Raw genomic sequence first — 72089 nt, forward strand, 5'->3', positions numbered from 1 at the left:
GCATTTAAATGTAGTTTGTAAAAACAAAATTATAAATTGTTATTGTTTCATGCTTTATAATACAACTTTTAAGGATAGGAAAAATAATCTATGCAAAAATAATAGGGAAAATATTTTGATGTCAGAACTGACAGAATTTCCTGATGAATGTTTATAAATTCTAAGAAAAAGTCAGAATCAAAGATGTTTCCAAAAATTTTGACAGGCACCCCTTGGATGTATGGAGATGCCATCTACATGGAGAAGCTTTTTTTGATATTAAGACATTGACTTCCTGCTATTCCTGTCTAGACATGGGTAGGACAGGCTGTACTCTAAAGCTTCAGGGTGTGAAGAGTTCCTTGAACTCAAGGTAATCCTGTGAAGGGCAGCATGAAACTTCCAAACAAAATTGTCAAAACTCTTTTATGAAAAAATGGAAGAGGAATCTCAAAAGTAGAACAGAGGCACATCATTGGTTGCCAGCAGGATTCCTACTCTGACTGCACAGAGAAGAGAAACTTCTAGAGTGAACCTGAGGTCAAGAAAAGATGTAGAATGATTTCTAATTCTCTGTTCTTTCACACTAACTATGGATTGGAATTCAAAGTTGCTTTCCACTATATGTTTAAAATGTTACTAGAAATAACTCTGCTAAATTTTTCATGAACAGCAAGAGAGAAAACAGGTGCTTTGAGTTCTACTCTGAGTGTGTTTGGTCCTATAAGATTGCTAATCCAGCATCTTCCTCTGGCATTGTGGGTGACGGAGATGACTGAAAATCAATCAATTGAGTTTTGTTATGAACAGAGAATGAAGGCAAATAACAGATTTTTTGCCAAAATAGTCTCTTATCTCACCCGACAAAGCACCTTTTCGATTTTCCCCCTTGCCTTACCATTGTATGACCAAGAATTTCATATGAATTAAATCATACTGTTTCATTGGTTGCATATAATGTCTATGATTTCTTTTTTTTGTTGGGTAAACATGATATAAATATATCATGTTAAGCTAACACACACAGATACACACATAATTGAAAAAAAACTCTGCTTATTGTGATTTATTCTTTGTCTGAACAACCAGTAAACCAGTTGTTTTAATTTAAATGTCCTATGGATTGTATCTTTAGAGTTCCTATGTTTACTTAGAAAAAACTGTAAAGTAGAAAGAAAAGCTAAGATGAACACCTTGAATAATCTTGGCATAAATATACATATTTTCAATTTTCTTGAGTAAATCCTAAGTGTGGAAATGCTGTGGACAAAGTAAGTGTGTGCTTAACTTTCTAACATGCTACCAAAACTTTTTTTTCCAAAATGTCATTTTGAGATTAACAGCAACAAACAAAGTATGCAGCATTCTTACTGGTAGTTACAATTTTTTTTACATTAAAACCAAAACAATTTTTCATTTCCAAAATGCTGTATGTCCACAGAGGAGAAGAAATTTTTGTTTTGCATATTGAGAGTATATGTTCTTTTCTATAAAGATTCACTGGTATATTCCTGATGAAAAGTGTTCAATAGCTTTTGTGCATATCAGAAATCTAGTTTTCATAACAGAAAACAATATTTCATTAAATAACACAAAATTTCAAGTAATTCATCATCTTCTGATGTGTCCACCTCAATTGTATTGCTTGAATAACATATATTTGCTCTGAGTTAAAAAAAAAAAAACAACAGAAGTCCCATGTCCGTTTAGAGTGTTCTTGCTCTTCTGTGGTCACTGGGGGTGGAATGCTGGTCTATGAATCACCCGCATGCTCATTCTTTCCCTTGCCAATCCTTCATGTTTGTCTGCTTATGGAGTATGAGCAGTCTAGGAGGTAGGGGTCAGGAAAATCATGTGATTCCCTTACAGGTATAGAATTTATGTCCTTGTTTTTTTTTTTTTTTCTCTATCAGATACCCTTTGCCGCCTCCTTCAGTCTGCCATATTGCTGCAAACCTCCACATTACCATGGCATTATTATATACAGAAAGTACATCTTTGTCTCCTTTCCCTTATGCCCACGCATAACAAGAGGCCCTTTCACAGTGTTCTGTGTTCAGTAGGATTGCTAATATTCTATGCTCAACAGGATATTACTAATATTCTATGTCCTGCCAACAGATTACGACACTTGACTATATGAATATCTTTTTCTTAAAATAAATATTTGCTCCACCCATGCTATACATAGATTTCTTTTACATATTCATTTTCTTGCTTCAGTTATATTTGAATCACAGTTCTAAAACCAATTATTTCAAACAAGCTTTGAATAGTTTGAGTAGAAAATGCAGTGAACATGAACTACACTGCAATGAGATAAAACATATTCCTCAATGATGACCCCAAGTTGTTATTTAATACCAAGTGGTCAGCCCTGAAAATCACATGCAAGTATTAAAATATGGACTAATCAGGTGGCATTACTATATTTATACGTGTCCCCATTTTTCAACAAAATTATCAAAAACATGGCTTGGGAGAGGGCTCAGTGTTGTTCTAGCAGAGGACTAGGGGTTGGATTGCTAGCATTCATATACTGGCTCACAACCATCTATTTCTATTTCTAGGGAATCTTATACCTTCTTCTGGCTTCTGTGGGCACCAGGCATGCTTGTGGTGCACAGATGTATATTCAGACAAAATACCAATACAAATAATGGAACAAGAAAAATGTATTTATTACACTGAGACCTTAATCAAAATACTTAATGCATATAAATATTTTAGAAATATGCTGGTGTGTGCTGGGGGATAACTAGGTGTAGTAAAATGGTTGACACTTAAATATGAAGACATGAATTCAATCTCCAGCACCCACTTCAAAAAGGCAGATGTGATGGCATGTACTTTTAAGTTCAGTACTGGAGAGGTGGAGACCAGATAATTTTTGAGAATTGATGGCTAACCAGCCTAGCCTACTCAGTGACTAACAAGCCAAGGAAAGAAAGGCTTTCACTTCAAAAACTAAGATAGACAGGTTGATGTCCGACCACCGCATGCACTGCCTACACAAATACTACAGTAAACACACTCCCACATCCATATCCACCCCAAGCGCACCCCCCCACACGAAATGAGCTTATGACTTATAAGTGCTTAGTAAGGACTCTTTCTTTGTTCTTGCTTTTGCAAGAGGTCACCTGCATTTATTTCCAGTGGCTTAGAATCACTTCATCTGTGTTTCAAGTCTTTGATCTTTCTGATGTTGGCAAGAAACGCAGAACTGTGGTGAGTAATGCATCTGAATAATGGAAGCAGGAAAGAGCTGGTGTTAACAGCAGCGCTGCTGTTGCAGAACAAGTGCGGCTCTGTCTAGAAAACTTTCCAAAGGCATCTCCTTGGGTACATGTGATGTTCCACTCTAGGGTTGCCGAAGTATATTCAAAGTTCAGATTGAAAATGTGCAATACTAAATGAAATAAAACATCTTTACTCTTTGGAGGAAATACTCTAAGGGTATTCATAACTTTTTAAAGACGTGATTATGTGGAAATCTTGCCACGCAGTCCTTGCTTCTATTCTGTCTTCAGTGTTCATACTTGGAAACTATTTTAGTCTAGCAATAAAAAACGCCTCGCATTCATTCATCAGGCTCTTGTTTTGACAAATGGAAGCCATGAGGATTTTGTTAGGGGTTTCTGAGCATGTCGTGGGAGGCCCTTTCATTCTCTTTCTGTGGGTGTTTTGTTCAGCTTCTGGCACTTGTTAGTGAGGTCGGTACCTGGATTGAATCAGGTGAACCTTGGAAGGGGTTAGATCTGTTCACTGGGAATCATACCTTGATGTAATTCAATTGCATGAGTCTCTCTTCAATTTCAGGAATTTGGTTCTGGGATTTGCTGGCTCTGTTTTGCAGTACACAGGTTCTGATTTGAATTTAGGTTTGGGAAAACGTTCATACATCTGCTGAAAGGCAGGCATGGAGCCAGGGGAACTGCTGGAAAGCAATTGACTTTTTGACAAAGACTGCTTGTCTCTGCTTCCACATAGACAACTGTATGGACAGAAACAGAGAGGGGAGTATGAGTGGTATGTGGTTTCTTGTTTATCAGAAAGGGACTGGGTAATTTACCGACATTTCCAAAAATCTAACTGTGTGACTCTACGTCTGCAAGCATGGAAGTGCTTAGAAAGCTGAGAAAATGGGTTACAATTAGGGAAAAAAAATCCAACCATCTCTCGTCATTGGCTGAATTACAGTAAGGAGCCTCTCTATGAAGCAGAACAAAAATGGATTCATGAGAGGAATAAAGCCAGAACCATATAATTTTACAAGACAAAAGCTGAACACAGAACCTACCATGTCACTGTCATACTTTTAAAGCAACACATATCAGAGAATCATTACTGACAGTGTTCCTAAGCAAACTTTTCCCTTTTGTGCTCGTTTTAACAAGTCAGACTTTCCTGCTATGTATTTTCATTGTGTTAAATAAGATACTATGTAAGTTTCTTGTTAGATCACTAACTGATAGCAAAGAATCAATTTACATTAATTTAAAAGTATGATGTTAATTTTTGGAATGTAGTGTTAAATGTGTTAAAAGGGAGGGGGATTATGTATTTTTTTAATGTGAATTGGGATAGAATTCAAGCAATACTCTACTTAGAGACTCCTGAAGACAAGGCATTTCACTGGTCATAGAGTTAAAGGAGCATATGGATTGTTTCCTGTCCTAATGATTACCACAAACTAATGCAAAAAATACTAAACAAGGAATAATGATTAAACAGGATTATACATACTCTGTCCAGAGACATCACAGATAAATGTTCAAGTTATCACACCTAGAATGCCACGCTAGTTTCAAGGGTTCAGCTCACAGTGTTTTGATCGTTTTTCTCTCTAAGCTTCCATTTCCTGCCCATCCAATGGAGATAAAATTGTTACAAACCTTGCGATGGTGCTAAGAACAAACTAGTCAGTTTTTTCAGTGATGTTCAACACTACTCAATAGATGGTAAGCATTTAAAATGTTTTATAGTTATTATCTTTAAAACTATAAACGAATAACAGGGCTATAAACGATAACAGATCCATGGAACATAGTACAATCATTTTAAATCCCATATCTTATGCACCCATGAATTTATGACATAGTTATCTAAGAGATGGGATGTTGAAAACATGCGTACTTCCATTTGTCCCTTCCAGGCCTCTGAAAAGTATCAATATGCATTTCAATCTCCAAGTTCTACATTTAACTCAAATCTAAAAATGAGCAGAATTAATTCTTAACTCCTACACTTAACTAAACAGTCAACCTTTCTACTGGAAAACTTTTCATTTAGAGTTAGTTTGACCATTTGGCATCAGTTCCACAAATGGAACCAATAACAACAACAAAATCTCCTTGAACAAGGGAAGTCTGGAGGTAAGACACCCAGAGCTAATGCAGAGACTGAGGCCACAGTTAATGCTATTGTTAAATGCATTCCTGCCTACCCCTGCTCCACCATCACACACATCTCAACAGTTCTGTTCAAACATCTACTTTCATTCTTGTCAAATTGAAAGAGAGAGAAATGACAAAGGAGATGTCCTCTAAATCTTGTAAGAAATTTCTCCTTCAGCCTCCCAAGTACAAATCTTCTTATTTGTGTTTGATGCCAGTCCCACATGGGTGTGCATCCAAGCTTCAGGTTAAAAATGTGAGTCTAAGAAGGCAGAAAGAAACAGACCTTGGGTTCCTTATATATTTTAGAGATCAGACCTTTGTCTGTTGCAGGGTTGGTGAAGATCTTTTCCCAGTCAGTAGGCTGCCTTTGTGTCTTAGTGACAATGTCCTTTGCTTTACAGAAGCTGCCCAGCTTCAGGAGGTCCCATTTATTCAATGTTGCCCTTAATGTCTGTGCAGCTGAGGTTACGCATAGGAAACGGTCTCCTGTGCCCATTTGTTGTAGAGTACTTCCCACTTTCTCCTCTATCAAGCTCAGTGTGGTCAGATTAATATTGAGGTCTTTAATCCATTTGGACTTGAGTTTTGTGCATGGTGATAGATATGAATCTACTTTCATTCTTCTACAGGTTGACATCCAGTTATGCCAGCACCATTTGTTGAAGATGCCCTCCTTCTTCCATTGTGTACTTTTGGCTCCTTTATCAAAAATCAGGTGTTCGTAGGTTTGTGGTTTTAGATCCGGGTCTTCTATACGATTCCATTGGTCAACTTCTCTGTTTTTATGCCAATACCAAGAGACTAGACTTTAAAATGCTAATTAACCCAATTAAAAAATGGGGCGCTGAACTGAACAGAGAATTCTCAACAGAAGAAGTTCAAATGGCCAAAGGACACTTAAGGTCATGCTCAACCTCCCTAGCTATCAGGGAAATGCAAATCAAAACAACTTTGAGATATCATCTTACTTCTGTCAGATTGGCTAAAATCCAAAATACCAATAATAACCTTTGCTGGAGAGGTTGTGGGGTAAGGGGTACACTCATCCATTGCTGGTGGGAATGCACACTTGTGCAACCACGTTGGAAAGCAGTGTGGAGGTTTCTCAGGAAATTCGGGATCAACCTATCCCAGGACCCAGCAATTCCACTATTGGGAATCTACCCAAGAGATGCCCAATCATACTACAAAAGCATTTGCTCAACTATGTTCATAGCAGCATTATTTGTAATAGCCAGATCCTGGAAACAACCTAGATGCCCCTCAGTGGAATAATGGATGAAGAAACTGTGGAATATATACATGCTAGAGTACTACTCAGCGGTAAAAAACAATGACATCTTGAATTCTGCATGCAAATGGATGGAAATAGAAAACACTATTCTGAGTGAGGTAACCCAGACCCAAAAAGATGAACATGGGATGTACTCACTCATAATCGGTTTCTAGCCATAATTAAAGGACATCGAGCCTATAATTTGGGATCCTTGAGAAGATAATAAGAAGGTGAACCCCCCAAAAAGATATAGTAATCCTCCTGGATATTGGAAGTAGACACGATCGCCAGGCAAAAATTGGGAACTTGAGGGTTGGGCAAGACGCGGCCAAGGGAAGATGGGGAGAGAAAAGCGTGAAGGGGAGAATGGGGGGAGGTCGGAGGAATGGGATGCTTGGGATACAGGAAGGGTGGATATGGGAGCAGGGAAGCATATATCTTAATTTAGGGAGACATCTGAGGGTTGTCAAGAGACTTGACCCTAGAGGGGTTCCCAGGTTTCCAGGGAGACGCCCCCCCCCCCAGTTAGTTCCTTGGGCAGCTGAGGAGAGGGAGCCTGAAAAGGCCAGTTCCTATAGCCATACTGATGAATTTCTTGCATATCACCATAGAACCTCCACCTGGCGATAGATGAAGAAAATGACTGAGCCCCACATTGAAGCACCGGACTGAGCTCCCAAGGTCCTGATGAGGAGCAGAAGGAGAGAGAACATGAGAAAGAAAGTCAGGACCATGAGGGGTGCGTTCACCCATGGAGACGGTGGGACAGAACTAACGGGAGATTACCAACTCCAGTTGGATTGGGACTGATGGAACATGAGACCAAACCAGACTCTCTGAATGTGGCCGACGGTGGAGGCTGACAGAGAAGCCAAGGACAAAGGCGCTGATCTTTGACTCTTCTGCATGGACAGGCTCTGTGGGAGCCATCTCAGCTTGGTTGATCACCTTCCTGGACCTGGGGGGGAGTTGGGAGGACCTTGGTCTTAACATAGAGTAGGGAACCCCGATGGCTCCTTGGCCTGAAAAGGGAGGGAGGGAGGGTCTGGGGGGAGGGGAGGGGAGGGAAGGGGGAGGAAGAGGGGAGGAGATGGAAATTTTTTAAATTAAAAAAAAAGAAATCAAAGCTAAAAAAATAAAGGTCAGGGTAAATTAAAAAAAAAAAAAAAGAAAGAAAGAAAGAAAGAAACAGACCTTGGAAGAGCACAGATTCTTCCCTCAGTGTTTGAATACTGTGGAAGCAGAAAGAATCCAAAGTTGACTGCCACCTACTGGATACATGGTTGGAACTCTTTTTGTTTTTAATTTCCATTTTTTAAATGTGTTTTTATTTTTTCCCATGGTTTATTTTTTTATATTTAAAAATTTCCATTTCCTCCCCTCCTTCTACCCTTTCCCTCCCCTCCCCTCCACCCATACCCCCCTCACTCTCCAGGCCAAGGAGCTGAGAAGGCTCCCACAGAGCCCGTCCATGCAGTAGAATCAAAGCCCAGCGCCATTGTCCTTGGCTTCTCAGTCAGCCCCCACCGTCGGCCACATTCAGAGTCCGGTTTGGTCGCATGTTCCATCAGTCCCATTCCAACTGGAGTTGGTGATCTCCCGTTAGTTCTGTCCCACCTTCTCCATGGGTGAACGCACCCCTCACAGTCCTGACTTTCTTTCTCAAGAGACTTGACTCTAGAGGGGTTCCCGGGTTTCCAGGGAGATGCCCCTAGCTAGTTCCTTGGGCAGCTGAAGAGAGGGAGCCCGAAAAGGCCAGTTCCTATAGCCATACAGATGAATTTCTTGCATATCACCATAGAACCTCCACCTGGCGATAGATGAAGAAAATGACTGAGCCCCACATTGGAGCACCGGACTGAGCTCCCAAGGTCCTGATGAGGAGCAGAAGGAGGGAGACAATGTGCTTTTATTCAATGCCTTTACTATTGCTTCAAAAACCAGAGAGTTAGTTTTGGTGAACATAGCATACAGTTATTTGAATGCTTTGAAAGCCGCAGGAGAGGACAGAGACTGAAATTGTTGTCATTTGACTGGAGTCTTAACATGATGATTCTCACTGATATTGTAAAGACACAAGGAAGGAACAAAGAGAGAAAAATGGTGGAAAAGGGTAAGAAGTTTGTAAGTGGGAAAAGGATGATGCCAGAAGAGGCGTGAAGAGAGATGTATTTGGGCTTATATTCACTGGTGAATAAATAAAACAATAAGGTCCGAAAAATGTAAAAGTCTTAAGAAGCTTATTCTGAATACATCTTAATTTATTTTATTGCTATGCTACAAATACCGTTAAGTTCCCATCATTCATGCCATGTATGTTGCACACATACAAAGACGTAGTAAGAATTAAAATATTGTAGAGCTTCTGCTTCAGTTCTACATAAATTCAAAATCCATCAAAACATATATTTATGTTAATTTTAGGCAAAATATTTTGATGTGGGAAGAGTAAGACTTCATAAAATGCAAATTAAGATTCAATTATGTATTCCTTTATTCTCTTAGTCTTCCTAAAAGTATTTCTGTGTGTTATGTACATGTGCATAAGTGCATGCATGTGTGTGTGTGTGTGTGTGTGTGTTAGTGTGTGTGTGTGTTTGTATGTGAAGGTCAGGGGTCAACATTAGGTGTCATTATCTATGGTGTTTGAGTTTAATTTTCAGAGAGAGGGTCTCTGAGTCTAGAACCATCCAAATTAGCTAGACTAGCTTAACAGAGAGCTACTGGGTTCTTCCGGTCTCTACCACCCACACTCTGAGATTAAAGATACAAGAAGCTGCTGGATTTCCATGAGAATGATGGAGATCTAAATTCAGGTCCTTGTGCTTATGCAGCAGGCACTGTACAGATTGAGCCTTAGCCTCACTTTCTGTCTAAAAAATTTCTAAGTCAAGTATCTGAATTGTATTTTCTTTGATACCTGGGATTTTTGCTGTTATTATTATGTTATTTAATTGAATTGTTGTTAATATAGATATTTAAATTTAGAGTTGACATTGTTTTATTCAATATTTTATGACGTGTGCATTTCTACATGTAGGGACATCTGATTTTATTTGATATTGAAGCTTTTGAAGGTGGACCTGTTGCTTTTTTAGGCATATAGATTTTTCTTTTGACTTTTGTTGTTTCATATTTATTTCATCATACCTTTTCTCTGCCATTTATTGAAGTCGAGAGTCTTCATATTTTATATTTTTTTATTCTTTTTGCCTATTTGGATCTTTTGCATGATTCTGGGGTATGTTTATCTGTGTCCCTTTTAACACCTTTTGCTACCTTTGGGGCAATGTGTACCTTGGATCTGACTCACTAATTTGTTCAGCAGCAGATTTCCATGTTACTACAAAAGCAAGGGCTGGGCATGTATCATCTCATTTATGTGATTTAATTTGTGCTGATCACCTTATCTTGTATTATAAAAGGAATTCTTTATTCTTGTCTAGCGAACTTAACTCAGAACCATGTACATGTTAAACAAAGTCTACCACTGAGCTACAGAATTTACGTGTGTGTTGGAGTGGTAGGTTCAGCCTAAACTTGAACTAAGAGATCCTTGCATTGTTTTTCATGGGCTTGAATTGTAGAGATGTACCACTATTCCGGTATCACTGTCTTAAAATGTTTGTGATGTCTCTAGAATTCTGCTTTGAGCAATAGGTTGCTAAGAATTTACTTGATGTTTAAGTCAAGTACCTCATATGCATAATTCTACATGTGATGTCATGCTCCTCTACAGAAAACCATTGCTTATACTGTCTGGATTGTGTGAAGGAAAGCACTCATACAAGGCTATATTGGCCTCAAGGAGTTTAGAGAGAAGTGAGCCATTGTGAGTGCCAGGCTTGTGGCTTTCACATCCAGAGAATACCAAGGAAGGCCTCATGTCAAATTACCAATATAAACCATTGGAAAGGCATAGCTTTAGATAGCTTTGTCTGGGAGTGTGACCAGGGAGCCATGGAGGAAATGATTATGCTGTGTTTGGTTCTTAATATTTTTCTATGCTCTTCATGAACTTTATAGATATGTAGACCATTGCAGCTGCTTATTGCCCTGGTGAAATGATCCTGCATGATTTGCTGTGGCCTGTTTTGTAGAAAGGCAAGAATAAGGAGCAATCATGTTTTGTAGCTCTACGTTGCACTGCTTACTTTCCTTATCTGTGTAGACTTTACTGACTTTCTTTCTTTGTGCATTCAATGCAAGGATGACGTTCAAATACACATCTGTTTCTTTAATTTTCCCAAGTTGGTTCATAAAAGAAAGGAAGCAGTGCATCCCGTAATTATTTTGTACCATCTTCTATTCTTTCCTAATGAAGGCTATGCAAGTTTTTAAAAATCTTCAAGAAACACATGCAAAATTGAAGACAGCTTTAAAAATGTAATTCTCTATTTGCATATATTTAGGCTACGAGTTTTATTTTTAAAACTGGGCTTAATTTCTGTGTTCTACAAAACTTTGTCTCTTACAGATTTTCTTGTCAGTGTTCAGTGAGGAGGATACAATAGTTGCTTATAAAATTGTCTGTGCTTCACACACCAGCCATCTAGCTTCCTGAACCGTGAGCTCTGTTTCTGCTGTTACACTTGTGAGATGATGAAGCAGGGTGCCTTCCATGTGATGCATTGTAGTTACATTTTATTTGGCTTTTATTGCTGTGGCCTTGCAAAAACAAATACTTCGCCAGCAAATAAAGTAGACCAAATAGGCTGGGTTATAGAAAATACAGCAATAAAGTTAGAAAAAGGGACAGCTCACTGCTCTTCCAAATATTATGGAAACAATGGCTCCGAAGTTGTGGCTGATGTTTGGCTTTCTATCTATCCATTTAGCTTTCCTGTTTAAACTTGTTCAAATGGGGTTTGTTTGATTATGAAACTGGATTGTATTTTACTGAACAGAATACAACACAGAACACCCAGTACTTAAAGATTCATTTCATCAGTTTATCATTTTTGCTTCAGGAGTTCAAAGTCAATTAAAAATCATGATGTCTTTATTAATGTGCTTATGTGGATGAGGCTAATAGATATAATTCATTGGAACATAAAGAAATAAATTAAACAATCTTAGGAATGTCTTAATGGTTAAAAAATACAGATTGTATTAGAGAGAGACTGGAGGAAGAAAAACAAATTTGAGTTAACAATCTGCATGAGCTCTTTACTGCACAATTTGGAAGTTACCCTGGCCTATTCTGCAGTTGTTCGAGCACATTTATTGAATGTTTTACAATTACATGGCTTTTTCACTGCTTGCTTTGGTAGGTGACCTTTGGTTCAGCTTCTGTGAATGTACACAATTAATTGAAGCTTTTCGAGAGTTCCAAGGAAATAGATCTTCTCCCCAGATGTTGTTCCTAAAACGAAACCTAGCCAAGAGGGATGAGGTCCTGGGTGTAAACAGCTGCCTACACATTGTTGGGCTACATCATTTGTTCCTTCTATTCCATTTACTTTTCTCTATTTTCAAAGAGTAAATTTTGCTCTTGTTGTTAAATATTTACTATAATTTAACTAGAAACCATTAACTAGGACTGAAAGAATTAATTAGACATGTTTACATGGCTTATATAGAGAGTAGTTTCAAGTCTATATATGTGGATGTAATAGATTAATTTTGAACATTATAAATATTATAAACATTAAATAAGGACTAATCAAATGAAATTGGTTTTTACAAAGTTATACATGGTTGATGAGATGGTTCAGCAGTTAAGTACCTTTTAAGATGGATGATCTGAGTTCAATCTCCAGAAGTCACAGAAGGTAGAAGAAGAAAATCAACACCTCAAAAGGTGCCCCTCTGAGCTCTCTCACACACTTGGCAATTCTTATAAGCACAATTTCCATATATCATATTAATGCAATAAACAAACAAACAAACAAAAAATAAATAAATACATACTTTTATGAAAAAAGTTATGCTGCAAATCATGTGCTTGGGAGTTTATTTCCAATTTTTGTTAAATTATTCTCACCCTTCATTATGGAAACTTCTCTCAGCAATAGGGAGAGTATATTAGAAAAAATGACAGCTAATAAAAATACAGAGTTGTATAGGCCACGCTTTGGGATTCATCTACCAAACAACTGTAGCAGCTAAGGTTCAGGAAACATTGTGGAAGAGAGGATAGAATGAGTCTATGATTAGGATTTTTTTCTATGAGACTGTCTCTCCTGGTAGTGTTTAAGGCTATATACATCGAATCTCAGCAACATGACTGATAATATGAGAAATGAAGAAGCACTGCAACAGTAGATATGACAAAGTGGATGAGAGAGATCCCATGAAGCCTCAGCCCAGCCCAAATCACTAAAAACAAATAAGGTGTGAGAGAGTGGGAGAAATTGTCCTCTTCAGGAGAGAGCATACCAACTGGTAATCCACAACCAAATACTCTGTCCTGAAAAAAGTATATATGTATATATATATATATATATATATATATATATATATATATATGTATACATAGATATATATACATATATACATATATATGTCTATATCTATGTATATATACGTATATCTATGTATATATATATACATATATATCTACATATGCATTTAACATCAATTAGTGAAAAAGGCCATGGATTTGACAGAAAACAAGGAAGGGTTATGGGAGGGCTTGGGTGGAGGAAAGGAAAGGGATCAATAATATAATTATATTAAAATCTTAAAAATATAGTAATATAATGGGGGTTTTATATGTCTTGCTATGGAATAGATTCTGCAGGATAGGGAAAAAGTATATGAGTATGTCTATGGCACATATGATTACTAGAATAGAGACAGAGGCCCTTGAAAGTGACAATGGCAGAGTCATTTCAAATGGGAGACCCTGTGACAGTGATGGCCATGATTCCCAACTGTAGTGTTTGCATAGATGACAAAGCTGACTGTTGATAGAGAATATTTGGTCCATAGCCTCCTATCTTGCAAGAGAAACTGGTTCCAGGACACTAACATTATTTGGCATCAAAGTAAGAGATACGATTAAATGTTTAGCCATCTGGGTAGAATCGATTTGGGGTAGATAGTTATGTGAAGTGGAGAAAATTAAGTTACAATGTATTGTAAGAAGAATAGTTATTGTTATGCAATGGGTGTGTCTCTTTAATGATAAGTAGTTTTCATGAATGTTTATTGTTCACCTCATGGTTTGCTTTAAATTTATATTTAGTGTGGTACTGACAAAATATTCTGAGAAATGTAATATTAATAATGGCTGTATATAATTGAAGGAACTTTATTATGAGTGAAAAAAGTAACATCCTCATGATTTGAATAGTTGTGTGTTGGTCAAAGCAGACTTCCAAATAAAAGTCTGGATTATACCCCAATGCTGTGAAGAGTTCAGATGGGAAACAAGCTGTTGTTTGTCAATTAAAAATACATTTCCCATACTGTGGGTAAAAAAAGAAAACAAACTTTCACTAAATGTTACTTGGGGCTTTTCCTCATCTCTATATAAGGGATTTTGATTGCCCTAGAGCTGTGGACTTTACTGAACCTAAAGAATAGGTGCTACATCTTCTGGATTGGAAAAGAGAGGTTTGGGCACTAAGCCTAGACAGCATCTCTATCTTTCATCATTAGCCAATAGCACTTCAGGTTCAATTCTTGAAATGAATACCACAAGGAGACTGCAAATGTATAGTAAATAACTGGTAAGTTAACTAGCTCATGGTAATACCGGTTTTCTAAAGGCTTTGATTATATTTTTTTGAAAGTCTTAAACGTTGACTTTGATAAGAGTAGATAAGATGATATTTAACAAATGTTGTTTGCGGAATTTAAATAGCTATAAAACTGTGAGGTATTGCTCTTTCAACTACTTCACAGGAGAAATTTTTATAGAAATATAAAATTGAATTTTGAGTCATATGTCACCATGCACTTGCCAAAATCACTTTGCAAACATCTGGTATCTGAAAGAGACAGCATAAAGAACAGGCTAACTGTGTCATTCTCCCTAGAGAGTGAGTTTTCCAAGTACTTCCTTTGTATTTTGTTAGAGCACAATGAATTAAAACACCTGTATATTAATCTGCTCAAGTTGCCATAACAAAGTACTATAAATTTTGAGGATTAATCAAGAAATGAATTTCTTATAATTTTTGAGGCTAGGAGTTTAAGAGTCAGGTGTTCGAAAAGCTTCCATTGATTCCAAAGACTCCTTTTTTTTTTTTTTTTTAAAAAAAAAAGATCTTCCTATTTGCTCACATCTCTTCTTTGTATGATTGTGAAGTAAAATCCCTCTCTGTTTTTAAGGGTTCTAATTCAATCGTATTGGTCCCACGCTCATGTTGGGACTAATGAGTCCTGGCCTTCAGCTGCTCTTTCCTCCTAGAACCTTCTAATTGAAGTTACTAGAAGCTGTGCCTAGCTTAGAGGATCAGAGGATGGGATTTTCACCTGTCCGCCATAGACTGCAGTGTATTTAAGTCTCCATGGTGCTACTAAAGTGGGGGCTTTTGGTTCCAGTGATTGAAGGTCTGCGTGTTGGTCTGTCTCTGCGTGTGTATTCTCAACCTCCGCGAACTGGGGTCTAGCGCATTGAGCGCAGACCGAGGCCGCGCTGTGCGGCACCCTCACAACATTATCTAATCTTAATTAATCTGTTGCTGTGACAAAATGTCATTATAGTAGCAACTTGAGGAAGGGTTGATTTAGTTAATTTCCAAGTTATAAATGATAAATGCAGGGAAATCACTATGACAGAAACTAGGGACAGTTGGAAATATTGTATGCACAGTACAGAAGCAGAACGGAACAAATCAATACATATGTACCTATGCTAAAGTTTTCCTCTCTACTTTTGAAAAGTTTAGGATTTCCTGCTTAGAGAATGATGCCACTCTCTGTGAATGTTTTTTCCCTCTCACCTCTATTCATGTAATAAAGATAATCCCCACAGACAGGCCAAAAAGCCAACCCTACCTAAACAATGCCTAAATGAAACTCTCTTTCCATGAGATTTTAAATGGCAAAGAGTCGTCTATCTAACCATTACAAGACACATTTCTAAATACTATTATGATGGGGGTTAAGGCTTCAGTATATTAAATTTGAGGAAATAACCATTCATAGCCATGGCAACCTGGATCCAATTGCTTTAGATCCTTCTAGAAGGATTCTGTTGTAAACAGACTTACTAGAGGATATGGCCTTATGAAGAATGACGTTGTTTCTTTACAAAATCCTGTCTGAAAACATCCCTCACCTTGCTAATGTAGTGCGAAGTCATGAGTAGATACTGGTCAGATTTCAATAAAGAGGTGTGTTGTTTCTTGTAACCTGCACTTCAGTGCATCCATTTATCCAACCAGGAAATTTACACGCAGCATATTTTACATATAGATTTTTATTTACAGTAATAATTACTTATTTATAATAAAATTGCATGTCCCTATTGTAGATATGAACTGCCGTAGTAATGTGCAAGTATTCTGATCTGTCTTAGATCTTACCATTTAACAAAGAGAATGCTGTTGTTAATTACTGTCATTGCACTCCTCTTTTCTTATGTTTCACAGATTTTAATCTGATAAACAACAGTAACAACGCAAAAATAACTGGAACCTGAAAGACAGCAACTTTTCAAGCAAAAGACTTTTCACGTTTTTTTTTTTTATCACAGTGAGCTTTTCATATGTGCTAGGGTTTCTCACTGTTGTGCTTCATTTTTCACATTAATAAATTTAGGAGGAAGAATAGTGGTGACCTATTTGTCATATGATATCAGGAGAGTATAACTTTATAAATTACAATGCTCAAAAGAACCAGAGGGTTTAAATTCTGGGAACAATATAAATAATACATTCTACTTCAGTTCTGGTTAATTTCCATAGGCACAGGCACGAGTGGGCTTGCATAAGAGTTTTAAATTATTATTGTTTTTAGAAAAAGGATGAGCAGAGAAGTTCAAAGCTGCATTGGACTGTGTCTGAGAGGCAGACATATTATTAATATGCTTGTCTTGTTCAAAGTTCTGTACAGAACAGATGCTAGCAAGCCCAAAACCTAGATGATAAAGAAAGTGGCAAAATTCTTTAGAAGTAGCATACCGGGAAGCAGTTTGTAAATTAGAATGATTAGTACATCTTAGAAGACCCTGGAGGATCACAATTTATACTTGTGTGGAGTTCTCTTTCACTGAACTATGCCATCAAACAGGCAAACACACATTCAGTGTGAGCCACATTCAAGCATGGGGCAGCTTCACTGTTTGCCTAGTTCCTTTCATGGCCCATTCTAGGTTCACTATTCAATGCAGTCCTTGCAGAAGAAGAAATCTATCACGCTAGAGGTGAACTCAAAATTGCTCTCTTTTCCCCTTGAGACAGGTCCAAATAAACACAACAATTTTCCTTCATTACCACTAACTTCATCCTGCCATTCTCTGTGACATTATTTTGTTATTTCTATTCTCTCTCTCTCTCTCTCTCTCTCTCTCTCTCTCTCTCTCTCTCTCTCTCTCTCTCTCTCTCTCTCTCTCTTTCCTTTTTTGACACGGGTTTTTCTGTGAAAAAGCTCTGGTTGTCCTGGAACTTGTTTTGTAGATGAGGCTCTCTTTAAACTCACAGAGATCCACTTCCGTCTTTGTCCCAAGTACTGGGATTAAAGGTGTATGGTACCATCACCTGGGTATACATTCTGTTTATTAATACTATCATCTGGTTTAAAGTAGACCTATTCATAACTTATTATAAATATGGGCATGGGGAAAAACAAGAGAAAACAAAACAGATCCTCGTGGTTAGAGGAATAGTACATACTTAAATATTTACTGTTTAACAGTCCTTTAACTAGAACTAGAACAAGGCTTAAACAGTGTAACCAATGATGTAAGTCAATCATTTACTGAAGAAAGAAGAGCTATAAAATCAAGACTTTGCCTGGAACTAATGGGTATAAAACTTCACCTTATATCTACAATAGAGTTGATAACTGAGTTGTTAAATGAACTACACAGAAGACATTTGGATTCTTTTGTTTGAAAAACTCAATGCAAGAACTCATGGTATTTATTGTTCTTAAAGATTTTTTGTAGTATTAGAAATATTAATGATAAAAATCTACGCCTGGAAAGATTAAGAGTTCTACTGTCGTAACAGAGGACACAGGTTCAGTGATCAGCACTCATATGGTGGCTCACAGTTACCTATGAGTTCAGTTACAGGATTTCCAATGATGTTCTCTTTTGACATATGAATAATTATATTAAATGTAAAGAATCTAAATGCATGAATAGAAGACAGAGAATAGGAGAGTGAATTTAATAGTGCCTTTCTATTCTCTCTTCATGAATTCACTTAAAATATCCTAATGCAGTTTGTCTGAAGATTTAAGGAAGAAAAAGTGTACACTACAAGCCTTTTCTCTATGAAAAAGATCAGTGTCCAATATCAAAGTAATATCTGAGCAGCAAAATGATATACAGAGTACCAAATTTAGTAAATAATCAAAACTTCAACTAATAGAACATATCTATCAAATATAGTGATATGTTTATATATGTCAAAATAAGTCAAGAAATTAAAAAAAAATACCTAAATCAAAACTAATGCAACTGAAAGAGCAAATAGAAAAAACTACAACTGGAGTTGGAAATTTTATGTTTCTTACTAAATAGGAGAACAACTTGGCACGAAATAATCAATTATATTGAAAATCACTACTGCTTACCCAACTATAGTGTTATACATTGTTTTAGAACGTCTGTGGAATAAACACTGATACTGAAAATTCTTTAGACATAAAGGAACTAAGAACAAATTGCCAGAAATAAAATTCATGAGTGTGTTCATTGAGCAATTGGAATGTACCTAAAGGATAGAGAGGTACCAAGAAAATCTTCAAGAATATGAAACAAAGCAACATTCTTCTAAGTGACCTACAGATAAAAACAAATAGTTATTAAGGGAATAAAACAATATGTTAAACTAATCCAATAAGAATATATCTTTTGTAGGACATTGGTGATTTAGCATGAAAATGAAATTTTATAGCACTAGCGTTTTCTTCACAAAGAGAAACATTACAAAATGAAAGCATAGAATAAAATAAAAACAGGAAAATAGGAAAGGAGATAGAGTTTAAAATAGAATTCAACAAAACTAGAAGGCAACCTTGATAAATATGGCAAAGCCATTTCTCTGAAAAGTAAATTAAATTGGTAAAACATTAGCAAGATTGACAAATGAAAAAAAGTTGAGTGATCAATTACTAATAGAATAAGAGTTTTTCACTATAGACCTGAAATTATCAAATAGCAACCAGAAGAATAAACTACAAAATACTCCATATACAGAAATTTAACAGCTGACTAATTGGACATAAGACCTATTCAACAAGAGGTGTATCATGCCTGGTACTGGAAATTTAGCTAAATACCCAGGGCTAGTGAAATTTCGGGGCATAGAAGAGAACATGCAGCCTCTACTTTATCAATTTAAAGAATTATTTTTATGGCATGGAATAATAGTATGTAGTACACTTGTCTTCTCTGTCTGTCAATCATAAGAGAAGAAACCATTTTCTACAGTACTGATTTTTGAGTGCTATTTAATAAAGTTGTCTAAAACTTATAACCACAATCAGTTTATATGCTCACAATTGTAGGATCAAGAGTCAGGGTGATTCCTGCTCTGTGTAACCTTGGCTGATTCCCTTATCAGGGAGATTTGAATGCAGAAGGAGCTCTGACGATGATCATTGCCTTGTGATCGGCATGGAACAGGGGGCTGGTCTAGAGATCCTCACTTGGTACTGATTGGCTTACTTTATGGATCTTCCTGTGCTCTGATAGGTTCGTCTAGACTTAATAATTCAGGCTTTAAATAGAACTTTGCTATGAAGGGCATTGTCTGTATTTGTGGCATTATAGTTGACACTTCTGTTTTAGTCTATAGAGCAGAAGTACATAATTGGTATAATGTGATGCTAAGAAAAGTTTAAAAAATATAGCTTTTAGGTCTATTGAAAATGAGACACTTGAAGGAATGTTTTAATACATTAAATAATAAACAATTAGTGTTCATACTACTAAAATGGAGAGAAATTTAATGGATTTTGGCTAAAATTGAACAACATTAGATACATTCTGGTAATAGAAGTTGATAGGAAAAACAAGGAAAATATCTTGGCAATATTTCAGCATATATGAAGAAATATAAACTATGCTTGGTAATATCGGAATGTTAAGCCAGCTTATGATCTGGATATTTGAATGTGAGAACAGAGCAATAGGATTTTCCATACTTTGATTCATGCAGGAGGGCTTAGTATAAGTGTAATATTCTGAAATCAAGTGGTTGTGTAGGTAAGTTTGTCCTCTTCTTTGACAGTATGGTTACCAGACTACTATTCTTATTTATTCAATGTTTAAGTCAGAGAATGTACATGGTGAATTCATCATAAAGAAATGACAGATTGGTGTCCCATAGGGGACACAACTAAGAAACTGAAGGAGACATGTTATACAGCGACTACCCTGAGGCTCCTATTACTAATGAGACATAAGAGCATGTTTTCAAAGTTAAGGAAAGAAAAGAGATGGTAATTTTTGAAAAGTACACTGAAGATTATGAATAACCATTCTTTAGCAATGTATGCATCTTAGTAGTTAGCAAATGTAGCATACTATGGCATGGGGAAGTATCACATCATTTTTTCCCCAGAACTGGATGACTGCAGATTCAAAATTAGGTAGGAGTGGTAGGGAGGAGAAAAATTGGGAGTAAGAATGGTGAAGGTTGTTTTTGATGAATGTAGGTATATTCTTGAATATAACTGCATGTGCAGGTATTCACATGAAATTTCTTACTGTATGCATGTGGCACATGATCCTGTATATTCTGGTATACATTTGAAATTCCCAATTGTCACTCTTCAAACTCCATACACACTTTTATAAAAGTATTTTTGAGACAGGATTTCTCACTGGCTTGATACTTGCTGAGCAGTCTAAGGGGGCTAGGCAGTAATTTCCATGTAGCCACTTGTACCTCCCTTCACAGCAGAAGTGAAGCAACCAGTCACCTAAAAGTGTGACTCTTTTAAAATTATTTCTTTTATTTTTTATATTATAATATAGATACACTACTTATTCTTTTCACTCTTTTCTTACAAACCTTCTCATATACACTCCATTTGCTCTCTTTCAAATCCATTGCTTTTTCCCCATTAATAGCTGTTACATTTTATATATTTTCAGCACAGGTTCTAGGGTCAAGTTTAAGTCACTAGATTTATAAGGAAAGCACTTTGTCATCTGAGCTACTGGCCCAGCCCCTATTACTTTTGTAAATGATTACAAGGAGAATATTTTAAGACAGGAAAATCATTAAAGAAAAGTTTTCTTTTCATTTTACCAGAAAACATGATGTATTTATATGAAAATGTTTCAAATTTTATGGGAAAATTTAGTAGTTTTTATAAGCTCTTTGGGGACTATGAGTTCTGTGTAAAATCATATGTCTGCATGTAAAAAGTACGTGAAGGACTAATTTAAAGAAATATTAACATTTATCCTAATAAAAATAATAGTAATATTAAAGTATATAAAAATATTGAAAACCAATAAAACTTGAATTCTAGAATGATCACTCTGGTAAAATGAAACAAAATTTAATAAAATTTTAAGGTTATATAATTTTAATTCATTTGATAATGGATTAGTTCTTGAGGAATAGCAAGAGGACTAGCAGAAGAGATACAATGGCAAGAGCCTCAGGGAGAATCTAGGGCATACATTGGTTAAAATAACGATGGAGAGGGTGGGTATAGCTGATATCAATGGCATCCAGTTTGTTCACTAATAAAGGATTAGAAAGAGTTGTCACTTCAGGTAGTGGCACACACCTTTAACTCCAACACTCATTAGGCAGTAACAGGTAGATCTCTGTGTATCGAGGCCAGCCAGGTCTACACAGTGAGTTCTAGGACAACAGAACTACACAAAGAAATCCTGTCTCAAAACAGAAAAAAAATAGAAAAAGACATAAAGCAAAGAAGGAAGGGAGAAAGAAAGAAAATATTGTCACATTTGGAAATTTTGCTTTGAGAAACCTATGAATAGTCACTTTCAAATCTCCAAGAGATACCGAACAAAGATAAGTAGGAAATTATAACTTATTTCTATAATGGTTTAAAAGATTTGGAGTTATTCTCAAATATATCCAAGATCCAGTTTGTGCTCTAGTAGGTGTTGATTAGACAACACTGGGAAGATGGGAAGACTCAAAGAGCTTTCAGTTTGCTGCTCAGGAGATGACCGTGTAGAGTTGCAACTGGAAATTGACCCATTCAACAGATTGCTGGTGGAAGGAACTTTACCTGTCACAAGTTCTGCAATTTTGTTAATTTGGAGAAACATAGGATCATAGAGAATTAACAAAAGGATCACCGAATATTAACAGAAAGAAAATTAAACCTAACTAGCCAGTTTCGGGGAGATGAATGCAGTAGAAGCTCCAGTTTAAAGCCAACCTGAACCAATTGTAAGACCGTGTCACAAAGAGTAAGAAAGCACCTTGAATGCATTGTCACGGGTGACAGCTTCCTGAATAGAAAAGCAGCAGCACAGACACTGAGACAAACAATTAGTAAATGGGTCCTCATAAAAATGAAAAACTCTGTTAAGGTAAAGGACACTATCAATAAGACAAACCAGCCTACAGAAAGGGAAAAGATTTTCACCAATGTACATCTGCCAGAGAACTATTCTCCAAAATATATAAAGAACTCAAGAAACTAGATATCAAACAACCAAATAATCCCATTAAAAATGGGGCACAGACCTATAGTCTAAGGCTGCTTGTTCTTTTCCCAGCCATCCAGATCAGAAATAATCATATAGAAACTGTATTATTACAATGCTGCTTGGCCTATTAGCTCATGCTTCTTATTGGCTAGCTCTGATATCTTAAATTAACCCATTTGTATTAATCTGCCTACTGGTAAGATTTCATCCAACATCCAGTATCTGGCATCTCTCTCCTGAGGCAGTTACATGGCTTCTTTCTGACTCTACCTTCTTTCTCCCAGCATTCAGTTTTGTTTTCCTGCCTAGATCTAATCTGCTAGTCCATAGGACAAAGAAGCTTCTTTATTAACCAATGGTAATAAAACATATTCAAAGCATACAGAGGAGAATCTCACATCATAGACCAAAAGAGAATTCTCAACAGAAGAATCTCCAATGGTCAAGAAACCCTTAAGGAATTGCTCAGCGTTCAGAGTTATTAATAAGATGCGAATCAAAATGACTCTGAGATACCATCTTACACATATCAAAATGGATAAGATCAAAACACCAATGACAGTTTATCCTCTAGTGGATGTGGAACAAGGTGAACACTTATTCACTGCTGATAGGAGTGAAAAATGTTACAGTCACGCTGGAATCAACATCAGGTTTCTCAGAATATTAGGAATCAATCTACCGCGAGAACTAGCTATACCATTCTTGGGCATATGCCAAAAGGATGCTCAATCACACCACAAGGTAAACACTTGTTCAGCTATGTTTATAGCAGCTTTATTCCATTTATCCAGAACCTGGAAATAGCGTATATGCCCCTAAGCTGAAGAATAGATAAAGAAATAAAGAAAATGTGGTGTTATATATATATATATATATATATATATATATATATATATATATATATATATATACTGGAGTATTACTCAACTGTTAGAAACAATAATATTAGGAAATTTGAAGGCACATATATGGAATCAAAAAATATCTTGAATGAGCTAAGACAAACAGTATGTACTTACTCAAAGTGGATATTAGCTGTAAAGTAAAGGATAACCATGCTACAATCCACAGCTCTAGAGAGGCTAGGTAGTAAGGAGAGCCTAAAGGGGCACCGTGACACATGGATTTTCCTGATATATATTTTGCCCTCTGTATTTACTTTTACATTTTATTCTTTATATTAACTTTTGTTTGCTCATTTTTCAGACAAATTTACTATCTTATAAGGTTTATAATCCTAAAAGTTTAACATATTTTTCCATGGTTTGTTCCAATAAAGTAGGTAGTCAATCATAATTTCTGTATGAAAAGAGAATTGTGAGCCATCTTCTGAGCAACTGGTACTTACTTGCATTACTATAGAAGACCTGAAGATCAGAGTTATTAATAAGATGCGAATCAAAATGACTCTGAGATACCATCTTACACATATCAAAATGGATAAGATCAAAACACCAATGACAGTTTATCCTCTAGTGGATGTGGAACAAGGTGAACACTTATTCACTGCTGATAGGAGTGAAAAATTGTACAGTCACGCTGGAATCAACATCAGGTTTCTCAGAATATTAGGAATCAATCTACCTCGAGAACTAGCTATACCACCTTGGCCTTCTACACCTTGACCCTCACTATTAGAAACTGTAATTCAGTTACACACTTTCTGATTGAACTGTTATTATAAATCTGTTGTGTCAAAATGCAAATTTAATAAAACAATCATTTTCATAAACCATTAGTATTTTATTCTCTGAGCAATCAAAATAATGGATCTATAGAATCTGACTCACTCATTGAGGTATGAAACAATGCTTCATATTATTTCAGATAACTCTGATACAGAAGATCTTTTGCTCAGATAATTGAAAGAACATGCATCCAGTATGGAAATTTTTCTTTATCCCACCCCACTTTCGACAGTGGTAGATAAAGAAAATGAGTGATCACCAGAAACACTGGGTTGAGTTGTTTTTTTTTTTTTTCCTGGATTATAGGTGGCTATTCCCATAGGCCTCCTGAAGATCCTGAAAGGTTTTTTTCAATCATGTTTATTCATCATAGTTTGATTTTTGTAGTTGGTGGTAGTGATGATATTGGAGATTATATCATGAGCAGTCTGACAAAAAGAAAGTTAGTTTTTTTTGTGCCCCGATGATCAAATTCTGTCTAAAAGGTTAAAAAAAAAAAAAAAAAAAAAAAAAGTTGTGCATGTGTAGTGAAGCAGCGGGGCTGCGTCCCGCCACCCGGCTGCCGGCTAACTTTACACCCGAAATAATTACACGGAAACTGTATTCTTTTAAAACACTGCCTGGCCCATAGTTTCAGCCTCTTATTGGTTAATTCTCACATCTTCCTTTAACCCATATTTAGTAATCTGGGTAGCACCACGAGGTGTGGCTTACCAGGAGAGATCTTAACCTGCATCCATCTTGGAGAGGAGCAGCATGGAGACTCCCTATGGAGACTGCCTGAAGCGTCTCCCCAACTCTACTTCCTTGTTCCCAGAATTCTGTTCTGTCTACTCCACCTACCTAATTTTCTGTCTCTTAAAGGGCCAAGGCAGTTTTCTTTATTAATTAACCAATGAAAGAAACATAGACAGATAACTCTCCTCCATCATGCATGGCCTGTCATGAGACTTTTTTTCTAACATGGATTTTACTAATAGATAAATACTGACTGGTTCCCTTGACTTGAGTGGTGGGTAGCCACAGAATAATCATGTATGTTCTTTGAATATATCTTAAAATATCTGGGCTAGCAGACATGTTAGAAGAAAGAAAGTGAATATGGATGAAATTACTTGAATAGATAGATCTTTATGAACATGTCAGAAGACAACATATCTAATATGTATTGACCAAACTACTTAGAAAAAAAGGAAGAATGCACATAATTAGAGATTGCTTTAAAATTTGAAATTGTTGTTTTATTGAGTTTTGATAGTCACAACAGAAAACCCATATGAATGTCAGTGTGAAAATATCTCAGAAAATTAAGAAACAACCTTCCTCAAGACCCAGTAATACCACTTTTAGGTATATATCCAAAAGATACTCAATTGTACCACAAGGATATGTGCTCAACTATGTTCATAACAGCATTGTTTGTCATAACCAGAAACTGGAAACAACCTAAATGCCCCTTGATCAAAAAATGGATAAGGAAAATGTGGTACATTTACACAATGGAGTACTACACAGCAGAAATATATGACATCTTGAATTTTGCAGGAAAATGGATGGAGCTAGAAAACATTATTTTGAGTGGGGTATCCCAGACACAGAAAGACAATGATTACATGTACTCACTCATAGGTGGATTTTAAACATAAAGCAAAGAAAACCAGCTCACAAACCACAATCCCAGAGAACTTAGACCACAATGAGGACACTAAGAGAGACTTACATAGATCTAATCTACATGGGAAGTAGAAAAGGACAAGATCTCCTGAGTAATTTGGGAGCATGGGGACCTTGGGGGAAAGCTGAAGAGGGGAGGGGAGAAGCAGAGAGGAAAACAGAGAAAAATGTAGAGCTCAATAAAAATCAATAAAAAAAGAAAAGCTGACTAGAAACAAGCCAAGGTAAGGCTGGGCATTCATAAGTTAAAAAATGTATCTCTTGGAAGAAAATGAGGCTCTGACTGATAGAAACTGGCAAAGATCATAAAGCTAGTTGACAAGTCCTCATATTTCACTGAAACCAATAGGAAGGAGATGAGACCGCTCACTGATTGCAAATATGAGAGCAATACTGGAACATGTGTTAAAAGCCTTACTCCTGATACAGAATGAAGAAACATGGTGTACTGCTAAATCAACAAAAAACATTTGTTAATTTTCATAGACATTTCATCATGGCCAATTTTGATCTCAAGTATTTCAGCATTCTGCTAAAAGAAAATCTTGAATGTTCATCAACTGGTTCTCATGAAGCAGCAGAGAATGACTTAGTAAAGCACTGGCTAAAGAGTTTATTTCTTTTTCTTTTTAAATATTGGTGTATTCCTCTTAATACTTCAAAGATAAGATTGACATTCCTTGGCTGATAGTATGTTCTAGCAGTATTTTAAGCATTGCAGTATTGATAATTGCCATATCACTATGAATTTATGGACATTATGCATATTTTTTACTAAAGTATTAAAAAATTATGGCTTTATATTGCAACTCCAGAAATAGAAATATCAAAGATGATTTTATGATTGTATTTTGGGCACATGCTGATCCTATTCACCTGCATAGACATAGGGATGAGGATGGCTTGCCTCTAGATATGTTGGATGAGGGTTATGCAAGGGATTATAAGCAGAGTTATTCTAATACAGACCTGCTTACTACTCATGAAGTCTATGAGAAGGTGAGCGGTGGAGGAACAAAGAACCTAATATAAATATCTGTTCGGTAAAGGAAGCAACAGAAATAGAGGGATTGGGGTGTTAATCTTGACAAGTCTGCTGTCCAGGATGAAAGGTGGGAGTTCTGGATGCTGTCCTTGATTTACTCAGCAGTGTGAGAGTCAGCCACTTGCTGAGCTAGGACATAAAAATTATGGGAGTGTTGAAAAGATGGGCAAAAATTATGGACACATATTAAGGTAAATCATTAAAAGACAGTTGGAAGAAAGCTTCCTAGGGAGTCCTAATGACACAAATGAAATTAAATTTGTACAGATTTTGATGCAGTCTTTTAAATAGCTAGATGCTATTTAAATAGATAATCAGATAATATTAGCAAATATTCTCTAACACATGCTCTACCTTCATTCCAATGCAGTCAACTACTGTGAAGACAGCCCCTGCATAGTTCCCCAGATGCTATTGTCTGATTACTTTCTAAGATTTTTGTCTGTATTTACCAGTTGATGCATCTACAGATTTTGGAAGCAGGAATTATTATTATTTCTCTTTGACATAAAGATGAAGAGATGTCATTTTGGGATATAAGTATCTTGTCCAAGCTCTCAAAAGTCATTTGAGTTTGGTTTCTACTAACAATAGCAATGAATTTACCCTTCTACTCACTTTGTATGCCTTGATACAGACTTTCATAATGTGTGAAAAGTCTATTTACAAATATGAATACTTTTATTTTAGCTTAGTACATTTTGTTATTAAAAAACAAATTAAGAACCCTAAAAGCAAGACAATTTAAAATAAGAGCAACCTGGAAAGAGTAAGTGGACACCGCTATGTAAGTTTAATTGTTATTCAGGGAAATACTTCATTGTTTCATAAAAGGAAAATATGTACCAGAAGCATTAAGCAAAGAAAGATACAAGGGCTGGAGAGATATCTTGGTGGTTAAAAGTAAATGTTGTCCTTCCAAAGTATGTGGGTTGGTTCCCAGCATCCATTTGGTAGCTCACAACTGCCTGTAACTTCAACTTCACCAAACATTGTAACCTTTCTGGATTCCACAGACACCAGAGATGGTGGGAGGTATATACACATGCAGAGAAAGCATACAAAAATAAATAATAAAGAAAAGAAGGAATAGCTTTGACACTATATTTGAAAATTGTATTCTTAGCTAAAATTGAGACAATCTGTAGATGCTCATTATATACAGAAAATATTGCCAATTAATATAAAGATGAAACCAGGTGCATAACAGTTATCTGTACCTCATAGAAAGGTAAATAATGACTTGTATGAACATTGATAATGAGAATTCTATTTTAAGCATCGTGTTTTTATATTAATTGAAACTGATATGTCTGGTATGTTCAAGGGCATTATTAATTTAGCAATGTGACAAGAAAAAAGTTAGTGTTGAAGAACTGTCTATATTCTGTCATTTTTAAAAATAAACTCTGATTGGCTGGTAGCCAGGCAGGAAGTATAGGCAGGAAAACCAGACAGGAAGTAGAGGAGGGGCAAAGAGAAAAGGAGAATTCTGGAAAGCAGGAAGTTCCCTTGGCAGTCCTGCCCAGATCACCAAAGAAGCAGGATGTCACCTGCCCCACTGAAAAAGATACTGAGCCATGTGGCTAACATAGATAAGAATAATGGGTTTTATAAGCTACAAGAGCTAATAAAAAGCCTGAGCTAATGGACCAATCAGTTAATCATTAATATAGAATCACTGTGTGATTTTCTTTAGAGCTTACTGGCTGTGGGAACTGGGCAAGACAGAAATCTCAACTAGCAGGCCCTCATGTTACAAAAAATATTGACAGTTTCTCCATGGCTTGAATCTATAAGTTTTACAAACATATAAAACCCAAAGTACTTTGTGTTGTGCAAATTTTGTAGTCTGTGTATCTTCTAATATACTAACATTAAAATTTATCTCAAGCAATAGAATTATAATGATTTTTATTAACTACTACTTTTCAGAGGAAAACTCACTACAGTACTTTTTAAATAAAAAACAGACAAAATCAGATAGGCATAATTAATATTGTAATTGCTAATATATCTGATCAGATCTATTGAACATCTCATGGACATTTTTCTACACTAGTCTCAGTGTCTATATTACAGTAGCATCATACCATAAGTCATATTTTAAAGTGTATAACTATAACATTATTCCATTATTATGTCTTTCCTGGACATAACTGGATATCTACCAAGCAGGTCTCTGGTAACTCAGTACACTTTGCTGTGCTAACTTCATCTGTACAGTGTACATCAGCTTTATTCTCAAAGTGTAGTAGCTCAATATTAAAGCACATCAATGCAAAGACCATCAAGCTCTTAAAACTGCCCCGTGGTATCCTGAACTCTTTCCTATTGTATTAGACATGAATTTAGTTTTATACTTCTGTTGATCAAATAATGTGAACAATGTGTTTAAAATCATCTCAGGTTTCTTATTTTATTCAAAAATTTGGTACCTTTCTACAGAACGCTCTAATTTTACTTTCTACTGCACTAATACAGCCAATATAACCACTTAGTTCAATAAATACTAAAGTGTACTATGTCTCCAATAAAGTAGTGAAGCAAAGCTGGAAGAAATAGAACAGAGAATGTGCTGGTATCATTGTGTTGTAGTATAAATGTGTATGCATTGTAAGGAATATATGGTAAGTATATATACATTAAATATTCATTAATATTGTCTATAATCACTTTATTCTATTTCCATAAAATTCAAATATGCCTAGTCCACATCTAGTCAATATAGATCTTTTTTTCTGGAATGAAAATTTAAAAAAAATCTGAGGATAGGCAACTTTTCTATTCTTATCTTATTATTCTCTCAATTCATGTAAATGTAGTAGTTCCGGCTTCTGAAAGCATTTATCATTTTTTTTGTTCTTTTCATGTTGTTCCATGTACCTGAGGAGCATGATGCATTTGTCATGATCTTTATTCAAAACAAATACAACTGCAAGAAAATGTTCAAGACTTCCTGGAAAGCTTTACAATCTTATAATTGAAGAATTTCACCTTAAAATTTTTCTGATTTCAGAAAAAAATGTCTCTTTAATCATCTTATTTCTAAAAAAACTGCATTATAGAAGCTTGGTAAAAAATAAAAACTACAATTAATAAAAAGGAGTCATAAATTTTAAAGAGAACAAACATACACTCCAGAGTCCCAGAGAGGCTAGATAACAAGGAGGATCCAAAGAGGAATGCATAGATTTCCCTGGGAAGCAGAAATAGAAGAGATCTCCTAGGAAAGCTGGAGTTGGGAGTTGGGAGGATGGGAGATGTGAACTTGAAGCAGCCTGTTGGGCAGAATGGGTATGGGAGACAGGTTGTGAGTAGGTTGGAGGGGAAGAGTTATGGAAGAAACATCTCGTTAGGTGGGATTTTGAGGGTTACAGAGAAACCTGGTGCGAGTGAAACCCTCAGGAATCCACAAGGATGTCACCAGCTAAGAGGCTTGGCAATACTGGGGAGGGTGCCTGAACTGACCTTCTACCCTAATTGTCATAGGAGAGCTTTTATCCAGTAACTGTCAGAAGCAGATGCAGAGATCCACATCCAAGCACAGGTCTTAGCTTCGGAGTCCTGTTGAAGAGAGGAAGGATGGATTAAATATGCAAGGGTGGTCAAGATCCTGATGGGGAAACCCAGAGAGACAGCTGACCTGAGCTTGTAGGAGCTCACAGACTCTTAAACAACAGTTAAGGAGCCTGAATGGGACCGACCTAGGCTCTCTGCATGTGCGTGACAGTTGTGTAACTTGGTCTGTTTGTAAGGCTCTTAGCAATAAGATCAGGACTTGCCCCTGGGTTTAACTAAATTTGGAAACTTGTTCCCCATGCTGGATTACTGCACCCAGCCTTGGTCCTGCCTCAGCTTGATCTCTTATGCTTTGTTCAAGTCCAGGGGAGGCCTGTCCCTTTCTGAGTGGAGAGGGAAGAGGAGTGGATGGAAGGCAGGAGGAGGGGGGAAAGAGATAAGTAGAGAGAGGGAAAGCTGTGGTCAGTGGTCAGTGTGTAAAATGACAAAAAAGTTAGCTAAATAAAATTAAAAGGAAAAGGAGGGGTATATAGGAGGGTTTGAGGTAGGAAAGGGAAGAGAAAAATGCTGTAATTGTACTAAAATTCCCAAAATAAAATGGAAGGTAATTAAACTGAAAATGAATAAAGCAAAAAATTAAATTAAACTACATTAATGCAAAACAACAAATGATGACTTTGCATGATTTAAACGTGTTTCATGTACATGGCAAGTCCTGGGATAAGGAAAGATTAGTAGTGCTCCTCTATGTGTTATCAGGAGATCAGAAACCAGAGACTGTCATTTTCACCAGGGATTTGTAAACCAGTCAAACAGCTGATCAGTTCTAGGACTTAAAGTTGCACTAATAACAATTACTGCCTAGTTTCCATATGCAGAGAATGGGCGAATGTTTTCTTAGAGTTACTCTTTGGTTGTTTAGAGATTTTTCTGCAAAGGGTACTTTGCAAAGATTTGTGGTGCTTTTATGATATTGTTTTTGAGAGACTCATTATCAACACATCATGAAAATATGACCCGATGGGCATTTTTCATATTTCATTATTTAGTATAATTCTTAATCAATATATGAAACTCTACAATAAATTTAGAGGCATCTTACCAACCCTTCATTTAAAACACTGCCTGAAGGTGACTGGCATGCCAGACAGCCTGGAGACATTGTATTGAAACCTAGTCTCCAAGCAAATCAATGGATTCGTGCCTTGAAACCAGTTCAAAAAACATTTTTACCAATCCATGAAAGAATACTTAAGGAAAAATTGTAATGAAGAGGCCTTCAGTGAGTGGGGTCATCCATTCTTGTACTTTGTTTTTGCTTTCTAATATAAAAGTCAACCAATATGTCTTAACAGGTCATCAATGTTCTAGTCTTCTTTCACATTTGTGCTCTATTCTGTAAGATCCCCTCTACAAAGAAAAGTGTTTATTGATTTCACTTTGAGCAGCAAACTGCATATTTGGAGTCTCTTGGCTCAGTCAACCAACTTGAAGCCTTTTGCAAGAGTTTAACACTTATTTTTTGGAATGTTTTTTAAATTTTTTTACTTTACTAATTGAAGGAAATATGTGCATTGTTTGTGCATTGTTTCATAGACACAATTTATACTTTGCATCAAATATAAATATATTTATAAGCAGACATCCAAAGTAAATATTTGTTACAGTCTCATTCTTTGATAGTAATGCAATGTATTGTTGTAGCCATACTTCATTTTTAACCTGTGGTATTAACCAATTTTTTTTGTCCTTGATTAGCACATAAAATTACCTTTTGAAGCTCATCTCTAAAAAAAGTCTGGAGAAAGCATCACACTATTATTCTCAAATCTACTCTGAAAAGGAACATAGAGATTCATATGAGGCAAGTTTTTTTCTGACAAATTAAAGCTATGATATTTGAAGTTTCAATTACTTCTTCCATCCAACATTCATAATTTGTTTACCTGTTTATTAAAAAATATTTACATAAGAAAGAACAAGTAACAATAACTTTTAGAATATTAGATGTAAAAAAATTACACCAAAAACTGAATTCACACTTGAATGTAAATAGAGAAATTAGAAAATGAGGGTTTGATCAATATTATCTGTTTCCCAGTATCTACCTTAAAGAAGTTCACAAAAACATGAAAATTCTATTTCACAAGCCAATACATTTCTTCCTTAAATACTGTGTTAAACCTCCTGGGAAATTAATGAGTTAAAAGCTCTTCACCAGACTCTTAGAGTCATTTATTTCTATAGAAATTAGTTTTTGCAAAACATGACTGTAATAATCAATTCTATCATTGTAAATTTCTGTGTTCTAAGTTTTTATCTTCGTGTTTACTTCCTTGCAGTCTTAGATCATTTTTATCATTTTAATACCCTTGGGAAAAATAGATATTGCCTGGTTATTTCGCATTAATTTTTTGGAAAATTGAGTAAGGTGTATAGAGAAGAAAAAATCACATATGTAGATTTATTCAGTTCTGACTAATGCTAAGCCTATTTACACTGATGAAATATATAAAATCTATATTTTGACATAAACATGAAATTTTATCTTAACTATTGCTACTTAGCTATTATTTGAATTCTAGATGATTTGAGATGTTCAAGCATTTCTATTGAATATGTTAGTATTAGTTAATAAAAAGCATTATGCCTTCATGAGCTTCTTTAAACTGAAAATACAGTTACATCTTGGTGTTTTTCTAATTATCATAACATCTGCTTCCATCATGTAAAACGAGTACCCTCAAACTGTTGATTGCAATGTGGTTCATCTTGCTAGCACATGCAGTTGCTGTATATTTATTAAGAAAAGTGGAGAATACCAAGTAAGTTCAATGACTCCCAGTTCTATCACCAATTGAAAGTTTGTTAAACTTCTTTCAGAAAGTAATTAATGATGATATTAGATGATATTTTAGCCTACAAAAGAGACACTGATTTTCACCACTCATGTGATTTGGGCATTATATTTGTTGAATAAATATTACCAGAAAGCAATATTTTAATAACTTCAGAGTAATTCTTATAGAGATGATAATTTATTTAAATGTTATATTATAAAAAATTTGGAATGCTCCTAATTTTCCTCATTATAGCAATCTTATAATTTAAAACGTTATTACATAGAACTTATCCATATTTCTAAATATTTAAGAACTGAAATTTTCTGAGGCTGATGCTATACACATAAAAGAATATATTGTTTTCATATATTCTTGAAGATAAGCATCTGGCATTTGATATGCTCCACATTTGCCATGGCACATTGTTTTTCTGCACTATTTGTGTAACAAGTATGTTAACACTCTGCCTTCTAATTTCAAGAGTTCGCCTAATTTTCTGTTCCTTTGTGTTTGTATATAACATATACAGGACATAAAAAGTATATGCTTGCATTAAAAAATACATACTTCCTTTAGGTGATTTGCTACAAAAGTTAATTTCAGAAAAACCCTGAGCTTGTTATTTAGAAATTTGTTTATTGCCTTTTCTCCCTTCTTCCCCACTTCGTTCTCCCCATCCTTCCCGTCCTCCATTCCTCCCATCCTTTGCCATGATGATGATCCAATCCCAGTTCTTATGCATGATAAGCAGGCACTCAATCACAGAAATGGATCCCTACATAGCTAAAATGTTGAGATAGATATCCAAGTGGAATTTCAGCTAAAACTTTGTATAGTTGTTGGTTAATTAATAATGAATTAACTTTGAATTACTGTGTGGCACACATTTCTGTGTTCCACTGTCTTTTTTTAATATTTATTTATTTATTATGTATACAATACCCTGTCTGTGTATATGTCTGCAGGCCAGAAGAGGGCACCAGACCCCATTACAGATGGTTGTGAGCCACCATGTGGTTGCTGGGAATTGAACTCAGGACCTTTGGAAGAGCAGGCAATGCTCTTAACCTCTGAGCCATCTCTCCAGCCCCCTGTGTTCCACTGTTTTAATTTAAATAAGTTTTTTCTTCAAATAATTTATAGCTGTAATTTTCTAACTGATTTTTGATTTTCTATTTTCTATTTCTATCATGTTTCCATTAACTATGGTAAAGTGGACAATCTATTTACAATTTCTTTCTCTAGTAGGTGTGCTATTGCAGTATCTACAGCCACGGTTTAGCTAGTGTACAATGCAACACACTGCACTATATTTATTTTTTTGGCTACTTTCCATCTCTTCTTTTTTATTTATTTGTATATAAAAATAATGGTACAATATTTTACTGGTTCCATAAAGTTTATTAGTATTTTCACTGTGTTTGCTTTAATCTTAGATGTCAATTATTAAAACATGGCTTATTTTCAATATGACTATACCTCCTGAAGTGTGCCCTCAGTCTATTTAAATCTGCATCTAGACATCTGTATATTCTTATGTATATAGGCAAATACTTTGTAACAAACTACAAAGAGAAGATTTTAGGTGGCATTCTTAAATTAGCTTTAGGGAATTTTATATGGGAAATTGTATAGGCAGATAATAAATCAAAGAATTGCCAGAGAGGATGAAGTTCCATCCATGTGTATTGTCTTGATGAACACTCCCATATCTTATTCCTGTAGATAAAAAAAATTGCCTTATTTTTTCTCTACAACTGCCTGTCTTTCCTCCTAAATTTTGCCTGATAGATTCAAACCATGGGTTTTATATTAATCATCTTGACTAGGATTAGCCTGGCAATGGGAATATAGCTGTGAGTGTGTCTGCCAGGCCAGTGTGTTTCCTAGAAAGTTCAGCTAAAATGATAGTTTGGCACAAGCTTATGGGCCTGAGTTCTAAACTATAGTTAAAGTATGAACATGTATTACTCTTAGCTTGCTGTCTGAGGACACAGTGTGATGAACCACTTCTTGTCAGTCAGCATGCATTCTTAACTGTGATGCTCTGTTATCTTTTAAGTTATGAGCTGAAAGGCATACTTCCTCTTTTGGTTACTTTATTTCCCAAGTTTTGACCATCACTGCCATTAGAAGTACTTCACTGTTCGAAAATAGCAGGAATAAAGTTAATCAAAGTAACAGATTTTGTATCTAAAACCTTTATTTCAAAGTGGCCTGTGAAGTGTAGATTTTAGGTGGAAAGTTTCTGCAAAACAGAAAGCAAGTTGATCCACAAGATCAAACACAATGTTTCATCTAGTATTATATATTCTCATGGCTATTGCCAACTCTCTAGTGAATATGAATGTTTGAGTATAGTACTTGACTCTTTCACAAATTCAAACTTATTATATTTTACACTAGCTATAAAAAGGAATGTGAATAATTTACAGTTGTAAAAGGAATAGTATTTGTGTAAGCCCAAAAATTTTAGATTAATTTTTAATTTAGCTGATAACTTTATAATTTAAATTATTAAAGCATAACACATTATATTATCAATAATGTCACTGTAAAATAAAATATGACTTTTAGTAGGTACTTATTTGATGGATTTTATATTCTTCTTCCTAATTTCTTTTCATACTGACCTAGAAATAAGTTGATCATATTTATGAATTTATTATATATAAACTTTATAATGAGATTTATTTTTTCTTTTTAGGTTTTATTCAGTTTCTTTTGAAAGATTTTAATAAAATTATTGACATTGACTTAATATACTTAATATAACTCCAGCTAGATTATTTTATTATCCAAGTAGATATTTGTAATGTGACCTGATATTATAAATTCTACTTTAGACAATGAAGAAAATTGGCTTGTAGATGATTTAAAACATGTTGAGTTAATCTATATTAACATATTATTAGTTTTAAAATAAGAAATTCCATTTAATATTTTTTGAAAATGGTTTTATTTTCCAGGCTAATGAATAAGACAACAGGTAGAAAACAATATATACTAGAAATGCCTGTGTGGATCACCTTCATATCTCTACTTAAAAATAATTTCTAAGTTTTAAATAAGCAACATTTCATTCTAATCTGTTAATTTACTATTTTTAATACAATATATTTTGATTACAAAAGCACAATTAATAAAAACTCAGGGTCAGAAATTGGGGTTCAACCTGAAGATACAAAAAGCAAAACAGCCAGCCACTGGCATTTACTTCGGCCTCAGTCTGAAATGGCGATCCTGCCTTCCAGAATCTCAGAATGAGACTGTGTCTGAGAGCTGTTTCCTCCTATTTTATAATCCTCTCTAATTCTAAGATTCAAGACTTGCACCACTGTGATTAAAGCCATGCATTGCCCAGTTTTTATGTCAACTAATATGGCTACTGGGAATAAAGGTGTGTGTCATTATGGCTACTGGGATTAAAGGTGTGTGTTACCATAACATGGTCTATAAGGCTGACAAGTGGGATTGTTTTACTCTCGGATCTTCAGGCAGTCTTTATTTATTAAAATATCATTGAAATACCATTGCCACTACAGGTTATATTTTTTATTTGTCTATTAAGGAGGAAGGCTGGTGTTGTGGTAGCATGCAGAGTGGAAATTTAAAACTTGCTTATTTTTTATATTCTATTACATCCCTCCTATAAGTTCATACTACAGCATTCACAAACAAAGGATAGAAGCAGTGACCACCAACAACAACACCCTTTCTCTGCTCTTACTGTGTCATTCTATTTTGTAATATTAATGTGAGTAATGCCAGTTATATTTGGAGACTGTTCAGTGCTCTCTACAATCACAGTATAATTTAGTGCAACACACTCATACGCAGTAATATTTGATGAGGTTTGATGATTTAGTATTTCTAATTTTACTATCAGATGGAAAAGTTTGCCAGTATAAGGCTGCTAACTTATTAATGATGTGCTTCAAAGGATACTATCTGTATTATATATGATGTCTAGATATTTTTAAGTATAGTTGTGTATTTGAATCCATAAATAGAATCTTTTACCTCAGGCATTGTTTTTTTGTATTACCACATTATTACCGTGCCCTTACCAACTATATCTTTTCTGTTTATTTTCATCTTCTCTCTGTCAAGAACCTTAGTAGCTTCAAGCAGCAATACCACAAAAAGAGTGTAAGGAGTTGAAGAGTAAACAAAACTGAAAGTTGGTAAAAGAAATTCTACCCAAAGACACTCCTCACAACTAATTTATTTCACCCTCCATCCCTCTTGTCTGCACCCTCTAAATTTGAAGGTGACAGTACATAACGTTGATTTGCGCTTCTGAATGCTATACTTTCTGTCTTATACCGGCTGAAGTTCACTCGAGGGTATTATGTTTCTAATACAGAGAACACAGAGCAGGGAGTGAGAAAACTGGATTTTCTGCCCCCTCTGATGTGTTGAACTGAAAGAGGTATGTTTTCTTTTCCACTGCTTGTAGTGAAAAGACAGTTTGAACTGAAAGGAGAGTACTGTTGAGATTAATGCTGTGATTGAATATGACAATTATATACAAGTTGAAGACAAAAGGAGTTTTCTAAAGAGGAAGGAAATTCTAGAGCCAGGCTTCATAATGGGAAGTACAAATGGAGCCTTGGCGATTTTCTTGGTGGATAGAAACAATTAGATAAACACTACAAACGTATTCTCGCTCCTGGATGATCAATTGAATTATGCAAAAGCAATTATTTAAAGGACTTAAAGACAGGAGCTTTAAGATAAATGTCTCTGCTAAAATGCTAGTTTGATATAGACCTCTCTTGTTATACATATCTCAATGAGGATATTTCAATATTAATTAATGAACTAGTTCAATACTTATTGAAAATTCAATAACTACACACTGATCTAGAAGACGAGAGTATAAAAAAATCAGTAGACTAAAAATACTAACATTTTTTGCACATATTATTAGTATTTTAATAGATTTCAAATATCACATATTAAAGATAATCACCACCAAAAATGTTGAGATATTGAGTAATAAAAATTTCAATAACTAATGTGCAAAATCTTGACTAGTCACTCCAAAGTTAGAGAATTTATAAATGGTCAATCAGTATAAAAAGGTCATATTCACTATTTGTCATGAATAAACAGATAAAATTACTTTTATTCTAGTATAAAATAGCCAAGATTGGTAATTTATAAAGATCAGAAATTCATATTTGACAGTCATAGTGCCTAAGAAGTATAAAACCAAAGCATCACCAAGTTGGTTGTTATCTGAGGATTTGATGTTTGTTTCTAACCTCTTCCTGGAGGGAAAGGGGATTGTATCCTCACATCACAGAAGACAGAAAGGATAAATGTTGCATGATAATGCTTGTTATAGAGACCTTAATTCTATTCAGAGGGATCTCACATGACCTAAACACAGCTTTATTTTTAGACATTTTATTAATTATTTTTCTTACTAATTTTAATTATTTATCATTTGTGAATATGACTGTAATTGTCTGTGGAAGCAGAGGAGAACATTGGGTCACTTGGACCTGTTATTAGAAGTAAGTGTGAATTGTTCAGCTTTGTACTGCAAACTGAACTCAGGTCTCCTGTAAAAGCAATTTGCTGAGAATGTCTCCACCTTCCATATCACAGTACTTTAGTGTGATAGGCATCATATTCTACTATAAGATTTTGGAAGCAACATTGAAGCCCAACAAATGCTTGGTAGCCATTCTTTGTTGTAAGCATAGCTATATTTAGAAACACTGCAGACATCTCTCTGGGTTTATCTAGGAAGGTGCTTCCAGAATGGTTTCAGTGAAGAAGCAAGACCTATGGTTAGTTATCAAGAAAGGAATGAAGATACTCCAAAGACACATTTGTTCTTCTAATTAGAATTTTGAAAAAAAAATAAACCCAAGATTGTGGGGTGCCTCCCTCGCGAACTTCATGCAGGTAGAAGGAAGATCTGAACCTAGTGACAGCCAGAGGAAAAATCAAAAGTAAGTGTTTTCATTGCAGTTTTGACAAATTCTTAAACCACCAATGCAGAAGAAAATGGAGCCTACATAATAAACCCATGCAAAACCATACCTTGGTTAGGACTGCTTACTTCTACATCTTTCTTGTTTTCAATTTAAACCTGAATCCCATAAGAAGGTCCCAAAGATGAACTTGTGGAAGACTAAAGCTATGCATTTATATTTTATTTCGAAAGTGTAGTCACATTGAATGACTTTAGTTTTTCCTCATTTTATTGTGATTTGTTCCTTTGTCCTAATGAAGAAAGGTGACTTAACCTAGTGGTTGGGGCTGTTGGTGCCTGGGCTTTGACCCTAAAAGTCTCTAGTAACAGACACTGCATGTGGGCAGTACCATTGAAATGGGTACTGGAATGAACATAAATCAATCAGTCAGTCAACTGATCAAACACACGAACATTCCTCTTTTTCTACTTACTGATAATTGATTAAATATGACTTCCTCCATGACTTTCTCACAAGATGGATTAATCTTTCAAACTCTGAACCAGGTTGTACCTTTCCTACCTTAAGTTGAATTAATATGGATATCTTAATAGCTTTAGTTCTTGCGTTCTAGTTACTATTGTGGTTAACATGGAAATGCTTTGATGTTAATGTTGTTGAGAATCACTAAGAATCACATTATCAGTGAACAGTGTTTAAAGAGTTCATTACTTTTTTGAAGAAAATTTTATGTAATTTTATTATTATTTGAGGATAAATCATTAAAATTCTGATTTTTATAACCTCATATAAGGTTGATTCTGAAATAGACAGAAATGATTCCAAAATATAGTCACTAAGTCAGAACAATCACTTCAGTGATTTTTCTGAATTAAGTCTACCACAGAGGTATTCGGTGTTCATTTAATATTTTTAATGAGCAGAATTCTCTAAGGGAAAAGAACTGATTGGATTAATATAAATACTAAATAGGAATTTATTACATTGGCTTACAGGAAGTTGTCTTGATAGTCCAACAATGGTTGTCTCACAATAGATCAAGCATCTAGGATTTTGTCAGTCTACATAGCGGGATGTCTTAGCAATTCCTATTTGGTGCTGGAGTCCAGGATTATTCATAGACAGAACCAGTTTTAGTCTACACTAGAACTCAAGACTTTGAATCTTTTATTGTTGTTGTTTTATTTTTCAAGATGGGGTTTCTCTGTGTAATAGCTCTATCTGTACAGGAACTAGCTCTTGTAGACCAGGATGGTCTTGAACTCAGAGATCTGCCTATCCCTGCCTACGGATTGCTGGGATTAAAGGCATGTACCACCACTGTCTGGCCAAGACTTTTGATTTAATGACAATTATAGCAACAGGAAAGCTAAACTTGCTGGAGAGAATGAGAGCAAGTATACAAAAAGTATAGCCCAGATTTAGCATGAGTCTTCTTCAAATAATTTGATTAAGAAAATCCCTCAATAGAGTGCCTAAAATCTTGGGTTTCAGTTGATTCCAGATTTAGTCAAGTTGGCATCTAACATTAACCATCATAAGGACAAACCATACCTAAGTACCCTTCCTTAAATCTGTGCACAGAAGGCTATTGCATGCTAATAGAGGATAAATATACATTTTGGGCTATTATGCTAATTAGATTACAATTTATTTCAGTGAAATATATAACTATAAAATTTAAATATAAATACAGGATTTAAATACAATTCTTTAATATCAAGACGTTTCTGTAAAAGTTTATACATATGACAATAATCCTTTCATTAAAGAAGTGATTAAATCACAAATGAGCCAATTATTAGGTGTTTTGCTTCTTTTTTTCACCTTTATTTTATTTTATTTTTTTCTCATTAATGTCTACAGAAGACATTTTATTTCTTTTTTTTCTTTATTAAAAATTTCTGCCTCTTCCCCGCCTCCCATTTACCTCCCCCTCCCGTCTCCACTCCCCCTCCCTCTCCTGTCCGAATAGCAATAAGGGTTCCCTGCCCTATGGGAAGTCCAAGTTCGTTCCCCCTCCATCCAGGTCTAGGAAGGTGAGCATCCAATCAGGCTAGCCCCCCCCCCCACCCCCCCGCCCAAAGCCAGAATACGTAGTAGGAACCAAATCCAGTGCCATTGTCCTTGGTTTCTCAGCAGCCCTCATTGTCCGCCATGTTCAGGGAGTCCGGTTCTATCCTGTGCTTTTTCAGTCCCAATCCAGCTGGCCTTGGTGAGCTTCAATTAGATCAGCCCCACCAACTCGGTGGGTGGGAGCACCCCTTGCAGTCCTGACTTCCTTGCTCATGTTCTCCCTCCTTCTGCTTTTCATTTGGTCCTTGGGTGCTCACTCCGGTGCACCAATGTGTGTGGCTTTGTCTCTATTTTCATCCATCACCAGATGAAGGTTCTATGGTGATATGCAAGATATTCATCAGTATGACTATAGGATCTGGCCTTTTCTGGCTCCTTCTCCTCAGCTGCCCAAGGAACTAGCTAAAGCAAAACAGATAGTTATCCTCCTGGATACTGGAAGTAGTCAAGATTGCTGGGCAAAAAATGGGAACTTGGGGGCAGGGTAGGGTGGGGGAAAGGGGCGATGGGGAGAGAAAAGTGTGAAGGGGAGGATGGGGAGAGCGTGGATGAATGGGACAGTTGGGATATAGGAAGGGTGGATATGGGAGCAGGGAAGTATATATCTTAACTAGAGGGGTTCCCAGGTGTTTTGCTTCTTATTACTAGATTGGAACATCATGGAGTATGAGACATTCACTTATAATCAAATGCTTATAAAATCCAGAGCTAAAACTATAATACTAGAATTTTTATTGGATCCTAAAGGTCTTACTACATGCAATATCTACTGAAAGAAGCTAGGAGACAAATATTGGTGGAAGAAATAGTTTTATTCAAATTTAGATTTGGAAAAGTGAAATAAAAACAATGTATCAATGAAAATGGAAGTGAGAATTCTCTTGTAATGGAGTAATAATGACCCTACTAGATATCATAGGCAAACAAACAAACAAAAAGCCCAGTGTCAATAAGGGTTTGCTTTTTTGGAAATTTTTGGCCAGTGAATTTTCAAGGTTTCACAAAAATTAGGCTCTTTTTCCAGTGTTCTCAATTACCCTTCAGAACTTGACAATAAAACATTCTTGCTGAGAAAATACCACATACTTGAATCACCAAAAAAGGAAAAATCAACTTGGTATAATCATTGAAACTTGATTGCTATTAGCTGGCTTGCATTATGCTTAAAGTTATTAAGCATACTACCAGAAGAAAAAAGTAGTCATCAATCTCATTCAGCTATAAACTGTGAAATTTACAATAACTACTGGTTTGACAAAATATGCCCACTGTTGCAGTATTGCCATGAATAGTATGGAAGTAACCAACCAGTTTCTGATTGGCTATAAGGTGCACTCTTTGAGGTGAAAATCATAAATGCCACTATTACAGGGACACAGACCTGTGCCTGGACAGGCCATAGGCCCTAAGGAAGAATATAATACTATTCTTCTGTCAATGGGATCTCATATTAAAATGAATACTAATTAATTAGTGATATATGTATAGATCAGTACCCTTTCAATTCTTATCAGAGAAACTCATCCATGAAGTAGAATATATCTAATACAGAAACTGCCAATTAATCAGCATTCAAAAAATAAGAGACAATGGAGTACACAGTCCTAAATGGAACGCACACATACTACACACCTTCTGCAAACCTCAGGGATTTTCTTGGAAGATGGAACAGTGAGATTGTAAGAGCAAGAGCGGGTAAATGACTGTATTTGGAGGATGCTCGTTTGTTTCCCAGCCACCAGGGCCTAAATAACCACACAAAACTGTATTAATTAAAACACTGCTTGGCCAATCACTTAAGTATATTGCTACTTATCTCTTATATCTTAAATTAACCCATTTCTATTAATCTGTTTTTTTGCCATGTGGTTGTGGTTTACCGTAAATTTCTGTCCAATGTCCAGTGTTTGACTCCTGCAGTGGCTACACGGCTTCTCCCTGACTCTACCTACTCTCTATACATATCTTTTTAAAGCCTGGCTATATTCTGTTAAACCACTGGCTGAAAGCAGCTTCTTTATTAACCATTGGCAATAAAACACATTTACGGTGTATAGAGGGTATTCCCACATCAAATGTTTTCAAGGAAAAAGTATTTTCTGGTCAAAGTAAGGAAGTTTGACATATGGATTCACACCAATTGTGACAGCATGCACAAACCATGAACAAACTTCCAGACAAAAATTCAAGCCAGACGAAATGCCAGTGTGTGATTGGGCACCAAGTCCTCCCACAAACTGAGGAGCTATTAGCATTTAATAACTTCTTGGAATGCAGGAGTTTCATTTAAAAATATTTCTCCTAATTGGCTCCATTTCTGAGCATAATTGGGCAACACAATCTGGACTGGGTTGAGGAGGGGTGGAATTTGAAGTTGGGTGGGTAGGGAAGTGATGAGAAAGAAATGAATTGGACAGAAGTTGAGGGAAGAGGTACATATAATAAAACTGCATTGTAGTCTCTTCTCAAAGAATACTTATTTCACTTGTGAGAACTAATGGTTAAGTATTTTGTAGAAGCAATTGGAATCTGAAGTTGAAAGAGGCATATGTCTTTTGGGATGGATTACCCAGAGATACAGTGTCATTTTTATTGCATCATTTTAGGGGTTTATGCTGAAAACTTGGATCATACCCGATGGTATCAATTTAAATCATCTGCCTGAAGTAGAATTTGACATTCTTTCAAATATGAAGTAATTCTTTGTCTTCTTTATATATTATGAATTCTCTGTGAGAAAACAATTATACTCATATTTAAGTAGGCAGCAGATAACCTCATATCACTGAGAATAGAGCATCATTGTTAATTATATATGATTCTTTTTTAAAAATTTATACTTTACTATAAAAATGTTACAAATAAAAATTATACCCTAAAATTAACCAGATCCAAACTTTAAAACCCAAAAACATCTATACAATTAGAATAGCCACATGCCTCTCTCAAATTAATGTCCTCTTCTTTAATTATGGTTACATGTACTTTCACATTAATTAATATAGAGACTAGTGTTTTATATATGTGTGTGTGCGTGTGTGTGGTGTATGACTTAGTTCCATTAGTGTTATCAATACATAGATGAACATTAGTATGTCCTATCACTTGGTTATGCACAGTCTATCAGGATAACTCCATGTTTTAAAAACTGACTCTGTCTATCTCCCTTTCCAACCATCCACTTCCTGTAGATCTTCAGCTAGTACTGGGACTCTATTTTATTAATGCTAGGTTATAAGCTGCTGTCATCTCTAGGTAATAACATTGTTAAGAGTTTCTCTATGCAGCATTCTTGTCATGTCCAGAAGACTTCTAGTTCTCTGGATTTAACAGTCATTCCACCCTTCTTCTATGCCATCCCTACAGCCTTTTATGTAGGAGTTGTGAAGTCTTAATCAGGGATGGGCTCCTAAAATTGCATATTCTTTGCATGTTCACACCATTGCAGGTTTTTGTAATACCCACTTTCTGCTGAAAAAAAAAAAAACAAAACAACTTGTTTGATGAGAGATGAAAGCAGCACTTATCTATGAGTACAAAGATGGGTATTCAGGAAGTCATTGGACTTGTAGATACATAGGAGTATATTAAGATTATGTAGGGAAGTTTTACCAAATAGTTCAATAGTGGCACTGCCACTTGGTGATAAGCAACAATTGACTATTGGATTAAAGGCCATGCAATGCAAATCTACCCAAAAACATTTGGATGGTATTTCCTTGCTGTTTACATTCATTTATATCAATATTAATAGATAATTCTTCTATATCGTACTGTATAAACTATTCATTTTGTTGTATGAATTAGAGTTGGACATTTGGGAATATTTTACTTAGCATCTAACTTCACTGTGCTTTTCAAATAGTTACAAGTTTCAAGTTATATTCCTTGGCACTATAAGTAGCACCAAGTTCATTTTCTATATTTCCTGATATAATCCTAGAAAAATGCCATTTTTTTCAAGTATCCCCAGTTCTTTTTAATGGAGAATAGTATTAGCAATAAAGTTTTGCTGTGTGAGTTGGATTCTTGCTATGTGAATGTTGTTGCTTTTAAACTCTTCCTGCTGCCAAAGTAAGGAAATGCATAATAAATAAATAAGTAAATCTTATATATATATGATAAATGTGTGTATGTATGTGCATATATCTATCATAAATGCATAGTTCTCTCTCCATTTATCAATATTAATATGTTATCTCAAAATTATATGCATATATTAACATACATTTTTATGATATATTATGTTGTTACCATCAACATTACTATGAAAATATTACTATGTGGATATTTCTAATTTCATCATCTTGCTTATTGTACTCCTCCTATATCTTTGATAACTTTGCTAGAGCTATGACAAGAGAGGATATATTAAAACTAGGGGTATTGTGTTACTCACAACAAAGAAGTTATGACAAAGAACTGTGACAGATAGAGTGGGAATGGATGACAATGAGAATCGTACATTTCATGGAACCCAATTTGTTTCTCTTTTGAACCCAGGAGAGTCATAAAACATATTTTCGCTAACCTATATTTAAATAAATAAACTCTCTTATAGAACATCTTGGACCCATCTTCTTCCCAAATAGGAAAGAAACAGTTAGTTTATCCCACACCATTTCATCTTAAACACTCCCACAAAACCAGACAACATGAAATAGTTCAAATCTAACTTTTTTCTACGATTAACATTACTCTGTATAATTTCTTAATTTGTTTTATGGTTCAGGAAGTATTCTGATTTGGTGAACAGAAGTTTTCCACTGAAAGCCCGGCATGTTGATATTATAGAAACTCAGCCCCTTGTTGTGGGCCTTTATCATAAATTCTGATCAAAATCTGGGCTATGTTTAAATACACTGCTCATGTGACCAGATGTTTCTTTTCCATCTTCTTTTTAATTTTGTTTTCCTTAAGCACATCATATAGTGTATATTGTATCTTTCTGTTCTGAGGATTGAATTAATTTCTATAATATAACCCTTCTGTAATTTTATCATAATTTTGAAAAAGATTAAGTCTTCTTTAAGTTTCTGATTAAATTCCAGTTCGTTAGTATACTTTGCCTATTATTTGTGACCCTAATCAGTGTTTCTTCATTGTATAGCATTTCATCCTAATAAGTGAAGAGTTATCTCCAAACCAGAGACAAGGGCCAGTTGACATCTGTCCTATGGAAAGAATACCTTTGCTTGGTGGTTTTTATTAACGTCCTCTTTTCAAGGCCATAGGGAATCTGTTTTGGGTCTTCAGTTTGAGGTCATTGGACAGAACACAACTGTATGGAGGTACAGTTACTCTATGATTGGCTGCCCAAGTCTCTTCATCCTCATCAGAGCATATGCCTTATACACACAAACAATCAAATCTCTTCTTCGGTGTTCATTCCAGTATGTGGCTCTAAGAATTAATGTTTTCACTAAGCTAATCACAATTGTGACAACTTTTCTGATTATCCTTTGGCATGGGAATTATTTTTCCCCAAACATAAGTTTATTGTTGTGTTAAAAATTATTTACTTTTTATTGTTTTCTTATGGCTTTCCTTGTGAAAAGCTAACTGATGGTTTCTAATGTTTTTATATATTACAGCCATAAGTGGTAGCCTTACATTTTATATTTTATTGATATATGTGTCTAGATGTTTACCAATGCTCTCAATATAAATATCTGTAGCTACATAGACAGTTCAACAGAGTGTTGATATTTTCATTCATACATTTAGTGTGGGTGACAATCTATGGCTGATACAGTCAATTAAATTATATACAGTAACTCTGTTACTACTTTAGAGTTCACACAGAAACTAAATGTCTTTTGTTTTAGGTTCTGAGATGTTATATGTTTAACTGCTATCACAAGCACACAAGTAAAATTCCATTCTATTCAAATTAGAGTCAAGTAGACTGAATCCTGAACTTGGTCTCTCTCGATGTTCTCAACATGCAGATGCACTTATCTTAGATAATGCCCATCCCTTTGAGAGGAACTTGTTCATGAGGCCATATCTTTTCTTTGATTGTATTATATTATGGCAGTGGAGATGTTGAAGATATAATTAAGCTTCCCAATCAGTGGTTTGGAATTAATCAAAAGAGAGAAAGGTCAGAAACATTGCGGGTAAGTAGGTTCTTCTGTTGACCTTGAAAGAGCAGATGCCTATTCTGAATTACATACCTGTGAGATTGCTGGTGAGACGAGGATGTTCGCAAAGACTGTGGTAGAGCATTCTTCAGTAAATGCCTGCAGAAAAAAATGATATTTCAGTGCTATGACCACAAGGACAAAAAATATTTGAACAGTTTGAAATGTAGGAAGATAATACTGAGCCTAAAAAGGAAAATACATTTCTGGTTGACAGGTGGAATTTAGTCTTGCAAAAATCACTAAGGACATGTTTAAGCTAATCCATATTTGATCTTTGAGCCATGAAAACTGTGATATAATTAATACATATTATTTCACTCCTCAATACCCTGATGTGTTGTGGTAAATTCTTAGTGATAAAATTAATACAAAAGCTTGGGGGAAACAGAAGAACAATACACAAGTTTTTTTGAAAAATATTTTTTTATTTTTAATATTTTATTGACATTAACCCTCCAGTTAACACAGAATTTAGAATTCATAAACTTGCCCCATTTTTGCTCTTTTACCCATCTTAGAGTAAATGGATTGGCTTATGTGTGGAATACATACTCAAAGGTTTTACCAGCTTCAGTTGGGTATGATTTTCTTGAGATCCTTATAGACAAACATTCAAGATTAGCAGCGCTAAGCCCATTAACTTTGTATGTGGTGAGTTTTGACATTAGCCAATAGCAGCTGCATAATAAATGTTTATGTATATATTGGATGAATTTTAAGCTATACTTTTTCTACTTTTTTCTTTAATTTTTTATTGTAAATGATTTTTTATACAGTGTTTTCTGATTATGGTTTCTGCTCCCTTCTCTCCTGTCAGATCGTACCCAACATCCCACCCATCCAATTCCATACCTTCTTTCGCTCTTTGGAAAACACACAATCAAAACAAACAAAAAATAGCATTTAAAAGTAAAGCACTAAACAAAAACAAAGAAAATACACACAAAGTCATAAAAACTCAAAATCAGAAACCATAATATTTAAATGGAGACTGCTCTTTCATTTCCCAGACACCCAGATGGATGTGAATAATCACACAAAATAATATTAATTACAACACTGTGATTAATAGGACCTAGGACTCAGATATGTCCAATGTGATTTCTGTTGTTGCCATATTCCTATCTGCCTGTACTTTATGGTTGGCTTTCTGAGCACTAAAAATTTGTGAATTTTGTGAATAATGTGGTTGAGAGAAAAGAATTTGTGGATTTTAATAAATACATACTCTTGAAGCTTTTTTTCCTGAAATAATGTTCTATTTAAGACCATTCCTTTATTTTTAGAATAGAAAAGCCATTAACACAAAATTCTGATATCATACATGTCTTTTAGATGAACTAAAAGATAGTTTTTTGTTCTGAAAATAATCACGGGCATATATTGTTCCTACAACACATGCATATCTGTGTGTAAATACTTATAATAAAATTGATACTATAGCATTTACACTATTGTCCCTTATATTTCCTTCTTCTTTCACATACAAGTAGATTTATGACAAGGTAATAAATCTATTTTGTTTATTACAAAGTAATAAATCCAGTAGGTTAAATTTGCAACAAGCAAAATAATTTTTGTTTCAAAGGAAAATAGAGTAAAGTATATTAATGGAGAAATATATTAAAATTTTCCATAGGCAAACACTGAATAATTATCCCCACCTTCCCATTATTATTAGTGTACTCTATGCACAAGTATTTTGGTGACTACCATTTAAGGAATCTTATTTTAAGGAATATCCTTTTCCAAAGAAATGATAGTTAAGTAACTTTTTTTAGAAACATGATTTGTTGAGGGGAATTACAGGTTAATCAAAAAAGTAAAAGTTTAACTTATAAATGTTTCTTGTCTGAATGAAATATTTGTTTTGAAAGGAGTAAAAATTTTTTCATATATTAGAACTTATGGAATTTCCCATTGGAACACAGAACAAAAGAGAAGTTCTATGTACCTTCCTCTTTTGTCATTAATGTATGTCTTCCTCAGACATTTGATATTAATTTTCTGTCCAATTTTATTTAAAGTTGATTAAATACACATACACATTGTCTCATCTTGTAATATTTGATAAGAATATCAGTGCTTCCAATATTTGATGTATTTATGGGGTTTTGTAAGTATTTTTACCTTAGTAATATATCTTTTGAATTGCTATGTGAATTGCAAAGTCTGTCTCATCAAGTAATCTCACAAGGAGATACACAGAGCTTGAATGTCAAAATTAATAAAATTAATATAACCATAAATTATTTTCTTACTCAAATATTGTGACTACTGCTAAAAGTTGTGCAATGATAGGAATGGAATATTTACCCTTTTATGACTACTCATATGCATTCCAAGAATAAAGGATTATAATGCTATTCATTCAATATTGCAAAGAAAAACACTGAAATAAATTATAATACTGGAGCAATAGTGCTATTGTTCTACAATAATAGTAAATGAAATGAGTAATTCACTTTTTGAATATTTATGATGTAAGTTATCCAGTACAATGTTGTATTCTGATTGCTTTATATTCAGCGGCTAACTTAAGTATTACAAATACTGAATGGAACTTATTAGTTTTCCACATTTTTTTGTTTGAAGAAATAAAAGCAGTACTACATAACAGGAAATATTTCATTCTGGAGGCACAAGATGGCTAAATTTGGTCTTTTCTCTCAGGCAGTTAAAAAAATAGCAATTTCTGACCTCACAGTTTTTTGTTTAATTCAGGAGTGTTTGTTATGGCCTGGGATTGCTTTATTTGTTCATTAAATATCCCTGTAAATACCATTAGCAGTTCATTGAAAAGACTCACCAAACAATTTTTAAGTATCTGTTCTCTACTCTCTGTTTTGGGACATTGCTCTTGAGGCTACGTCTACACATGTCTGGTTAAATGAACATAATATCTGTTTAACTGGAGAAAGCCTGGTTAATCAATGATAGTACATAGCATCATAACATAAATTTACAAAAACAACTAAGAATGATAGATTAGAGCTCATTAACAAAATGATAGTAAAGTATTTGCTTAATAGTCACAGGTTGGCAAATGGTTCTGAAAATCGATCTTTGCCTTAAATATTAAAGATAATATATTTAAATAAATTTTAGATTAATACAACATAGTACATTAATATATTACATTAATATTTTAACATTGTATATATGCACTGTATAAGAATGGCCCCTCTAGGTTTATGTATTTGACTGCTTAGTCATTAGGGAGTAGTGCTACTTGAGAAGGATTATGAAGTGTTGCTTTGTTGGAGTAGGTACAGTCTTATTGGTGGAAGTATGTCACCGGAGGTGGTAGGCTTTGGGGTTTCAAGGGCCCAAGTCAGGCCCAATGGCTCTCTCTCTTCCTGTTGCCTGAAGATCTAAATGTATAACTGTCCAGCACCATGTTTTCTATATTCTGTCATTTCCCGTCATGCTTCCTACCATCCTGATAATAAACTATGTTGACAAAGTTTTCTGTCCCATCAGGTTCCATAGCTGTTTAGTCCCAAAGAAACACACAGAGGCTTACATTAATTATAAACTAGCTGGCCTATTAACTCAGGCTTCTATTAACTCCTATATCTTACATTAACCCACAAATATTGTCTGTGTTAGCCATGTGGCTTGGTACCTTTTATGAGTGAGGCATTCTTATCTTGTTTCCTCTCTCTGTGTGTGACAATTGCAGACTGAGTCTTTCCTCTTCCCAGAATTCTCCTATTCTGGTAACTCCACCTATACTTCCAGCATGGTTACTGGACAAATAGCACTTTATTAAACCAATACAAGTGACAAACCTTTACAGGGTATAAGACCATTGTTCCACAACAATACTAAATCTCTAAAACTATAAACAAACCCTAATTAAATGCTTTTCTTCTCTCTCTCTCTCTCTCATATATATATATATATATATGACATGTATATATTACACACACACACACACACACACACATATATATATATATATATATATATATATATATATATGCATATAATTTTTAAAGAGAAGGAGCTTAGGTTCTCAGGAACTGCATTACAGGAATCACTTGGAAGAATCAAATATAGTTTTCAATACTTAGTATAAAGTAACATATTTAAATTCTAAGGACAACATTTAAATTCATCTTACCCAAGGTTTATTCATTTGATCACAAACTTATGAATGCATGTGCAGTTATTTACTGTTGGATGAAGTCTTCGTGTTTTAGAGTTGGATGCCAAGCTTAGGGCAATTGAAAGGCTGTAAAACACTCCCTCTCATCCAGCCAAGTTACAAGGTCAGTCAAGGGAGATAGGTGCTGATGCCTTACCACTTTTCAGTTCTTCACTGTAACTTTCTGTGTTCTCATTGGTTAAAGAAAGTGACCAAGACATGTTAAGTATCAGTGGAAGTAGCTACCCAAGGTCACTAGAATAAAGACATGTTGAGAAACTTGACAGCATTACAATAATCCACCAGTTATTAAAAGACAAATCCCCTCCATCCTGGTGGGTAATACAATGGTTATTTCACAAGGCCCCTTGATTTAAAAGGAAATTCAGGAGAGAAATCTTTGAATGGTTATGAAGAAAAACTTAAAGAACAGTAACAACAACAGCAAAGACGAGCAATGAAGTTTTAACAGGTTCTATAGATTTTTTTTTCCAGAGAAGTGGTTTTCAAAGGGCTGCATTTTGTCATTAAAAAAAAAAAATTGGAAGACACTCATATTCCTATTTTAACATAGCCCTGCTGTTTACATAATATTGTAATATAGTTTACTCTTTGTATCACCTTGATTGCCCGGACATGTTACTAAAATGTGTGGTAAGGATTTATACAATTATTTGGAGACCTGAATATAACAAAATTGAAATTCTTCTTGTTTCACTAGTGACTTGACATCAGTAATTATTGGGTTTTCAGTTTTTATATGTATTCCAGCCTTTTATGAGGAAGAATTTCTAGAATTCATTGCATATTTAAGACTTCTTGGTTTCTGTAGTTATGAGAGGCAAGTTCCTTATATTATTTGTCTCTAAGGTATCACCGGCTATCTATACTTCTTTGTACATCCTATGAGGGCCATTTCCCAGAAAAAATTATAGTCCAGCATGACACATATTACTGTAATATTATCTCAGGATAATATGGAATTGAAAATAAAACCCAATTTTGATTAGAGTTTGCTAATTATGTTTTACAAATTGTATCTTTACTGATGTTTATTTGTTTACTTAGAGATTACAGAGATATGTATGTCATTTTCTTCTACCACAGGTAAAGATCCAATTTTAATTTTATAATTTTTAATTTTGAAATAGTATTACTAATTGCCTGAAGTTTTATTTATCTTAAAACCTCATCATTTATTATAACATTAATTTCAAAATGACTAATTTCCTTGATTTCTCTTTTGCACCTTTAAGAACTGTGATAACCACTCACAAAGGAAAAATTAGTTTTCTCCAAGAGAGTCTCACTGGGTATACAAGCTACACTTAAGGGAGGACCCATGCCCAGCAGTAGATGGTGAGCAGAAAGCAAAATCAGCTGTAGTTTTGTATTTTGTCTCATAATGATTGATTTATTTGTTTTTTAACCTTACATATCTTTTGCTTATTTACCATGGTTTTTGAATTTGTGCATTTATGGATTTTGTGTGTAAGCATTCATTGTGTGCACGTGTGTGTGTGTGTATCTGCATGTGTATTTATTTCTTATGCTTTCTATTTGTTTTGCTTTTTCTTTTCTATGTCTGTTTTCTGTTTTCCTCTGGTTTGTGTCTGCTTTCTTTTTTGCTATCATTGGTTCATTTGTTTTCTAAAGAGAGAAAGAAGGTGTGGAGTTGGATGGGTGGGAGGTAGGGAGGATCTGGTATCAGAACATACTGTAGGAAAATAAATTATTTTCAATAAAGCTGTATTTTCCTGAATGAAAATTATCTTAAAATATTGAGAAATTAGTCATTAATTTTACCTATCAAAATTATAACTATTCTTACATAACTCCATAACCATAGATTAATTTTATTCCACAAAACCCCTTTCCATGTAATTATGTTAACTACCAGGGAAACTTGTATTTCAGTAAATACATGTTATAAAACACCTTGAAAACAACGGTAACATCAACAGGAAGTATAATTAAAATTTTTGTTAGCATGGTGAAACTTTGGCTTGACAAACTTTTCATACACAGCTTTGGTTTTGTGAGTATGGAACATCTCAGGACAAACTGAAAAGGCAGGATGTGCTTATTCTAGACAGAAAAATCTCAGAGCACAGCAAGCTTTCACTGAGTGAATATGTTGAAGCTACATTTTTAAAAAATGATGATTGCTGACTATCTTGAAAGAAGTTTTACTTGTAAAATGAAAGAATAAAATAAATAATGTTAATAATAATGCTGCATCATTCCATTTAGTTACAAAGTAATTTTGCATCTGTTATCTCATTTATAAAAAAAAAAAAAGCCCAGGGACAAAATCCAGCACATCTGAAATAGCCACATGGTCCACAGATGCCAGGTTATACTGATGGGCAGATGCACTGAAAAAGGAACAGAAAGAGGACTTCTTGGTTTGTGCAAAGGGCACAGAGGACACACTGGTTAAGGATACAAGCCTGGCATAAAGCAATGGACAACTGCACAACCAATTATAGCAGAATGTCAAAAGCAAAATTACAGATTCTGTCTACATTTTTTCTGCCACTTTTATTAACTCAAAATTGCAATAAAAAACAGAATTCCAGCAAAAAAAAAAATGACTGGCTTTTGCAAATTATGCAACCCTCCCCTAAGATTTATGTTATTAGCAATTAACTACTTCATATGCATTAACAGGTCCAGATTCATCCAGTTCACCTAATTCATGTGGTCTCCCTCCAGTTAGCATATAATAAATACAGGCTGCTGGAATTTGCTGTTTTTCTTTTAGTATTTGTAGGAGGCTCTTTTGAGAAGTACTTAGATGCAGTCATAGGGTATGGCCATGATGATATTAGTAGATTTATGAGAAAAAAATCCTGACTATACTAGCCTTGTTCTGTATCACTGTGTGACCTCTTCTTGCCATGTTATGATGAAGAACTTCACTAGTGGCCAAGTAGACACAGTGCCGTGTTAGTGCCCTTCACAGCATTGGAACTGTGAGTTAAGTAAAACTCAGGACACACAAATTCTGTAAAAGAGAAAAGGCTAAAGTAGGAAGTATCGACAGATTTCTGGCCACTTTTGTCAGTTTTTGGAAGGAAAGGATTACAAATCAGTTTTGTGGAGCAGTTTAAGGTCAGGAAGCAGAGAAGCATGTAGCATGGTGAGAGGATGATGCACCTCTCAAGATGGATACTTGCTAGCAAGCTATCCACCAAGGAAGAATGCACAAGCAAGCCGCGGACATGAGACTGGGAAGCACCTAGGAAGAAGATATATTACACCAATGAAGTCTGAGGGCTACGAGAAATCGGTTCCTAGGCTGCTGTGACTGCCTAGAGCTAGAATGACAATGGCTTTGGAGAAGCTGCTGAAAGTCAGAATTAAACAAAGCAACAAACCGGAAGAGTCGTAATACAATCCTATGTTCACCGAGACGTAGTTCAAGTTTGGTCGTCATGACATGCTTGAAGTCTTTTTCTATGCCCAACCTGTATCCAACAGAAAGTGACATTTTACTTCTAAGCCCAAGATAAAGCAAAGTAGAAAAAACAGCGTATACGTACATCTTGAGAAGGCTGTTATAGTTGCATCGTTCTTTCCACTCGAACTTTCTAGACTGTTGGCTATACACTGGACCAGGGAAATGAAGCTATGATGAAACAGTTTTGGAGCATTCCTAGTTCTAATCCCCAGGTTCCCACCCAAATGAGACTGAGTAGTCATTATTTAAAATGGGAGCAACAACTGCCACCAGGTGGCACCAAATTGAAGACAGGTTCAGAGGGATCGCAGTTCACAGCTGTTAGCTTATTGACCAGGCAGAAACACTCCCGGGCCTTTCGTTCACATACCAGTGTGATTCAGCATTGTGAATAGACATAGATGAACTTTACGATTGTCCACTGTATTTTCAAACAAAAGTAAGAAATCAAAACCTGGAGAAAGGAGATGAATGTGAGACAATCTGATTCTGTTTACTCACTAATGCTGAGGCAAGATTCATTTAATAGGAGTAGGGAGGGCAGATTGCTGTCTTTATCAATTTATTTTTGCAAATGATATTCACAAAACTTTTGAGAAGCAAAGAGTGGTAAGATATGGTGTAAAAGCTGCTTTCTTCATGCATTTCCTAAATACTGATTGCATAAAATTCGACAGTTTTAGTGGTTTTAGTTTCAGAAGAGATGAGGCTTTTGATCTTTGTCTTGTATTGTTTTGTTTGGGCTTGTATTGTTAGATACTTACTGAAATAATATTTGTTTTGAAGTGTTGAAAATTGCGGCTATTTGTCTCTTTCACACAGAAAAAAAAAGCGAATATCTGTAGGTAAAGGTCAATTATTGGAAATGTAAAAATTGGCAATCCAAGAGAGAAATCTTAATTCTTTTTTTGGTGTTGATTGTATTTATTACTCGACTGCATTTTAGTATATAAGAAACTAACCTACTTGCATACAATCTTAATGCTTAGTAGTTGAATATGCCAAAATTCAGTTTCAGCAGATTCTCTATATTTCTGTCTTCTTCATGAAATGGGATTTAATCTCTACCTGATGACATAGCTTTCTCTCTATTTTATGATTACAGATATTCTGTAACTGTCCCAGTAGCTACTATTATTGACTCTTGCTGTGAAGCTCCAATTTCCCACGTAATAAGCTTTCTAAAAATCCTATCCCTAGTTTCTGCAGTTGTTTTTGTTGTAGAAATACCTTCAGCAGATTTCCATGTTGAAGCAAATCTTAATATGTCTAAAGTTTTTGGCTATGGCTTTAGCAAGTTCTGTGACTTTCTCAGTCCATTATTTACTGGGATTTGGGTGGGATGGATCAGGATTCTAGTTAGGAGTGGGGTCTGAGAACTATGTCTCCAACAGGTAATCTTTAGTGGAACTCCTCAAAAATAATCTCCTCTCTCATAGTTTAAAAAGTAAACAAATCTGAAGTAGGATGGGAGCCTCTAATCCTGTAGAGAGAAATGTGAGCAGAAGCAGTGTAGCACCCTCCTTTATGAATCTTTAGAAGTGACCAGGTGCTCCTCACTTTCTAAGATGCTTTTTCTGTTGTTGTTCTACATTGTTTAAAGCATGCCTGCCTGTTTACTGGAATTACCTAATAGTTTTACTACTGATCTCTTTTCTACTCCATAGTTGCTAATTTCTTTGTAATATACTTATTATTAATTAGTGAAGTTGTCTATGGGATAGAAACAGACATACTAAGAATGTTCTCTACCCTGTATTCTATATTGCTTCCTAAGTTACTATACTTTACAGATATGTATGACAGAGGACAGGTGATATATATGTCTTATAACACACCTACTGGTAAAGTGCACACCAGAAATCATTTTCATGCTTAATAGTTGTATTTCTGATTTTCCTAATTTTGTTAGCAATTCATAATAAGTGGAGAGATGGTGACATAATAGATATTAATACAAGGTATTTTTTAAATATTATTAAATATTTTTCTTAGTTTTGTTGGCCTATTATTTTTATAAAGCATAAAATAATTTCTATTGTATTTTCTGTCAGAGAATATTATTTGAGTGAATCCTGCCTTCTGATAATAGTTAAAAAATTTTAAATGTTGATAACTTCAGTATGAAAATTTTAATTCCTAGTAGTTTGAGTACTTAAAGCAAAATTATATGTAGTAAATTAAGAAAAATAATTATTATTTATATTAGCTGAAACAAAATTCAAAATATGATTTAAATTATATCATTATTAAATTCACAAATAGTTAAATATACATATTTTATGCAATGATTATTTTAAAATGTTGTACCTGTATTTGTAACCAAAAAAGGCACTTTAATACCTTAAAGATGAAGAAATCAGACTCTGAGTCACTCTAATCATGTACTTTGCACTTTGGGAAACAGCAAGGTCATAAGCTAGTGACATTGTCATTTGATGAAACCAAAGGACTGAACCCATCTATATGCGAGACATGACAGAAGGCACCGCTTCAGTAGAAGACTAAGACTAACTCTGAGAAGGATCCAGCTTAAAATAGTAGATGCTTTAAAGATTGGAACGAGCAGCAGATTTTCTAATAAGACATATTTGTATAAGATCATGAAGTTATGCGAACATTACTGAAAGTGTCATAGTGATTCTTTCAATTTGTCAAAAACTTCCAACAAATTTAAAGGCATAGTCTGCATTTATTTAGCACTTTATGAATTAAAAATAGCTCTTCAGGTGATTTAGGTGATTGGTTGAGGTGACAAATGAGGTGGACTTTGTAAGTACATGAAGCAGAAAGAGAGAGAAAAGCAAAATGCTTAATATCTCATCAATGACTGTTATTATGCATCAACTAATGATGGGTGCATGTTCTATGAAATTTATCATGAGGTCATTTTTAATGCAAATACCAGGGAATACACTCACCCAAACTTGGATGATACAAAAACTTAGCCTACCATCTTTTTGTGTTAAAGCAATATGTAACATCTTACATGTGCACTGTCACAGGCAAAAGCTTTTGTTAAAATGTGATCCAGGCCATACTCTTTCTGATGCTTAAAGAATACTTTCTTATTCTGTTTTAAATGATCTGATTTTGAGATTGGTCTATTATTTCTTTTTGTTCTTGGTGGTTATATGGGGTATTCACTTTTGATTTTTGGGGTTGAAGCATCACACAGAAGCTTACTACAAATGAATAGCACACTGCATTTTACTCCATACATTATTTCATTGGATTAACGGTCAAACACAAATTATCTGAAATAAAGGGTGTTCTCACCTTTGAATGTTAACAACAGTCCAGATATATGACTCCTGTTGGAGAACTTATCAGGGAAATAACAGTCATTGCTATGTCACTGCAATGTAGATATACTTCTCTCTGTGTTCCTGATTCATTGTGAATTACATGCTTATATCCTTGCAATTTATAGATCATGAATCATGTTCTATATTTTGTGTTCATTGTGTTTAGAAATATTGATAACTTTTATAATGCATATTATCTTAAATCATAATAACTTATTATTATAGAGCATACTATGCAGTTCTGTACCCCCTTGTGATCCGTCAAATTTTCACTGAGATGCACTGAGAGGAATTCTGTTCAACATAACACGGTGATGTACTCTAATAGCTGATACGCTTGATTCCTTATATGCTGAGGGAGTTCCTTTGTAAATTGCTTCATTTTTTTCTTGATAGAATGCTGTCCATTGTTAGGAGTAAGCTATAATAGGCTGTAGCAAACCAAATAGGTAATGGTCACATAGTCAGTAGAATGCAATAGGGAAAAGATGTCCCCATAGATACTGGTTACTTAAACAACTATTGCTTATGTGTTTTGGTCAGGCATTGCACAATGTGGTGGAGCACAAAATGGTGAACAAGACAGTCTTGAGGCTTGAATTGCAGTGAGTGGAGATTGATGTCTATATTACAAAGAGTGGAGATAAATACAGTTAAACAATAAATTTAACAGTTCTGTGTTATTAAATTATAAGAAATAAGGAAAATAAATTTATTTAGCTAAGAGTCTGTGGAACACAGAACTTTCTTTGGAAGAACAATGAAGAGATATACCATGGAAGGAGATCTTTTGAACTTGAATCAGAATCTAAGATGAAGAAAAGATAAAATGTTAAAGACAGGGTATAGAATTAAGGAAACAGAATAAGGCCCTAAGAGTTGTTGAGACCTTTTGGAGTCCTGGCCTCCAGCTGCTCTTCCCTGCTAGATATCTTTACTTTCCTTCTGATTTGAGTTACTAAAGGTTGTGTAAAATTTGTTTACCACGTGTTGCCTTGGCCTTGAGGATCAGAGGATAAGGTTTTCACCTGCTGGCCCACTTGACTTTTGGGTATATAAGCCTCCATGGTGTTATTGAATAAAGGGCTTCTTACCAGTGATTAGAGGTCTGCATCTCTGTCTCTCTGTCTCTGTGTAAGTCTTTGTATGTTTCAACCTCCAGCCCCTTGCCCGAAGCTCGGGAACTGTATGGTAGCACATAGAGCGCAGATAGGCATTGTGCGCTGCAAAGATGAAGGGGCGTGGTCGATTGGCAGTTATGATTAACCAGATTAGCTTTATTATAAAATATTCAGCTTTAATAAAGGACAGAAAAGAGAACTTACAAAAGCCAAGGTTCCAGTGAGGAGCACAGGAAAACAGAGGGCGGGCCGCACACCCACAAGATTTTATAAGTAAATATTAGCCTAAGGGGGACACGCCTTACAAACAAGGTGATTGGCTGGGCTTCCCCTTCATCTACCCCTTTTGTCTAAATAAGACAGAACCAAACCAAATACAACTAAATACAATAGGAACAAATAATAAATATAAAATTACAAACAACAAACAATATTAAGCAAGAAACATATAACAAAAGTTTTACTAAGCATTCTATTTTCAAGGAGTGTAAATAATGTAGAGAATAACTACAATTATCTAATCTTCAACCCCATCAAAGATCTGAGAAGGGAAGTAATATTACTTAAGCAACCAGGAAGTACAAACAAGAAACTCCAAAATGTGTAACAAATGACAGAGACAACTGACTACCTGGGCAATCACCCAAAGTCTCATTTTGCAATGTTGAGGCAACCAACTTTGGCTAAGGCCTAACACAACTGACATACCATTTTTCAAAGGAAAGGAACTTTTTGTAGAACTATCCTACCCTGTCTTGGCAAAATAAGACAGTCCTGTTTTATCCACTTATCATATTCTGTATCTTTGTCAGTAGTTGAGGTATGGGCTTTTCTTTGCCCAAAGGCCATTTCTGCCAAGAAGACAAGCTCCCAGTGGAGTGTCTTTGGTGCTCAATGTTCTCTCGGAAGTAGAGCGATGTTGCCAGGAGTGATTGTGTCTCATAAGTACAAAACTCTAGGTTAGATTAAAGGCCATTTTCTACAGCTCTTCAAAGAGGTTGAAGATTATACTATCTATACCAAATATAATCTCTATGTATCTAAAAAAACTGAATATCCTAAATATAAATATGACAAACATATATGACTATTGATATATAATTCTCAATACCTATCTAACTTGGAGACTAAGAGAATAAACAACTGTGCAATAAATGAGGACAATGATCTCCAAATGTAAACAATGTCATTACATAAATAATATCAGAGGTAGAAATGTACATTGCAATATGGTAAATATCTCAATATAACAATTGTTTTAAACAGAGGTAGAAGCATATTCTCATACAATAAATAGAAGTAGAAGCATACTCACATACAATGTTCAATATATCAATATACAAGAATCAGCACCAATACTATTTTCTACAACAATAACTCACAAGTACCAATCATCCCATCAAACTAGTTAATCTCCTTTTTTATTATAAAATTTTCAGCTTTAATAAAGGAAAGAAAAGGGAACTTACAAAAGCCAAGGTTCCAGCAAAGAGCACAGGAAAACAAAGAGAAGGCGGGCTGCACACCTGCAGATTTTATAAGTAAATATTAGCCTAAGGGGGACACTTCTTACAAACAAGGTGATTCACTGGGCTTCCCCTTCACAAAGATTCAGAATTAGTTGCCTAAAATAAGAGAATAAAGTTTAGTTTCAGTGTGAAAAATGTTGGGTTGGACGAATGATGAGTCATAGTTTATAAAGGAAGCTAGTACTCATTCATACAGTTTCCAAGGGTGTTTGATTCCTTTCTAAGTGTAATTGGATAAAGAATAATACTGACACCCAAGTACTATGTGATGTCATCCTTTGTGTGTAGATTGACATTGGGGTCTTTGTCTCATGTGGATCTTTTTGTAGAGGAATGCCCCAAACTTTTGGGATCTGAATTTGTCCACAGTACAAGAAAATAATTAATGCCCAAAGTACCCAGAATACCGCTTTATGTCTCAGATATCTATATTGATATAGATATCTGAAAGACACATACATACATGCATATATACATATATACATACATACAAAGAGAGGGAGGGAAAGAGAAAGAGAGATGAGAGGGAGGCTGGAAGGAAGAGAGGCAGAGATCATCCTATTGAGAAGCCATCCTTCTTTCTGGGTGCTTTGTAGGGTCAGGTTGAAGCAACTCTCAGTGGTCTTTTATCTGTTATCATGTCCTTGCTTTGATTTTTGGTTTTGTGTTACATTTTCAGGTTCTTTCCTCAGAACAACTACTAATCAGCTTCCTTCATGTACAATTATTTCTTAAGTTACTTGCCTTCCAAATCTCATCTAACATTTATGTCTCTGGGACTCAACCCTTGATATTGGAGAAATTTAAAGGAAAAGACAAAAGCTGACTGAAGTTTAAAAAAATTTCACTGTGACTGCTCTAAGAATCATGGAGAGTAGAGGCTGGGAGACATCCAGGAAGAAGTGACAAGGATAGGCAGGCTGTTCCAAAAATCTGAACTGCGTAGCAAAATAACCACTATTTATAACTTTTCCAACCAGAGGTATTTGCATGGATGATCTTGCTATAAATGATGATTCAATGAAGCATAAAAAGCAATAAATTCTATTCCCCATTGTCAACCCAGAAGTCAGAAGTAAATTGTTCTTCAGCATTGTTTAATTTGTGGATTGACAGAAACAAAGCACATTTCCATTTTGGAGGATGTGCATAAGATTATAAACTGAGAAAGAAGGGCATCAAAATGTATGGTTTTTGTGTCCCAACCAATTTTGTATTTTCTATTAATCTTCATTCTATTCTTAGAAATAATTGACACTTTCATGGACATATGTTTTCAGTAAAAGGTCCTTCCCTTGTCCTTCACTATTAGAAAAGATATATTAAAATTACTTGAGAGTTCCTAGATTGACTATTTTAAAATTTGAAATCATTTAATTTCCTCTAAAGAAATATAGATCTAGATGCAGGGGAAGGATTGCTAATTCTTTTTGTTTTATTTTCTGAGAATAAGAAAACTACAAGCACTCTAGAACTTTGAGTATAATTTTCCAGCTACCATAGATTCACTTCAGAATGCCTTACACATGAAGTCAGGACAGTAGTATTCATTAAGACCATACATGTGCACAACTTGGAATTTCACCAGAAAACCAATCAGTTGCTTGGACTCAAAGAAAAATATATACTAAAAAATGTCCAGCTAACTTTCCTCTTTCTTTGACAGTCCACAACCACATTTTCTTATCAGCTATCAGTTTTTCATAAACGAGAGTTTACTATTATTATTGAGGTATGGTCAGGTCAATAAATCAGGAGGTAACTTCCAATGAAATGTTAGTTATTCTATGTTTCAAAGGTGTGGGCCATACTCTGCTTTGTAAGGCCATTTCATATATAAAGAGATTGTATTCTGTTCTCTGGGAAGTGGGAGGTATGACTGAAGCAGAGACGACCTTCTCTCTCTCTCTGTGTGTGTGTGTATGTGTGTGTGTGTGTGTGCGCGCGCGCGTGCGCGCGCGCTTTAGATTGGTTTGATCACAAACTTTAGAGTAATTATTTTGTCCACACATACAAACACCTCAGGGTCGTTCTAAGTATATATATATATATATATATATATATATATATATATATATATATCTAAAACAAAAAGAAAAAAATCAGAATATATGTGTTCCTATGCTAGAATGAAAGAAAAGAACAAGAAACAGGTGTAAATGAAAAAAGAAAAAAAGGAAGATACCAAAAGGAAAGTGGAAGAAAGTAAAAATAAAGGACGAATGAAGGAAACAAAGGACAATGGTTTACTTCAAATTATCTTATGTTGGAATTAATTTGATAGTTTAATAATATTTTATATGCCTTTGTAAACCATTTTCATTCTAATGTGGATCAAGTCATTTAACAGTGAAGAGAAATGTAACTAAGTAGATTTGCAGCAACTGAATGACAACACTTTTCATGAAGATAATTTCACACTGAACACACGTTAAATGAATTTTTATGCAAGCTTTTGAATAATTTTTTTGTTAATTGTGTATACCTGAATGATTCCTTCTATAAGTGAATAGTGGAGTCTTCTAGTATGCAAGGATTGATAGTTAGGCTCAGGTAGAAGGTCCTAGAAGGTCCATTGAATCCATGTAAATTTTGTGGCTTTTAAATGCAGCCTCAGAAAACAGAGCAGTTTCAAGCTACTTAGTAAGAGTAGTCTTATCATGAGTTTTGGATTTCTCTAAGAGATGAAAACCCGAAAGTGTAAGGTAGAAATTGACTGGAAAAGTGACATTACCCTCAGGAATCAACAAGTACAATGCATCCTTTCCCTATTGCCACACAAGAAAATATAAAAGAAGAAAAGAAAAAAAAACATATATAACATGATAAAGGCTTTGGAGAGAATGAATTCTTTTATTTCTGGAGTAAAATATTAAGCTAGAAGGAAGCACATATATTTAGCTGCCAATTACTCTTTCCTCTTGTTTTTTTACTTCTCCTATTGGACCAAGATATGCATTGCTTTTAGTTAAGTATCTTTTAATTACATTGTGCATTCAAGTTCTTCCAACTGTCTCACCTTGCTTTCCAGGATCACACTTTGGATTTTGATTCTTTTAGAAGGTTTTGCTGTTATAGACAATTCTCAGCCTAAAGACTTTTCTGCACTCTTTCCTATTCTGAATTCTCAGTATCTTTCTCTCTGCTTAAGTGCATATGCAACAGACTATACATGGCAATAGAACTTGGACAACTGAACAAACCCAAGCAGCAATCCCTAAAACACTCAGTATAGATCCCCAGGCCTTGATTAATGACTACTAGCTTGCGTATAAACATATGTGCATATATTTACATATGTGTTTGGTGATGTGGATGGAAATGGAACCCATGGATTCACATATATTCAACTATTGTGCTATACCTTACTTGAACTTTTATTAATTTCACTCTTCAGGATCAGCCAAAGAAAGTTAAATGCACTCTGTAATCAATCATATGATGTTCTGATTCATGGAAACCCATATTTAACTTCTGCACCAAAAAATTCTATTCACAACACAGCTTAAAGGTTTTCGTCCTTTCCTGCACTCATTTCTTTTACCTCTATTTTCTTTTCTCTCTCCCTATGAAAATTTTCTACCTCAATCACTATGGGTCTTTACAAAGACAAAGTGATAGTAGTCAAATTGAATAAAATTCCTAAGAAAAATCTCTAAATAAACAGTCCATATATATATATATATATATATGTGTGTGTGTGTGTGTGTGTACATGAGCGTTTGTGTGTGTATGTGTGTATACATACATATATTATGTATGTATGTATGTATGTATGTATGTATGTATGTATATATGAGAAAACTCTCAAAAGTGCTGTTCTCTTTCGATGGGATTATATCCTTGTCCTCTCAGGACTATTCTTCATTATTCTTTTTTTTTTGTTTGTTTTTTTTCGAGACAGGGATTCCCTGTAGTTTCTAGATCCTGTCCTGGAACTAGCTCTTGTAGACCAGGCTGGCCTCGAACTCAGAGAACCGCCTGCCTCTGCCTCCCGAGTGCTGGGATTAAAGGCATGTGCCACCACCGCCCGGCTCTTCATTATTCTTGATTGTGGTAAAAGATGTCTTTTATTGTCTGTTACTAAAAGGAGAGTTTTGTTTATATCAGAGAAAAACACACTTGAGAGTGTGACTTAAGGTGGGTAAACTTCTTTATAAGGCTGTAGGCTCCTGATGATATTTTTTATCCTTACATGATTTCTGGAGTACTGTAACTTCATCACCAATAATTAAACTAGAACCTCTAATCCTTTGTCAATATTAACATATGTTTACATAATCTTTGGGGAGTAGTAGAGATGATAATGAATAAGATTTTTTTTATAAATCTTTTTGTTAATATATATATATATATATATATATATATATATATAATAAAAGTGAATGACAGTGTCATAGAGTGTACTAGTTGATGAAAGAGACAATGTAGTCATTTACCATGCTAAAAACTACCAAACAGAAACAGGAAGACCTGGATCATCCCTCTAAATATAATGTGAAATCATTTTATAACTCTACCAAAACCCCAAACTCAGACTTACTAGAATTATAGTTCATTGCAGAGGAAGTAAGTTGTCCTAAGTGTATCAGTACAAGTGACAAGCAGAGGAAACCTTTTTCTGTAAACAATATAACACAGAAAAATAGTTTTATCATTTTCTTTTAGAAAAATGACATTTTGTATGAGTATCTGTGAAACTGGAGTTTTTAAATGTTGGATAATACTTTTTATACTTTTATTTTTTGCTCTTGATATAAATGCAAGTTCAGGAAACCAACCCACTCTGATACGGAATTCCCCTCTGTATTCTGTGAATACCATTGTTTAATAAAGAAACTGCTTTGGACCTATATCAGGGCTGAACAGAGTTAGCTGTGGAAAACTAAACTGAATGCTGGGAGAAAGAAGGCAGAGTCCTTAGATTCCATGTAGCCACCAGAAGGGAAAGACATAAGTTGCCAGCTGGAACCTTGCTGTTGGGCCATAATCCTCATGGTAAAATATAAAATAATGAAAATGGTTTAAATCTAGATGTAAGAGCTAACTAGCAATACACTTAAGCTATTGATCAAGCAGTTTGCAAATAATATATTTTCTTTGTGATTATTTTGGGAGTCTGGGTGGCTGGGAAATGAACAAGCAACCACTAACAACCCCACACCATACCACAGCTGTCTGATAAAGTATAACACTCAAAGGCACAACTTGAGATACATTGTTAAATTAACCTATGACTTAGAAGACTTTAATATCTTTGTATAATAAAGGAGAGAAAGAGTAGGCAGAAATATTAATACTATGCAAATGATGCTGTCTCTCCTTTAACTCTGGAACACTAAATTCTGTGAAGCTTAACAACAACCTTAAAATAGACTGGAATGTGTGAAAAACCACTCATTGTTGTCAAGTCTTTTTATGTTCTTCACAGTGATTTTCTTATAGTAATGGTCTCTACCCTGAAGTTATTTTGTGCTGCTTGTCAGAGTAATTTAATATCATGGGAATGCAGAGGAAGATTGAAGAAAGACCATTTACTCTAAGAAACTATCCATTTCTATTTGATTTAGATCCAGAGACTTGGCTGCCAGCTACGATGGTGGTTACACCACATTCAAAGCTATGACATGCTCCTGGGAAGTTCATTTCATCAAATACATGAAATAACTAGACATTCAAAGTTTTTCAAGCTAGAATTTATATACTAATTATACTAATTAATTATTGAATTTCAAAATATTTAAGAAAGGAGCTAGAGGCTATTTGTCTGTAGGTAGTTATTACTGCAATCCAAGAATTAAAAAAAATCAAGATTATTTTGGACAGGGAATAATAATATTTCTGATAGTTGTGATTTGACTTTGACAGCTTATTTTAGTGATTTTCTTTACAGTTTGTATAAAATACAAACTCATTTTTTAAAAAAAAATTAGCTTAATTAGGAGCAGAGTTTAGCAAAGTTAAGGATTTAACTTAAACATTCACCTTTGAGGAATCTGTTTTTGGAGAAATGGTTGGTTCAAGTTCTAGTCCAAATGTGGTAGATTAATTTTACCAAAATCCTGATTTAGTTAAGATTTTGTTACTGTGACATGTGGAATTTCCCTTGATTATTTTGGGGCTAAGTGGCCAGGAACCAGCAAGCGGCTCTTGCCTACTACAAATTGGCACCCATGTGGCCAACTAAAATCCATGTAAAACCTTAGAGGTCTTAGAAAGGAATTCTAGACACTAAAAAAACAATTTTTAGCTGCATTTTTCTTCCAAATGAGCTTTCCTTGCTGGCGGCATGCTGTGGCTCCTTTAAGAGAGGTTTTCCTGATTCAGTGGTAGCAGAAGAAAAAAAAGCTGTGCCATTTTGAAATGGCTGCTGCTTTCTGGGCCAAGCTGCCAGTATAAACTTTAATGAGGTCTGATTATGGAGCATTTAAATGAGTTTTGTGAGTTAATGGCTTGACATAGACCCACTGCATACTTGGAACTGGGGCAATGTGCATGACTTGAAGAGGCCTTGAAATGACTTCCACCAAGTTGGACTACGTGGAGCAAGCACAAGGTACTATATATACTCTAGTAATGCTGCAGCTTAAGTTTTTAAAAAGCGTTTAGTATTTTAAGAAGTGCTCCTGGACAGTAAACAATTACACAATAGGACAGATTCAAACATACAAGACCTCTAAATGGGTCACAGTGTTAGATAAATATATGTAGGTTTGGGAGAGAGAGAAAAAAGAATATAGAGAGTTATAAAAGTAAATAAATAGCTTTTAAAAATTAAAACAAAGTCTTTAAAGAGACAGAGTACAGACAGTCATAGATTAAAAGGAGTAAAGAAAAATATTCCACATAAAGATAGAAAATTAACAGAGAGTCTGGATTATGTATATTATTGTGTTATCTTTAAATTTTTTTGACTTCAGAGAGACATTTGATTCTTGGGACTGCTAAGCTAAGCCAATATATATTTCAAAGGTATCTTGTATTAAAAAATTTGAGCCTAAGGATATGTTGTTTTGAAAAAGAGCATTTTTCTTTTGTTTCCAGATAGGATGAGAACCTGTAGATTGCTTCTAGAGTAGTATGGTTTGATGGATCAAGATCCCTGAAAAGTTACCTTGAACACACCTCAAAAAACTACTTTGCCCAATAAACAGCAGAAAACAGTTTGGAGAATAACAGCAACCATATTTCCAAATATTGTTTATAAATATTCTTTTAAGTTTAAAGGGGGATATACTATAGAGATTTACATTGGTATGGATCTTGGCTTATTAATACAAATTACAGTCAATTTTATTATATATATATATTTCTGCTGTTGATTAAGGGATTGTGTGTGCAACTTATTTAAAAATGTAATGCATAATTAAGAAATATAGGTTTAAAAGGAGTCATATATAATAGTAAAGCTCATAGTTATGTTAGTTAGATTTTCTAGATATACAGAGATATATTTCAGATAGATAGGCATTCTTCAAATCTTTCAAAGATTACAGATTATGGTATTTGACACGTTTTAATAATTTAGGATTTTCATGACAATGAGACACATCTGTTCATGGCAGCACCAATATACTTCAAGAGGAAGATGAACATCAAAGAGGCTTCTTATGGACTTGATTAGCCATTTGGGCAAAAACCTGTTCTTGCCTGGACTGCTTGATGAACTGGACATGCAGGACCCACAGAGATATGACTGCTGAATTTGCCTAAATGTGAGATGATCCTTTGAGATTCCTGCTTTATTAAAGAGTCTGCAGGACACAGAAGAAAGTGACTGATGAACTGCCAATATAGGCAGAACTGTCTTTGAAATTTCCTGCTTCATGGAAAAGTCTGTTGAGTACTCTGATCCTGTAGGCTTAAGATGGATGAGAAAATGGTATAGAAGAACTTTGGGTGACTATCTAGGCAGTAAGATGTCTCTGTCATTTCTGTAGGTTTGGAAGCTGCTTACAATGCACCTCCTGTTTACTTAGGTAATATTATATCCATCTAGAGTCTTTGATTGAGTTGAAGAATTTATAGTTATAGTCTTCCTTAGTTATGATAAAAGATAAAGTAGATGTAAATATTGTAATTGTAAAGCTTACTTGATATCTGTTTTGTTATATGTAATTTTACTATGTTAAAATTAAAACTTTCCTTTTTATTTAAACAGAATAGGGTAGGGGATGTGGGATTTCCCTCTGTATGCTGTGACTACCATTAATGAATAAAGAAACTGCTTTGGACCTACAGTAGTGCAGAACTTAGCTTGTCAGGGAAAACTAAACTGAATGCTGAGCGAAAGACAGGTGGATTCAGTGAAATGCCACGTAGCCCTGATAGAAACAGATGCCAGAACTTCAGCTGGTAAGCCACAGCCATGTGGCCAAACACAGACTAATAGAAATGGGTAAAATTAAGATGTAAGAGTTAGCCAATAAGAAGCTAGAGCTAATGGCCCAAGCAGTGATTTAATTAATACAGTTTTTGTATTACTATTTGGAATCTTAGCAGCCAGGAACTAATAAACAGCTCTCTCCTTCTACAGTGAAGAGACACCATTATCACAACAACCCTTGTAAAGGGAAACCTATATATGGGGTCCTCTTACAGTACAGAAATTTAGTTCATTATTTTCATAGTGGCATTCATTCAGGCATGGTGCTGGAGAAAGAGCTTAGAGTTCTGCATTTTGTAAGAGACTGTGAGCCACTTTAGGCCTGGCTTGAGCTTCTGAGACATCAAAGCCTGCCCTCTGTAAGAGTTAATAAGAGTTAATAAGAAGCCTGAGGTAAGAGACCAACTAGTTTGTAATTAATGTAAACTTCTGTGTGTTTCTTTGGGAGTGAATGACTGTGGGATGAAGCAGGACAGAAACCTCTGTCAACAAAACATCACTCCTGATTCAATTACATTTTCACCATGTTTCTGTTTTTGGTGGTTTCCTCCAAGGTCTAAGCTTGGATGTTCTGGAACACTTTCTGTAGACTAAGCAAGCCTCAAACTCAGAGATCTGCCTAGTCAGTGGCACTGAATTGCTGAGATTAAAGGCAGGAGTCACCATACCCAGCTCTAAACTTTTCTTTAATTCCTTTTCACAAATTGGAAGATTAACTCAGTGGGATACTGCCGTGATGTCACCACTGCCTTTATTATAACTAACATTAGGCTTTTCTTTCATCTGTTTATCTCCTTGAACAAAGCGTTTACCTCCTCCATTCCACTTACTGTGTCCCTGAAGGAACTAGACCCTCACCCAGGACCTCAATTTCACAATTAGACAGCCATGACGGACTGCAGAAAAGATCTTGAGGGATGTAGGCCCCTGACCCAGCAGGATGTCCTGTGCCCCCAAATTTGCCCTAGTTACTGAAGAAAAACATAAAAAAACCTGAAAGTTACCCCCCTCCAATATGGTAAAGAATGAATCAAAGGCTAGGCTAGCAGACTCTGGAAAGTTCTTTTCTGATAAAAGTGGAATGTAGTAACCTCAGCCAACTTCCCAAGAGATAGCAACCTCTCTGCAGCTGCAAACCAACCAATTAACCAAAGACAGGTGCTCCAGCTTCCAGTTCAGAGAGGTACACCAATCCTGAGTCTGTTCCTATGCAGTTTGTAACTTCTTTGCTATATAAATATCCTGTCCCACTGCTACTATGGGTCTCTCCTATACCACTGGTATGTTAGACAGAAGAGAGAACCGGGCTCAAACTCACAATTAAAAGACTTGTTTTTATATCAGATGTGGTCTCTTGGTAGTCATTGGAGGTCTGGATTCTGAGTATAACACCCCTTTTTTTCAATTGTACATTTTGTAATTTTCTTTACTTAGCATGCTTCTTTTTCATTATATATTTCATAAGAGCGAACACTAATAACCACATGACAGAGTCAATACTAGGTTCTCATGTTGTGTGACTGAGCCTGAGAATTGAAAAAGATAATGGGCAGATTTACAGGAGAAAGATGTGCAAATTTAATTTTGTACTAGTAGTTTTGCATACTCTTGATTAGCTTTATATACAAGAAGTTAAGTCTAAAGCAGTGCAGTGCAGGAAGTGGCTCCTGGCCTGAGAAGGAGCTGAAATGCAGCAGTGAACAGCAGACACGAGAGACCAGTCAGATTCTAGAAACCATATTTGCAACATATACCAAGGAACCCTAGCATGGACACTAGGCAAAATAAATAGTGGAGGGGAAAATCCCTCTCGGAGGAGCCATAGAAAGGAGAGAAAAGGAACATTAGTTCTACAGGGATACCATCTGGCACTATGCAAAATTACATTTTCAAATAGAAGACTGTGAAAAGCACCGCAAATGAGGTCGGAGAAAGGACCCTCCACTTCTTTCCTTGCCAAAGAGTGTTCTGCTGGGGTATTGTCTTATAATTGTCTTACAGGCAACTCTTTCAGCCCTAGAGAGCAGGAATTTATATCTCTAAACTCCAGTGGCCTTCCCCTCTCCACTGACTAAATATGTGACTGCCTAAAATCAGTATGGACCCAGGAACCAGTTGTGACTTGAATCCCAATCAATGAAACAAGCATTCATGCTAGGAAGCACAGGATGTACTGCACAGGGAATCACAGAACGCTTACAGTTGTGAAATGCTACCTTACCTCCCTGAGGAGGAGTGACACCAGCCATGTAGGAACATAAATGAGGGCAGGTACTGCAAAATCAAGCTTGGTCTTGCCTTTCCCACTGCTAGCACAGATTTCTCTGTATGGATGGCTCACTTGGCTTTGGTATTCCTCATGCCCACAGCTACACTATAGAGGATCTCTGATGTGAGTCAGTGCTTTGCTCAGCTAGCAGGAGCTGTTGTAGGGTGGTTCCAACACATACTCCTTTGGCAAATGTGTGTACAGAAAACACTGTTGGGAATTCAGCTCATTAGCAGTCTTGTAGATCACTCCCTAGCAAAAAAGTAGGAATGGGGGACGAGGAGGTGGAAAGTAGCATCTGACTTGGCGTGGAGTAAATGTTGACTAGCATTTTCTTTTAATAGTTCTGTTTGCAATATATTTGTATATATTATTAAATATTGTATATTATTTTCTATTGTATATATTATTATAGTCCCTTAGTTACTTTTGCTTTTACCCTCATTTCATATATGGGTACTCATC

The sequence above is a fragment of the Arvicola amphibius genome, chromosome 1 (assembly GCF_903992535.2).
Source record: "Arvicola amphibius chromosome 1, mArvAmp1.2, whole genome shotgun sequence".
Classification (NCBI taxonomy): domain Eukaryota; kingdom Metazoa; phylum Chordata; class Mammalia; order Rodentia; family Cricetidae; genus Arvicola; species Arvicola amphibius.